General features: G+C 44.1%; 2 protein-coding genes across 2 annotated transcripts; both read left to right on the top strand.

The window, feature by feature from the left end:
• The first annotated feature begins 15,889 nt into the window (after positions 1 to 15,889).
• LOC128579550 (uncharacterized) lies at positions 15,890 to 42,763 on the top strand. The gene is made up of 6 exons (XM_053581580.1): positions 15,890 to 16,142; positions 16,268 to 16,446; positions 20,871 to 21,179; positions 21,331 to 21,464; positions 21,553 to 21,914; positions 41,765 to 42,763. The coding sequence occupies exons 1-6, from the start codon at positions 15,890 to 15,892 to the stop codon at positions 42,436 to 42,438; spliced, it is 1,911 nt and encodes a 636-aa protein (XP_053437555.1). The 3' UTR covers positions 42,439 to 42,763.
• A 16,109-nt stretch (positions 42,764 to 58,872) lies between these two features.
• LOC128579549 (uncharacterized) lies at positions 58,873 to 64,862 on the top strand. Its single transcript, XM_053581579.1, has 5 exons — positions 58,873 to 60,076; positions 60,883 to 60,942; positions 62,761 to 62,813; positions 63,774 to 63,875; positions 64,679 to 64,862. Exons 1-5 carry the CDS (start codon positions 59,012 to 59,014, stop codon positions 64,860 to 64,862), a joined length of 1,464 nt encoding a protein of 487 aa, XP_053437554.1. The 5' UTR covers positions 58,873 to 59,011.
• Positions 64,863 to 72,089: the final 7,227 nt, after the last annotated feature.

Here is a 72,089-nt window from a genome sequence, read left to right as displayed (position 1 = left end):
CTGTTTCATAAATCTGGGAGCATTTGTGCTGGGTGCATAAATATTTTAAATTGAAATGTCTTCTTGTTGAACTGTTTCTTTGACAAGTATAAAGGGACCATCTTTTCTTTCTTAACAGTTAATTTAAATTCACTTGCACCTGAGAATAAGTTTGCAACCTCTCCTTTCCTCTGATTTCCATTTGCTTGAAACACTGTTTTTCATCCCTTAATCCTGATTTGTCCTTCAAGGCTAGGTGTGTCACCTGGAGACAGGATATGGATGGCTTATGGTTTTTAATCCAATCTGTCAGTCTGTGCCTCTTCAGTGGGGAATTCAGCCCATTGACATCTACTCAGAGAATTAATAAGAGTGGTGGAGTTTTTTCATCTTATTATGTGAAATACGTTGTGTAGTTTTACCTTTTGGGCCTTTGCGGAAGCTATGTTTTGACCTAAAGCTTCTGTTTGTTTACTTTGTTGGTGGTCCATTCAGGTGGTCAGTGTTGAGAATAGGTGGAGGTATTTCCTGTAGAGTTGGTCTTGTTGTGGTGAATTTCCTCAGTGTTTGTATATCCACAGATTTGATTTCTCCATCAATTTTGAAGCTTATCTTAGCTGAAACAGAATTCCTGGCTGAATATTGTCTTAAGAATGTTGAAGTTGGATGACCTGGTTCTTATGCCTTGGACATTTTCAGTTGAAAACTCTGCTGTCATCCTACTGGCTCTGCCTCTGTAGGTGAGTTGGTGTTTACTCCTGGTTGCTTGCAGAATTTTTTATTTCATCAAGACTTTGGATAAATTTACTACAATGTGTCTTGGAGAGGCTCTGTTTGAGTTGACATGACCCAGAGATTGATGTCCATCTGAAAGGAGAATGTCACATCTTTAGTAAAACTTGGGAAGTTTCCCTTTACAATAGTATCCAGGAGGGTTTCCATTTCTTTGGGACAAACTTCTTGCCCTTCAGGAATCCCTATTATTCATATATCTGAATGCTTCATGGAGTATCATAGTTCTCTATTGCCTGTTGTGCTTTGGGTCTCTTCTTTTCTGCCTCTTTAAATACCTGGGCTAACTCAAAAACTTTGTCCTCTAGCTCTGAGGTATTTTATTTTTTTCTCCATGGTCTAACCTATTTTTGATACTTTTGAATGCATCTTTACATTCCCTGATTGTCTCCTTGATGTCCTTAAACTCCACCATATCCTTTCTGTATCCTAAACATCTCTCATCTGACTTTTGGTTCTGTCTTTCCATTTTCTCATACATTCCTTTTATTGTCTTTATTGCCCATATTTTACATTCCCTTTCTGTAAATTTCATTAATTCTTTATAGGTGGAGTCTCCTGCAGTAGATGCCTCATGGACCCTTGTGAGAATTCCTCTGTTTTTGTTTTTCATGTTGCCTGAATTTTTCTTTTGGTTCCTCTTTATGTGTTGTTTCTTCTTTTTCACCTCTTTCACTCCTTTTTCCTTCTCACTGCCTCCTTTCTTTTAGACAGAAGTCTTTCCTCTTGATGATAGTGTTCTGCAATGTGTCTCTGGGACAGGTCACACAGTGGCTTTTTGAAGAAATAGAGAGCACAGCCAGCAAACTCTATGGCCCTTATGCCAAACTTAGTTGCCTTTGGTGATCGCCTTATTGTTTCCTCAGCATTCAGACGCTGTGGGGTTGGGATCTTAAAGCTCACAATAATCATTCAGGGGCAGATCTCACAGTGCCCCTGACTCCAGTTCTCATGGGATGCGGGAGTCCCTCAGACTGTTGCAAGAGAGGAGCTCAGATCCCAGCAGACAGAATTAAGATAGCTGTGCTTTAGGTCCCTGCTAAGACCTTCTCATGACCTTCCCACAATGGCAGCCCCCTGGCCACCATGACTTTTTCAATATGGCTGCCTCGCCAGTCACCACATTTATGGCATATCCACTCCAAGCAGCATTCAAATCTGGTTGTTGCATACTGTTTGAGTCTTCCCATTCTTCTAAGCTTTCCACTCAACACAGAGCTTCCCCTAACAACTGAAAACTCCAAAAAGGCTTCCTCTCATCCTAGGTCTCTGTGGGAGGCCAGCTGATCCCAGTTAGTCGCAATCATTTGTCCAATTATTCTGATTTACACTGCTCTGGATCATATGCTATATCCAGCTCACCACCTTCTTGCTGTGCTCCCTGAACTATGACTCTGGGTAAGGTTCCCATGCCTGGTGTGGCTGGGTTCTTCCTTCTTCCCCAGTCATTCTAGGAGAAGTCAGCTGAATGATCCTCCTGGTCTACTATCTTGCTCCACCCCCATGGGAGTCATCTTATGATCACAAATTTAGCTGAGTGTCAAGTCTGTTTCCTATCATGTTCTAGGAAAGGAAAGCCCCACTCCCAACCTGGTCCAGGTATACAAAGTGAGCTGGCAGAGATTGGGCTTGTGAGAGCCAATGTTTCCTGGGTAGGAGGATCACAGAATGTGGAGAAGCAGTGACTCTGCTCCCAGAATTGGTGGCAAGGCCATGATGAGTGTTGTTATGTTGTCATTTTGTATTTAGAAAATGTCCCTACCCCAAAATCCACATATGAGCTTTAATATCAACAAGTATATAACATGGTGAAGATTAGAAGGAAATATATTAAAAAACAGAAAGTAAAGAGAAGTCTTTCCCAGAGAGAACTGGAGGATTTTGATTAAAGAAGGATCCTTGAGTGCATAGAGGGACATGGACACAGAAGATGGCTGGGAGCTGGGAGAGTCTCCACTTTCTTTAGGAAAGATAACAGACATGAAATAAAAGACACCCAAAACGTCTCTCAATATTACTCCACCAAAGGCTCCTGCCAACATCCCCATGGGTTCTCCTCCAGTCCCTTCTACAGTGGGGACCATCCTCACCCTCTCCCCTCCTGTCTCTGACTCACAACTTCCCCTCTCAATCCTCAGGTCTCCCTGCCTTGTATTCCACTGCCCTTCCCTCCTGTGGGCTCCACAATGAATCACTATCATATTTGTATAAGAAAGCCACAGACACTATTTAGATGCTTACTTGGAATTCTCACTTATATGATCTATTTTTCTTGCACTTCTCTAATCTCACACTTGAGAAGAAACCCGAGTGAGCTGATTCCCTTCTCTCATTATTCTGAGCACCTTCTCCTCCTCTTTCCTGTGTCTTCTCTCACTCCCCAGTGACCCTGATATGTCCCAAGCCTGCTCCTTTATCCTGCAGACACAACCTACTCTGCTCCCTATGTGTGATCCCCTGAAGTATCCAGTGAGGAGAGAGAAATTGGCTTTAAGAACAGCCTGGGAAGTGGTACCATGGCTGAAGTGGCCTGTTACCTCAGCTTTCTCTGGAGCTTTCTCTATGATGTGCATCTTATTTCATGTGCAGTTTGTACAGGAGACACCCCTTCCCCCTAATGTGGGTAGAGTTGTGTATCCTGTTCCCACTGAAGAGGCAGAAACAGAAAACTAAGGACTGACACGAGGTAAGAACTGCCATGAGGAGGGGCCTTGCTCTGCTTTTCAGCAGGGAGTAAGCAGTGATTAAGGCCTTGGTGGGGGCAGAATCCTCTGTCAGGGCCCCGGGGCATCTGGTCACAGACATACTGGGCCTGGACCTGGCAGCACGGTATGCTGTGGGGCTGTGACTGAGGGCTTTGTAGGGCTCAGCGGGGATCCCAGACACCTGGCCCTGGGCTCTGCTCAAGGCTCATTGGAGCCAGCATCTGTGTCCTCTGAGGCCCCCTGGGAGCCTCAGGCTAGGCCCAACATGAACTCACTTCTACAAGAAATGATACTCAGCCACTGGTGCTACACATAGGCCCAGGGAGGGTTGGGCTTGGCAGAGGAAGAGCAGTACATTTTCATGCAGGGCCCCTGTCTCTCCTCTGGAGCTGGAGGGGGGATAAAAGACACCTGCAGGGTGGCTGTCTCAGCAGAGCTCCCTCTGGAGTGTCTGTACCATTTCCTGGACCCCACACTTCTTCCTCAGCCTCCTTTACTGCGCAGGTCAAGAAGGTCCTCAGCACCCTGAAACCCCCAGCCCACATCCATGCCAGGACTTCCTTCCTGTCCTTCCTCCAGGTCATAATGGCTGTCTGTGTTTCCATGGTCCCTCTCCCAGCCTATACCAACTCAGCCACCCTCTGCATCTGCCTCCCTGGGATCCTCAGCTCACTTGCACCCTGAGCAGTGCACACAGCAGCTACATGTTTTGGTATCAGCAGCAGCCAGGGAAGGCCCCTCGGTACCTGATGTATGTTATCAGTGATGGAAGCTCTAGCAGTGGAGCTGGGATTCCTGATTGCTTCTTGGGCTCTGGTTTGTATGCTGACTTCTATTTAACCATCTCCAACCTCCAGTCTGAGGATGAGGCTGATTATTACTGTCAGACCTATTACAGAAATGGTATTGCCACAGTGATACAAGCATATGAGGAAGTGGGACAAAAACCTCAGCTTTCTCTGGAGCTTTCTCTATGACAATTTTCAAATTTTGAAATAGGTTTCCTATGCACAAACTACTTGGGAGCACCTTTGGTGTTTAAAATATTTCTACTCTCAATTTCTCTCCAAGTGTTTCTAAAGTCTCAGAAAAACCAAAAGCAAAACCTAAAGCCCCCTGATGACACTGAAATGTTGCCTTTTTATCCACATGTGATGAATCCAGGGTCTGTGGGTCTGGCCCTTTTTTACTTGAAAAGCAGACACAAGCCTCTCTTGGTTCACATGTTGGTCAGTGCCCAAGGACCATCTCAGCATGTGGACAGTCCTGCAGCATGGACTATACCCTTCCAGTTATCACAGCAGAGACCTCCACTTCCCTTTTAGTCACATGTCCTTAGGGCTGCCTGAGGCTCCCTATGTCCCAGGCAGGGGTATGTGAAATGTAGCTGAGGACATGGGCCAGGGAGGAATTCCAGGCACACAGCTAGCTTGGCTCACTCATGGGTTCCTGCAGCTGTAGGTGTCACATCAGGATAGAGGGTGGGTGTGCAAGACAGATGTGTGGCTGAGGCAGCAACCTCCTGGTGGGAGGTGAGAGGGGAAGGGGAGGCTCCACCTCTGGTGGGAGCTGCTGAGCCTGCTCTAGGGGAGTTGGGGAATGTAGGTCCCATGAATGTCTTTCCTACAGCTTATTCCACTCAGGAATATCCCACACCCAACCCCATGGATGGGTTTCCCTGAGACCACAGACACTGACCTTTGTCCTCCCCTCTCCTGCTTCATTGGAGCTTTTCAATAGTCCGAGCTGTGACTGTGGGTCTGTGGGACATCAGGGACCAGAAACACCAGAAACTCCATTGCTAGCTTCCATCACTGATAATATACACTGATACATACATCAGAAACACCCTCACAGAGAGGGTGCCCGGGTCACCCTCTCTGTGTAGCTCATGATGTACTCACATCTCAAGGTTAGTTTCTATTGCACAGAGAGTGTCACAGACCATGAATCTTGTAGTGACCATGAAGGCTGGTGACTATGGGTTCCCAGAAACAAAGTCTGAGTTTGTGACTAGACAGGAGTCTTGGATATTCAAAGGTTTAGCCTGATTCTCCTTTGTCACCAACTCCTCATCTCTAGGGATAGGGTCAGGCTGACCATAGCTGTTAGAGCCGATTACAACCCAATGACACCACAGATTCCCAGCCATGGGGGAGTAACACAGGGATGTATCTCTTAAATCCATACCTACCATGTCCCCACTTTGTACCAACCTCTGCTTTAGTTTGTGGATTCTTCTGTCACTGCTGCCAGAAAGCCTGAGGCTTGGTTCGTCTTCGTGGGGTAAATGAGAATTCTACTTTCCCTCACTGGCTTCTCTGTGCAAGTAGAACTTTTGTCTCCAGAGGCTATAAGAGCCCCCCACTCTATGGGTGGGTGAGTAGATTGGGGCATCAGGGCTCTACCAGGGGCCTAGGGAGCAGAGCAGAGGTGCTCCCCACACCTGGACTCCTCCCTCTCTTCCCTCCCTCTTCTCACTGAGGCTCAGGGCAGGTGAGGACTCAAGGCTGCCTGAGGGCCCCTCACAGCCCGGGTATTCTGTCCCAGGCACTGTTCCCTCCTTCTGTGTCTCAGATGGCAGTGACTCCATGGTTGCAGGGTGGGATTAGAGGGTGGGAGGTCCCCTGGAAAGGATCTAATCTCCTCTCAGTGCCCAGTGAGGAGGGAGAAGGATCAGGAGCCTGAAGGTCCCAGGGCCCATCTCCTTCCACTCCTTGAAAGTTGCACTCAATGTCTGCATCACCCTGGAATGTGTGTCTGGGATTGACAAAATTCATTCATTCCTTCATTCACCTTTCTTTATGGGATCTGTTTCAGTGAGGGCTTAGAAGAGGGGGTCCAAAGGGAGAGGCTGGGCCAGAGAGCAGGTCCAGGACACTTGGGAAGCAGGGTCCTCTCTGCCCAGAGAGGAAGAAGAGGAGCAGCTTCTGGTGCCCTGGAGGGAGGGGCTGCTCTATTCCCACTGGGTTTCCTCCTCTGTTGCCCCCAGGGAACCTGGGGACCCAGGACCATCCTGTAAATCACCCAGGGATCAAGCATAGGAGCCCAGGGGGAAGAGACTATGCAGAAACCTGGGATTAAGGTGTGTGGGGCATGAACACTGCCCAGCTGCATCCTTTGTGGGAGGACACAGTGCCCAGAGGGGCAGACATGACACACGGGCAGGTCTGGGTCTAGGCAGCTGGGGATTTTGTGGCCTGTTGCTGAGGCCTGTGCTTTGGTCCCAGCTGGGAGCCCCACCGGGCCTTTTCTGAGCTCTCTGCCCTGTGGTCACTGGCCCACACAGCAGCTGTGTCCTCACAGGGCCCTGGGGAGCCACAAAACAGCCTCAAGAGGCACACTCCTGAAAGGGGCAGCTTTTCTGACAAAGATCAGAGGCAGGACCCAGAGTGGGGCAGGCTAATTCTGGGGTGGGAGGCATATTTGCATGAAGGATGCCTCTTCCCCCCAGGCTGCTGGAGTACATAAGATTATTTTGGGGGGCCCAGGACCCATTAGGAGCCTCAGGATGATAAGCTGTGTGGGGGTGTCCACCATGGGAGCCTCTGCTTCTCCCCCTTCTGAATCACTGCACAGGGGGCTGAGGCATGGCATCAGGCTGAGGGTGAAAGGATCAGGGACCCTGGGTGTATCTCTCTCCACAGATCCACCCCTCTTGTCTGTGTCTGTCCTGAAGTTCAGGGTCCTGGACTCAAATCTGAGCTGACTCAGCTGTCTGTAGCACCCAAGTCTGTGGCCTCCATTCCTTTTAACAGCAGCAGCAGCAGCAAAGCAAGGTATCAACTTTCTGTCTGGTACCAGCAGCTCCCAGGTTGTGGTGACTCAGCAACCCTGTTGTCCACAATCCCCTGTGCTGGGGGGCCATGCTCTGATGGCCCATCTTGGGCAGTGTCACTGGGGCTCAGTAATGAACCAAATCTTCACCCCAGTTAGCACCAACAAGGCTTAGCAGGGCAGCACTACTGGGAGCTCGTTATATCCAAACCACACACAAGTGTGACTTTGGCAGGGTCCAGTGAGAAGCTGAACTTCAACCTCATTCCCCCCAACACGAAGTATGAAGTGGGACCAGGCAGGACAGTCAGCCCTACAGAATGCCCACCCTGACCCTGACTGTGGGGACCTTGGCTTCCAGTGAGAAGCAAAGATTTGACTCCTACCTGGTGATGAGAACACTGCACAGCAGGAGGGAGTCAGGGTCACTGTCACTCAGTTGTCCCCTCCCCTCTCTGGTGTCACTGAGATACAACAGAGTCTAGTGGGCAGTTAATCCCACATCTCCTCTTGAAGGGGTCATATCTGTGCAAATCACTGCTCCTGTTTCCCCAGGAAAGTGTCAGTAGCATGTGTGTTTGTCACATGTGCCCAAAATCAACACAGGTAAACACGGAAATAACTCAGATGCTGAGATTATGAGACAGAGTTTTAAAGCAATAACTACAAGATCCCTATGATGAGTAGTTACAAACATTCTTTTATAAATGAAAAAGGGAAAAATATCAGAAAGTAAAAATAAGCTATAAAAGCAACCCAAATGTAAATAAAATCCTGAAGAATACAGTAGATGGAATTTTACATAGAAAGTTCAGGAGAGACCCAAAAGCTGGTAACATGTGAGAATCTGTCATTGCCCAAGTTCCACCTCACACAGGAGCATAAAGTGAAAACAAGAAGGGAGCTGAAAAGCTGTAAATCTGGTTTGACCTGAGGAAGCTTTTTTTTTTTTTGGTTTGTTTTGAGACAGAGTTGCAGTATGTCACCCTCAGTAGAGTGCCATGGTGTCACAGCTCACAGCAACCTCAAATTCTTGGGATTAAGTGATTCTCTTGCCTCAGCCTCCCAAGTAGCTGAGGCTACAGGCGCTCACCACAAGGCCCAGCTATTTTATTGTTGTTGCTGCAGTGCCATTGTTTTTTGTTTGTTTGTTTGTTTTGTTTTGGTTTGGTTTTTTTAGCTGGCCTGGGCTGGGTTTGGACCCACCAGTGGGTCCTCTCGGTGTATTTGACTGGCACCCTAACCACTGTGCTACATGCACCAAGCCTGACCTGAGGAAAATTGAAGTTGAAAATAGAAAATATATATATTTATTTGTTGAAAGAAAGAAAGGGCTATCTTTAGCTCCTAGAGAAGCCTATTAATGTTCATTTAAGGATGTCACCAAGGGGCACTGGGGATCTTCTCATAGGTAAGCATAGCCTGAGATAAACTCACAGGTTCACCTGGGTCTGCACTCACTGCCTGAGTTGGAGGTGACAGCCGGTGCTTCCACCCAGGACCCAAGCTCAGAGCTCACAATCAGGCCAGCCTCCCTGACAGAGGAGCTGTCCCCAGGACCAAAAACAGAATTGGCTGGTGGCAGTGGTGGTTGTGGTAAAGGACATAGATTTGCATAACACAGTGCCAAAACACTAACTCCCAGGGAACTGAGGTGGAGATAAAAGAACCATCCAGAATCCAGGAGACACTACATGATGTATGGATTTGGGGGAGTCCACAACATGGTCTGGAGTTCCCTCCTCTTCCTTCTTACCCTCCACACTCTGCCCAAGTTCAAGGAAATTTCAGAGACAGACGTCTGGAGTGGTCCCTCTGTCCTTCATCTTTCCTGACTTGTGTCCATTTTGTTTTAGAGTCCAGTTCTCAGGCTCTGGTGAATCAGGATCCCACACTCACTGTGTCCTACAGAGAGTGACTCCAAAACTAGTGAGGGGACCAGCAGTCCCTGTCCACACAGGGTCACCAGAAGTCTGGACAAGTCCCCGAACTCTGATTCATGATACAAAGAACAAACACTACTGGGCTCCCACCCAGTCACCAAGATCCCTGCTGTGGATGGAGCTGTCCTGTCCCTCTCAGGCCCTGGCCAGAGGACTTAGTACTACTGCTGGCTACACCACAGACGTGTTCAGTGAATGACCCAGATGGGGACCAAGACACAAAAGACAGAAACCTGTTCTTTTTTTATTGTTAAATCATAGCTGTGTACATTAGTGCAATCAAGGGGTAAAATGTGCGGGATTCATATACAATCTGAAATATTCTCATCAAACTGTCCAACGTAGCCTTCATGGCATTTTCTTAGTTACTGTATGTAGCCATTTGTATTCTGCCTTTAGTAAGTTTCACCTGTACCCATTCTAAGATGCACAGTAGATGTGGCCCCACCCATTACCCTCCCTCCAACAAAACTTCCCCCCTCCCTTCCCTGGCCCTTTTGCTATAGTTGGGTTATAGCCTTCTTGTGAGAGCTATAATTCAGCTTCATAGTAGAGCTGAGTACATTGGATACTTTTTCTTCCATTCCTGAGATACTTTGCTAAGAAGAATATGTTCCAGCTCCATCCATGTAAACATGAAAGAGGTAAAGTCTCCATCTTTCTTTAAGGCTGCATAATATTCCATGGTATACATGCACCACAATTTGCTAGTCCATTCGTGGGTCGATAGAAAAGGGCACACTTCTACACTGCTGTTGAGAATGCACCCTAATACGTTCCTTCTGGAAGGATGTTTGGAGAATAGAGACCTAAAAATAGACCTGCCATTCGATCCTATAATTCCTTTACTAGGTTTATACCCAGAAGACTAAAAGTCACAATATAACAAAGACATCTGTACCAGAATGTTTATTGCAGCCCAATTCATAATTGCTAAATCATGGCAGAAGCCTGTTCTTAACCGAGACTGAGTGAAGATATGATCGTAAGAAACCTGGGTCACATGACCAGGTATCTGAACTCTCAGGACGGCCTGACTGTCACTGTTCATACAGATAAAGGTGACAGGGTGTCTGAGTTGATTTCTATTGTTTTGGAGTCGAAAAGTTAAGAAAATTCATGAATGACATTGGAGAAATTGATCTAGAAAAAGCAGAATCCAAACCTTTTCTTTTTTTTTATTTTTTTATTTTTATTTTTTTATTAAATCATAACTGTATACAATGATATGATTATGGGGCATCATACACTCACTTCATAAGCCATTTGACACTTTTTTATCACAGTGGTTAACATAGCCTTTCCGGCGTTATCTCAGTTACTGTGCCAAAACATTTACATTCTACATTTACTAAGTTTCGCAAATACCCCTGCCAATACTATCCTTTTAGATTTGAAAAGGTTTGGATTCCTCCTTGGATAGGGGAAGGAGGAATCCAAACCTTTTCAAATCTAAAAGGATAGTATTGGCTGGAGTCATGCTGGCATTATGAAACTACTATCTGAATTTTTGTATCTCTTGCAATGCTTGGGAAATTCTTCACCATAATGTCTTGGAGTAGAGCATCTGTGCCTTTAGGACCATCCTCTTCTCCTGCAGGAGTCCCTATAATTCAGATATTTGATCTTTTGGAATGATCCCGTAACTCTTTCAGGGAATATTCTGTTCTTGTTCTTCTTTTTTCTGCCTCTTTGAATGCATAGTATTGTTCAAAAGACTTGCCTTCAATTTCCAAGATCATTTCTTCTGCCTGCTCAACTTTCTTACTGAGGGAATCTTACTGTGTTACTGACATTATCTACTATATTTTGAGAGCATCAAATGTCTTTAAGCTCTGTTATAGTATTTAGTATTTTCTTTTTTATGTGAGACAGAGTCTCATTATGTTGCACTTGCTAGAGTGCCATGGCATCACACCACACCTCAGCCTCCCTAGCAGCTGGGACTACAGGTGTCTGCCACAATGCCCGGTTGTTTTTTAGTTGCAGTTGTCATTGTTGTTTAGCAGGCCCAGGCAGGGCTTGAACACACCAGCCTCAGTGTATATGGCTGCTGCCCTACTCTCTGAGCTGCAGGCCCCGAGCCAGCTCTGTTACATCTTTTCTCATTATGTCCATATGTGACTTTGTTTCTGAATCCATTAATTTCTTGAAACAAGTTTTGAAATACTTTTTGAATTTGTATTTCCATCTTTTCCTCCACTCTGTTAATCTTATTTGCCATCCATATTTTGATTTCTATTTCTGACATTTCAGCCAATTCTCTATGGTTGGTATTTCTGTTGCATCTCCTTTGTCATCCCTTGGGAAAGTTGATGTACTCTGACTTTTCATGTTGTCAGAGTTCTTCCACCGGTTCCTTCCCATGACTATTTTCTGCTATTTGGCAATTAGAACTGGTGGGTCCCCAGGATCTGGAGCCATCCAGGCCTTCACTCATGAGCTGGGGCTTTAGACTGTGGCTTTTCCCCTACAACCTTGAAAGATTCCTTTCAGAGTTTCAGCCAGAGACTCTGAGGACTGGCTTGGTGAGATAACATAGGCCGGCTCTGTCTTGATGTCAAGTTATCTCTACCCAATCCTAATGGAATCTCAGTGAATTTACACAGGACTTAATATTGAAGCTGAACTTCCCTCCACCTGACCAAGAACCTATCCTAGGGAGTTCATACGCATGACAAGTCCCATCCTGGCCTGTTCAGAGGGTGTAAAAGCATGGAGAGCCATCAGCCTCTGCACAGGAACTGAGGACAGAGCTCTGGGTGTCTCCATCACATCCTGGGCTGCTCCTCACCCTCCTTGCTGTCTTCACAGTCCAGGCATGGACACAGGTCAGCACCCCCATGGGGGACAGTGCACCGAGGACCCCAGCTCCTGTCCTTTCCCCTCCCACAATTCCTCACCTGCCTCCCACCTGCAGTCCTAATGGGAATCTCTGTGTTGTTTTTGTCCCTTAATTTCTCTAGTTATCTGCCAAAAAGACAAGATGGTATTCTGTTTTGTGTGTATAATGAATTTGAAATTTGTCACATGTACAAGTAATAGATCAAAATTATTTTCTCTTAATACCTTCAAAATCAGTTTAAAACACAGCAGTTTATAACACTGATACAATATCAGAATGCATAGATTATATATTTATGAACTCACCACATATCTGCACTTTAACTAAGAACATAACATAAAATCACATTGGTATAAGAGATCATGACCATGTTGAAATTTTCGTTGGCCTGAAATCACCAAAACTATTTCACCAGTAAGTACATGAGGTTGTGTAAGTTTCTGTTGTGTTTATATTTATACATGTAAGTTGTTCTCCTTGAGAAGGTGGTGGGCGGGTGTCGGCAGAGGACACATGTGCCATGCAAGTGCAGCTCAGAGGCAGGTTCCTTCCCCAGGAGCAATGAGGGAATGACCCTCCCCACCCCACCCCCGTATGGAATTCCTGAAATGCCCCCTGCCCCCACTGAGAACACCTGAGCAGCAGCAGCAGCAAGGTAATAAGCACATTTATGTCCCCACCCAGAGTGACCAGAGCACCAGGGAGGGCAGGGAGGGCAGGTGGGGGTGGTGAATCTGTTAATGAGAAGGGGGCTATGGGCTATCTATAGAGGATGAAGCAGGGACTGCCCCAAATCAGAAGTTACAGTGTAGGTGACAGACGGCAGGCATGGAGCCCACAGGGACTTCACTGAGATGAGGTTGACTATGCTGAGCCTGGTCAGACCCCACAGGTTCTCTGTGCCTGTCAGGCAGCCTCACCCCCCAGCCAATCATCCCATGACCTCCTGCAGGGTCCCTGAGGTCTCCCTGAAGGGCAGAGCTCTGTGTAGACCCCATGGTGGCTTCCTCTCTGCCACAGAAGCTCCTCCCTCTCCTTTTCTTCCTGTGTTGATCTTCTGTCCCAGAGACCCAAACACAGAGCTGAGCTGTGTGAGAACAAAGGTGGCCGAGGACCCTATGAAAAGGGAGGGGAACAGAGATCAGTTATGTGCCTCCCGCAGGTTACCCCTCCATGAGGTGGAGCCCTCTACCTGGTACGTGTTTCCATTCCCAGGCATGGCCAGTGTGAGGTTAGGAGGAGGGGCTCTGTGCAGCTCCAAGAAAGGGAGGAATTTGGATAGAGAGTGCCCACCCTAAGGCCAAGGTGACAGAGAAGAGGACTTGGTGGGCACAGTTCTGGCTTTGGGCTCAGGAAGCAGAACTTGGGGTGTCCCCACCATGGCCTGGGCTCCAAACCCTCTCACACTCCTCCCTCACTCCACAGGTAGCTGCTTTCAGGGGATTCAGGGAGGGCTCCTGGATGTCACCTGTGATAATGACTTCTTTCTCCTCCCTGGGAATAAGCTCCAGTCTGTTCTCACTGACCTCTGTGCCCCTCCCCCTTTGCAGGGTCCTTGGCCACCTGTGTCCTGATTCAGCCCAGCTCTCTGTTAGGATTTCTGGGACAGAAGTTCACCATCTTCTGCACCCTCAGTAGTGATAACATTGGGGGCTTATTAGTGTTTTGAAGGCTCAGTGGTATTCTAAGCCATATCAGTTCAGAGACTGTGTTACCTAATGCTGTGGAAGAAACAACCACAGTCTGCAACACAATGTTTACCTTTCATTAGGAATGCATTGAATTGTTCATATTATTGTAAGAGGAATGCTGAAATATTACATATACAAAGTAATGTTACTCAGCCATGAAAAGGGGTCTTGACCCGTGCCCCTGGCGCGCGGCTCTTCATAAATTATGTTCGTCGAAAGGAACCAGACAAAACAGCCAGATACCCCTGACTGCACTGAAGAAAAGTATCCGCTATGAGTACGCTCAGGGGGCTAGAAAGGATGAGGACTGGTCACAAAACTTCTGTTATAATTGAGGGGGAGAGGAAAAGCATTGAGAATGGGAAACAAAGAAAACTATACCCTGAATAAAATACACTGAAGACACCTCCCTGAACAAAGGCCATGGTTTTTCCACTCAGTGGTGGAATAAATAAATCCACTGGGTGCAGATGAGATCTGTAAAACTTACTTTTTTGTAAAATTCAGTGTAAATGATATCAATGAGCTTGCTGTCTGCTTATCACGTGGCTCCTGCAGTCTCTAATCACAGCCCCGCTGGTATCCCCAGCTCCACCCTGAGCACCTACACCTGGGGAGTTGAACAGCACAACCACAGATACACCTGTGCAGTCTCAGGGGACCCAGCAGGTCTCTGCCCTGGTGATGTCAAGAAACATGGGGCCAACAGGGGGCGCTATAGGGCTATCACAGGGTGAGGGTGTCAGGCCCTGCCAGCTGGGAGCCCTCAGGAGGTTGGCAGGGAGCTGAGCATCAGGGAGTCTCCTGAGCAGCGAAGTGAAGTGATTGTAGCTTTCAGGATCTCCTGGGACCCCTGGGCCATCTAGGGGCACAATCTCTCACCCCACACGTCATTTGAAATCTCATCCTCCTCTTCCTTCTCAAGGCAACAGAGACAAAGCCTGGGACTGGGAGCATTGGAGGGAGTCAGGGTGCAGGGGCAGTTTGAATGTAAGAAATTCTCCCCCAGTGGGACTTGCAGAGGCTGAAGGAGAACTGGGGGAACCCACGGTCCCTGCAGGAGTCTAGGGATGCAGAGCTGAGCTGTCTTCTGGGGGAGTGAACTCAGGGCCACCTGACTCCTAGATGTCAACTCCTCTGGGGAAAATGATGAGGTCCTCAGGCCTGGGGTGCCCTCTGCAGCCTTTGCCACTACCCTCCTGGGTCCAGCTCCTCCTGCTCCAATCACTTGTGTTCTGTACTGGGACTTCAAGTACATTTGTAGTGTCTGGTGCATGCTAGGCCCTCTCTAAATATGTTTTATTTATTTATGTATTTATTTAGACAGAATTTCACTTTATCACCCTTGGTAGAGTGCTATGGCATCACAGCTCACAGCAATCTCCAACTCCTGGGCTTAGGTGATTCTCTTGCCTCAGACTCCTGAGTAGCTGGGACTACAGGCGCTCTCCAGAATGCCTGGCATTTTTTGTTGTTGTTGTTGTTGTTGTTGCAGCTTGGTCAGAGTTGGGTTCAAACCCACCACCCTCAGTTTATGGGGCCGGGGCCCTACCCACTGAGCCACAGGCACCACCCACCTAACCATATATTTTTTAAATGAATGAATGAAGGACTCCTCCCAAGTCTCCCATCAGGTGATTACTTCCTGCACTCCAATATTCCTCTAGAAGACGAAAATGAATCCCTGTGTCCCTGATCATCTGAGCTGTGCTGACCTGTTTCCACACCATCAACCAGGGTCACATGTGACACGTGCACAATGAGCCCCCAGACCTGCTCTTCCGCAGCCTCCCTTGTGTCAGCTGCAGGATGTCGGCCTCTCTGCAGAGACTCCACCCACGGCACCCTCTACTGTCTCCTCCTTCTACACTTCCTGGGGTCCAGTCTTCTGTGTCCCACCCCAGGTTCACATGCTATTCCAACACTGTCTTATTTCCTCCACTGTGTCTTTCTCCAGCTGCCCACAAATGTCCACACCCTGGTCCTTGTGTCTCAAGTTCTATCCCAGAACTTCCCCAGACCCGAGTCTCCCATAGGAGATCCGGGGACAGGCGAGCCAGGAGCAAGCATCTCCAGTGAGTAGAAGCGTTTGCCGAGGGCCCCGCACATCATTCTGCTGGACTCCCAGCCCCTCACACACCTCACACCGGAGACCCCATGTCTGCGTCCACCGTCTCCTCTCCCTGTCCCGCGCCCACCTCATACCAGAGCCCCCATGTATGTATCCACCGTCTCCTCTCCCAGCCCCACACTCACCTCACATTAGAGCCCCCACGTCCGTGTCCTACCATATCCTCTCCTAGCCCCACGCCCACCTCACACCAGAGTCCCTGTGTCCATGTCCACGGTCTCCTCTCCCAGCCTCGCACCCCCGGAGCCCCCGCGCCCATGTCCACTCTCTCCTCTCTCAGTACCACACCCATCTCACACCGGAGCCCCCACTCATGTCCACCGTCTCCTCTCCCAGCCTGGCTCTGGAAGGGGCTGAGCCCCCTGCATGTCTGTTTTCCTGTCTCTGAGCATTGGTCCCCACAGGAAGCTCCCCTCACAATCCGAATCCTGAGGAGGTGGCCTCTCCTCTGAGCCGCCTGCACGGAGACACAGACCCTGTGCTCTGCGCTGACATCCTTTCCTCAGCTCCAGAACAGATCACAGGCTCTCCTGGGACAGGCGTCCCTTCAGGCTGCCCCTACCTGCCAAACACTCCACAGAGGGTGGCCCTACATCAGGAAGGGCTGCATGGGGATCACAGCTCTGCTGTTCCCAGTCGGGATCTATCTCACATGTTTGAACCACAAGAGTGACCAAGATGACATGAAGGTCAGGCTGTGGCCACTGCCCAGGAAGAGTTTGCCCAGTTGCCAAAGCAGCGGTGGGAGAAGTTTCTGCAGGATAGATACTCAGAGCTGGGGAGCCCTCAACTGGCCAAGACTCCAGGGTTGGCCCATCCCTCCCTCTCTGGACTCTGCAGACTTGTCCCCTCTGGGGCTGCTAGGGTCCCTGGCACAAGGGCCTGTGTGGGGTCCCAGCAGGTGCTTCCTATGGAACAGGAGTAAGAAACTTCTGCTGAAAATTCCTGAATATTGGGCGGAACCTGTGGCTCAAAGGAGTAGGGTGCCGGCCCTCCTATACTGGAGGTGGCAGGTTCAGGCCCAGCCCCATCCAAAAACTGCAAAAAACAAAAATAATAATAATAAATAAATAATAAAAGAAAATTCCAGAATATTTTTGAGAATTTGTGGCACAATCAGATGGTCTCTTGTCCCCACAAACAGCTCTTCCCTCTCTCCCTCCCAGAACAGAAGTATCGATAATTCTGCTTTTCATAGTTCAAATTCTTTAATTGATTAGTAAATTTTTGCCATTATCTCCTTTCCCATTTTTATTTCAGGATTCTTTACTTCACGACATAGTGACAATGAAAGGAAACATACTCCCAATCACTTAGTGCATTTTTTGTGGGAGAAATAGAAATAAAAATAAATGTATTTTAACTCTTTTATTCTTAAATAAAGACCTGGAGTCTTTTCCAGGTTTCTACATTAGGTACTTATTTTACAGGTGGTTCAAGAAGGAGAATTTCCACCTGTGGAACACCACAGGCTAAGGGTTCTGCATGGTTATAAATGCCACTTTCTATTCATATCTGAAGAATTATTTATGCAGAAAACTCAGTTCTGTCTTTTCCTTTGACTATGAGATGCCTGGTTTCAATTCCCAAACATACATAGGAAGTGCCCTTGTGAATGAGGAAACCCCTCTATTTCCAGCACTTGGATATTTCATATACAGTTTTTGAACTTTAATCTGTGTTTGCATATTGTGAAAGAAACCCACAATACCATTTATCAATTGTTTATGTTTGTTGTAGGGGTGGAGGTATTTTATGGCAGCTCAATTCTCCATCTTGATTACAGATGTCTTGCTGTTAAAATACATGAAAAATAGACAAGATTTCTAATGCCACCTCAAGTTTTTGGCAGATGATAACTTAGGAATGAGACAGATTTGTTGCACGTGAATAGATGACACTTGCATTTATATTTTTACCTTATACTTGTATTAGTGTATTTATGTTGCTGCTGGTTGCAAAGACAGGCAAGGCAGTGCGAACTCACTGTGCCCTTCAGTCTGCTGGATCCGACACTTTTCTACTTTGCTAATCTCGTTCATGCCATTCTCTGCTTTGCATCTTGGGTTGTTTGCTTTTCATCCTAGATTATCTTTCCAATCAGTAATTTTAAGCATCTTTACTCTTTTATCCCTAACAAATATTTTCATCATTAGTTTCTAAATTATCTCCAACATTTCTAATGCTCTGTTAATCCGCTGTGGAAACTGGAGAGAGACACACGGGGTCACCGACTGGGATGAAAAGAGGATGAAGGAAGGCTTTTCACATCCTTACATTTCCCTGGAAGTCTCTGAAAAATGTTGTTTTTACTGGTAGATTAAAATGTTCAGCCAACTATGTTCATGCCTTTCTTCATAACTGGTTTTGATGTTTCACAGTTATATTTGCATAGGGAATTATCTGTTAAAATCCTGCAAAGGGCTTTCTCTGGGAAAGAAAGACACATTCAGATGGTTTAATAAAAAACTGACTCACAGCCTGTGGGAACCACAGCCGGTAGGAGTCACATGTGTGCTCTCCGTTCACCCCTAAGGCCATTTCTGAGAAGAAAGTATGAGTAGAGAAGAGGGGAAAATAAATGTGAAGGGAAGAACAAGAGATAGTGACTGACGCTTATTGGACGGCCAAAGTGACAAATGGGCCTTGTTTCTTTGGTTAATAAAAATACATAACCAGGACATAGGACTGCTGTCTGGTCCCTCCCTGGTTCTGTTACCTCATGAAAACCCCCTCTGTTTCTGACGTGGAGGGCAGAATTACACGTTGCGTATCATGCTGAGTTTTTCTTTTAAACCACATTATAGTGCTTTCCTTATTCCTGATTATTATAAAAAGAAAATGATTATGTGTATATCCTCTAGGAGAAAATGGTAATGGAATTACATACAGTTAATAATGCAATATTACAAGACAGCATATAGTTATAAACAGCTTTTCTTCATTGACTCTAAGCTGCTGCCCCATGTAGGGTGCACCATAATTTTATCTGTGCTGGATACATGTAGAAGCCCTCGTCTCACAGCTTCAGACCCTCTGTGTCCGGTTGGTGGGTGGACACTGAGCCGGTATTTCTCCTTTGCCAGCTTTCTCTGTCTTGGGAGCTCTGAGCAGAAATTGCGGCAGGGAGACAGAAAGGCTGAGGAGAAAGAAAGAACTTACTCCCTCCTGTTTTTTCTGTTCCTCTCAGTGTCACCAAATCCCTTGTTGCATCAACATGTTGAGACTATTTATTCCCAGTCCTTGGTTTGCCTTCTTATTTTCAAAACAGCGTATGTTTTATTTCAATGCTTATTTTCATGTTGACAAAGTCTAATTTATCCATCCCTCCTCTGTCTTTACTGCTTTGTCTCCTGCCCAAGCAATGTCGGCCTATTCCGAGTCAGGATGACAGTCTTCCGTTTCCTTCAGAAAGCTTTATGGCTCCGAGTCTACATCTGGCAGTCTTACATCTCAAAAGAATTCTTGCATAGAAAAGTAGAAGTTGAGGCTTTTATTTCTTCAAATTGTAAGTATCTTGTTCCAGAACCATTTGTTATAAAACATTGTCCTTTCCCGCTGAATTGACTTATCATTTTTGTTAAAAGTCCCTTGACGGATCCATGTGGGACATTTCTGTATTTTTGGAATCTTAATTCTCTTCCAATTTATCTGCCTCTCCTTGTGCAAGGACCACTCTTAGAAAGGAAAGGTTTAAAGCCTTAACATTCATTCTTTTTCTTCCTGTTCTCCTTCTCCTGTTCCTTCCTGTTCTCTTTCTCCATCTCCTCGTCATTCCCTTTCTTGTTCTCTTTCTTCTCCTCTCCTTTTCCTTCAAAACTGATTTGTGTACTTGAGACCTGTGCTGTCCAGCTGGGTAGCCATCTGCACAGTGTGGCTACGAGCACTTGAAATACAACAAATCAAGATGCGGTGTAAGTATAAAGAAAAGCATAAAATATTTCATTAATAATTTTATAATATGGAACACCTGTTAATTCAAATGATAATATTTTAAATATTGGGTTACATACAATGTATTATTAAAATTAATTTCATGGTTTAGTTTTATAACGTGGCTTCCAGAAAATTTAAATTTTTATGTCACTCACAGTATATTTCTATTGGATAATGCTGTTTGTTGATCCTTTTGGATATTTCCATACAAACTTCAGATTTACTTGTCTGTATTTGTTTCAGAATATTTTGCTAAAATTTGATAGGCCTTGCCGTGTGTCCATATGGTCTGGCAATTATATTCGTAAACTTGCCACCATGTGCTTACATTGACAGCACTGTAAAAACAACTTGGTAAAGTTTCCTAACTTGGATATGTCAGTGTTGTGTGGCTGTGTTCTCACCGACATTTGGCAGTGTCTAGCTGAGTAGTGTTTATTATGGTTGCATGTTTTTGTGTGCTCTCATGATAATGTTGTGACTCGAATTACAGCAACAAACATTCATAAATTTCTCAGTGCACTTGGAACAAGAGTGGAGGTAAAATCAGGGACATGTCATTCCAAATTTATGGGGATAATGCCATAAAGAAAATGGCAGTGTACAAATGGATTAAACTTTCTTTTTTTTTTTTTTAACAACACTGACAAATGAACTGTGTCTTTGATGCAAAGGACCATTTTGTCATGAAGCTATTTTGTTTCTCTAGTTTATGAAAAAACACTGAAAGTAGAGTAAAAAGTAATTGCGAAAGTAATTACAGACGAAGGAAACAAATAGAGGCAACACCATTACACGTTTCACCAGGAACCTTTCTCCCCTTGAAAGCAAGAGTGAAACATTTGTGTACACAGAAAACGCTGAACATTTCACGTCAGAACACAGAACAAATAAACCTGGCAGAACAAAGTTTGGAGGGGGCGGAGAATGGAGCAAGTTTGGTGGAATGTCGCAAAAGGGAAGAGGAAACCGTTGCTTTCTGTTGGCAGCTGAAAATTCAAGCCCCAGCTCTGGGGGCAAAGGCCAGCAGCTCTACATGCAAACGCGCACACATTTTTGTGCTTCAACCAGCATGTTCAGCCCGCACGTCAGGCAGCGCGCGTAGGGACTAGGCAGTCTCCATCTGCCGCCGCCCCTTTGTCTCCCCGCCTGGCTGCGAGGTGGCCACGCCAAGTCACCCGCCGGAGCGCGCAGAGGGGCAGCGCGCCGCGCATCCGCAAGGCCCCCGCGGGAAGTGCAGCGCGCGAGGACGCGTGCCCTCCCCTCCGCCACCGGGGACAACAGCTCCAGCGAGGCCGTCCGCTCCCAACTTGCAGCCGGGACCCTGCGAGCTGGCGGGCCTGCGCCAGCTCTTATTTCCTCCCTCGCCTCAGCCAGCGAGTACGACCTTGTGTTTGTTTTGATTTTGGGATGGGGAGAGTGACTAGGGCTAGAAACAGCTGCGATGGACTGTCCCGCTTATTTTGGCAGAAATTCAGGGTCCCCTGTTGCTAACGTTCACTAGCGCGAAACAGCTCTTGCTTTCCCAAAGAATCGAGCAAAGAGGTGTGCTCCTCTCGTGACCCCTCTGATCCGCAAGGGGGGAGATATGACAGTCTTTTGGTCGGGCCTTTGGGGTAGAGGGGCCGATGCCGCAGTACGCCAGGCCAGGACTCGCTCCTCTGGGTGAGTGGGAGACGTGGGACTGCCCGCGGGCTCGGGTCGCCCGGGTCGCCCCTCTGGGCGGGCCAATTCACCCTGGCAGAGCTTGAAGACGAACAAGAGGTCGTGGTGCGCGGCTGGCGGGCGAGGGGGAGGCGGAGGGCGGCCATCTACCTGGGCGACTTGTGGCAGCCATTGCCTGCAACTCGAGACCCCTCCCCACTCGGCCGCCCACCTGCCTTCTACCTGCTGGCTCCTGTGAGGATGTTCTCCCCACGGCCAGCCGGAGAGTGGCAGAGTCTCCCCGCCAGGCGTGCTTGCTGCGCGTCTCCTCCAGTGGCGGCAGCTACTCGCCAGCCCTGCGCCACGCAGGAGAGCACAGTGGCGACGGGAAAGGTTGTGTACCCGCGGCGCCGCGTTGTGCGCTCGACGACACGCCCGGGCTTGGACGCCCCGCGCCCGCTCCTGGAGCAGGTAAAAGAAGCGGGTGGGAGGCAGGGGGCCAGGCTGAAGGCCCTGGAGGGAAGGAGTCCCAGGGCGCCAAGCCGAAGCGGGGGCGGGGGGACCTGAAACAGAGGCAGGTGGTGCTGTGTCCAAAAGCTGAAGCCCCGAATGTGGGGGCCTGCGCGGGCCCAGACGGAAGGGAAATGAAGCGTTTGCCAGAGGCAGGCCCTGGCACTCAGTCCAAGGCCGGCAAAGGAGGTGGGGGGGCCGCGGCGGGGCTGCTTCCCAGGCCTCTCAGGGCCCTGACACACCCCTTCTATTACCCAGCGGCTTCCTGCTCAGTCTATTCTCAACCAGGACTTGACCTTGTGCCTCTCCTGGCGCCTTCCGTGTTTCCCTGGCGGAGCCTTCTGGGAAGTTCAGGCCACCTTCCCTGGCATGTACTCTTAGCAGAGTTATTTATTTACTCCTCGAAATCCATACACTCGGCCACTCACTCCACATGCTCAGATTTTGGGTACTGCGGGGAGACATTCTCCTCCCTTGGTATTTGTGTGTGTCTGGAACTTCTTTACTTATGTATAACTTTTTTGTTTTTTTTTTTTGTAGAGACAGAGTCTCACTTTATGGCCCTTGGTAGAGTGCCGTGGCCTCACACCGCTCACAGCAACCTCCAACTCCTGGGCTTAAGCGATTCTCTTGCCTTAGCCTCCCAAGTAGCTGGGACTACAGGCACCCACCACAACGCCTGGCTATTTTTTGGTTGCAGTTTGGCCCAGGCCAAGTTTGAACCCGCCACCCTCGGTATATGGGGCTGGCGCCTTACCGACTGAGCCATAGGCGCCGCCCCATACTTATGCATAACTTTGATCCTCACCGGGACCCCCTCAGAACTGTCAGTTCGGAAATTCCTCTTCTACAGAATGAGTAATCTTACCAGGAGCACAGTTTACCCCACATACTCTTTTGCTTAAAATAGTTTTTTTTTTCCCTTAGAAAGAGAGCTAGAGTAATACAAAAAGAAATGTAGATTCCAGATTTCTGTCAGTGTTGGCTTTAAGGAATCTTCCTTCTGACTACAGTTTTCTAGAACTGGGATCTGATATTTGTGGCTCGGACAGGTTTGTACACATTTCTCGCCTTGTAGTGGTTGTAATGTCTCCATGGCACAGTGCTCGGATTAAACATTTTTCAGAAGGAAGAAAAAGTGTCTCTGATGAAGAGAGTGTAGGGTGGCCAGTAACAAGCAGAACTAATGATGAAACGACTGCAAAAATCCGTTGCATTGTACATCAAAATTGGTAGCTGACTGTGAGAAGCACAGCAGACCAAGTAAAGACCAATAGAGAAACAGTTAGGAAAATCTTTTTTTTTTTATTATTATTGTTTGGTATTCATTGAGGATATAAACGTACACTGATTGCATTTGTTAGGTAAAGTTTCTCTTATAATTTTAGCCCACCCCCAAGAGGTATGCCATACACCATGACCCCACAGTCTTCCCTCCTACCCTCTCCTTGCTCCCTCATTCCCCTATTCCTCCCCTTGTATTACCTCATCTGTGCCTTCACTTTAGAATTGAGTACATTGGATTCTTGCTTCTTCATTCTTGTGATGCTTTACTAAGAATGTATTCCACCTCCATCCACGTTAATACAAAAGATGTAAAGTTTCCATCTTTTTAATGGCTGAATAATATTCCATGACATACATATACCGCACCTTGTGAATCCATTCTTAGGGAGACTTACTCCACTGGGAAAGAGACATGAATAAAACCTTTTCTAAAGAAGACAGATGAATGGCTAACAAACATATGAAAAACCGCTCATTGTCCCTAATCATCAGAGAAATGCAAATCAAAACCACCCTGAGATATCACCTAAGTGCCCCCGTGAGAATGGCCCACATCACAAACTCTCAAAGCTGCATATGCTGGCCTGGATGTAGAGAGTAGGGAACACTTTTACAGTTTGGAAAATCTGAACTGAAAACCTTAGCATGAGAAAGATGTGGCTCTTGCATCACAGCAATGCTCCTGTTCATATAGCACTGTCTACGAGGGAGTTTTTATCCAATAAACAAATAACTGTATTAACACCTTCCCTGCTCACCTGATATAGTTCCCTGTGACTTTTTTCTTTACCTGAAGATTAAAAAAAATGGAAAGGAAGACATTTGGTGACGTTCAAGACATACAGGATGTCAGCTCTAATGGCCATTCCAGAAAGAGCTCCAAAATTGCTTTGTAGGGTGGAGTAGGCACTGGCATCAGTGCACAGATTCCCAAGAGGAGAACTTCACAGTGATATTCGCCAACGAGGTATGTAGCACTTTTTCTAGGATGAGGTCATGAACTTAATTTTTAGATCTCATAGGGAGAATGAATGTCTTTGCAATATTTATTCCTTCAATCTATAAATGTATTTTACCTCTCCATCTATTTAAAATTATCTTTTTTTTTGACAGTTTTTTTTTTTTTTTTTGGCAGGGTGGTTCTGGGTTTGAACCTGCCACCTCTGGCACATGGGGCTGGTGCCCTAGCCCTCTGAGCCACAGGCGCCTCCCTAGGTTTTAATTCTAACAATTATTTGTAGTTTTCAGCATAGAGGCCCATGCTATCTTTTTGGTTTTTGAAGATCTATTACTAGGCATTTAAAGTGTGCCAAACGTGATGAATGATAATTGTTTTTAAATAAAATCTGCAATGTTACACTTCTTATATAACTTTACTATATTTACTTATTAGTTCTACTAGTTTTCCCATAGAAGCATAGAAGTATTCCTTTCTATTTTTTATGATTGCAATAATATTTTCATCAAATAAAGACAATTTCACTTCATTTCCTTCTATTCTTTATGCTTATTTTTTCTTACATTATTATAAAAGCTATGACATATATTACTACAATTCTTTTATTTATTTATTTATTTATTTTTATTAAATCATAGCTGTGTACATCAATATGATCATGGGGCACCATACACTTGGTTCATAGAATATTTGACACATTTTCACCTCATTAGTTGACATAGCCCTCCCGGCATTTTCTTAGTTACTTTTCCAAGACATTTACATTCCACATTTTCCAAGCCTCACATGTACCCTTGTAAGACACACCACAGGTGTGATCCTTTCAATCCCCCTCCCTCGACCCACTTCCCCCCTCCCTCCCCACGTTTTCCCCCTTCCCACTGTTCTTAGGTTGTAACTTGGTTATAGCTTTCATGTGAAGGTCCTAAGTTAGTTTCATAGTAGGGGTGAATACATTGGATACTTTTTCTTCCATTCTTGAGACACTTTACTGAGAAGAATATGTTCCAGCTCCATCCAGGTAAACATGAAAGAGGTAAAGTCTCCATCTTTCTTCAAGGCTGCATAGTATTCCATGGTGTACATATACCACAATTTGTTAATCCATTCGAGGATTGATGGGCACTTGGGTTTTTTCCATGACTTAGCAATTATGAATAGGGCTGCAATAAAGATTCTGGTACAAATATCTTTGTTATGATGTGGTTTTGGTTTTCTGGGTATATGCCCAGAAGAGGGATTACAGGATTGAATGGCAGATCTATTTTTAGATCTCTAAGTGTTCTCCATATATCTTTCCAAAAGGGATGTATTTTTTGCATTCCAACCAGCAGTGCAAAAGTGTTCCCTTTTCTCCACATCCACGCCAACATCTCTGGTCTTGAGATTTTGTGATATAGGCTAGTCTCACTGGAGTTAGATGATATCTCAAAGTAGTTTTGATTTGCATTTCTGTGATGATTAAAGATGATGAGCATTTTTTCATATGTCTGAAGGCTGCTCGCCTGTCTTCTTCGGAGAAGTTTCTTTTCAAGTCTCTTGCCTAGCCTGTGATGGTATCCCTTGTTCTTTTCTTACTAATGCGTTTGAGTTCTCTGTGGATTCTGGTTATTAAACCTTTGTCAGAGACATAACCAGCAAATATCTTCTCCCATTCTGAGGGCTGTTTTCTTGCTTTACTTACTGTGTTCTTGGCTGTGCAGTTTAGTTTGATCAAGTCCCAAAAGTGTATTTTTGAAGCTGCTTCATTCGCCAATGGGTCCTTCTCATAAAAAACTCACCCAACCAAATTTCTTCAAGGGTTTTCCCTGCACTCTCTTCTAGTATTTTTATAGTTTCATGTCTTAAGTTTAGGTCTTTAATCCAGTAAGAGTCTATCTTGGTTAGTGTTTTCAGTCTTCTACAGGTTGCCAGCCAGTTCACCCAGCACCATTTGTTAAATAGGGAATCTTTTCCCCACTGGATGTTTTTAATTGGCTTGTCAAAGATTAAATAATGGTAAGTAGGTGGGTTCATCTCTTGGTTCTCTATTCTGTTCCAGACATCTACTGGAAGCGTAATTCCTCCTGCTTTGTTTTTATTTTTGAGTAATGTCTTGGCTATTCGAGGTTTTTTTTTTTGGTTCCATATAAAACGAAGTATTGTTTTTTCAAAATCTTTAAAGTATGACAGTGGAACTTTGATAGGGATTGCATTGAAGTTATATATTGCTTTGGGTAGTATGGACATTTTAACAATGTTGATTCTTCCCAGCCATGAGCATGGTATGTTTTCCCATTTATTAACATTCTCAGCTATCTCTTTTCTTAGAGTTTCATAGTTCTCTTTATAGAGATCTTTCACATCCTTTGTTAGATAAACTCCCAAATATTTCATCTTCTTTGGCATTACTGTGAATGGGATAGAGTCCTTAATTGTTTTTTTCAGCTTGACTATTGTTGGTATATATAAAGGCTACTGATTTATGAATGTTGATTTTGTAACCTGAGACATTGCTGTATTCCTTGATCACTTCTAAGAGTTTTGTAGTCGAGTCCCTAGTGTTTTCCAGATATACAATCATATCATCTGCAAAGAGCGAAAGTTTGATTTCTTCTGACCCTATGTGGATGCCCTTGATCGCCTTTTCTTCCCTAATTGCAGTGGCTAAAACTTCCATTACAATGATAAAAAGCAATGGAGACAATGGGCAGCCTTGTCTGGTTCCTGATCTGAGTGGAAATGATTCCAATTTAACTCAGTTCAATATGATATTGGCTGTCAGTTTGCTGTAGATGGCCTCTATCAGTTTAAGAAATGTCCCTTCTGGATGGCACCTGTGGCTCAAGGAGTAGGGCGCCGGTTCCATATGCCGGAGATGGAGGGTTCAAACCCAGCCCCGGCCAAAAAAAAAAAAAGTCCCTCCTATACCGATTTTGTCAAGTGTTCTGATCATGAAGGGATGTTGGATGTTATCCAAAGCTTTTTCTGCATCGATTCAGAGGATCATATGATCTTTGTTTTTTACTTTGTTTATGTACTGAATTACATTTATAGATTTACGTATATTGAACCAGCCTTGAGACCCTGGGATAAAGCCAACTTGATCATGATGTATGATTTGTTTGATATGTTGCTGGATTCTGTTTGTTAGGATCTTGTTGAATATTTTTGCATCTATATTCATTAGTGATATTGGTCTATAATTTTCTTTTCTTGTTGGGTCTTTTCCTGTTTGGGATCAGGGTGATGTTTGCTTCATAGAACATGTTGGGGAGTCTTCCTTCTTTTTCTACATTTTGGAACAGTTTGAGTAATATAGGTACTAATTCCTCTTTAAAGGTTTGGTAGAATTCTGATGTGAATCCATCTGGTCCCAGACTTTTCTTTTTGGGGAGGTTTTGTATGGTTCATGTTATTTCCGAACTTGAAACGGGCCTGTTCAACATTTCCACTTGATTCTGGTTAAGTCTTGGAAGGTGACGAGCTTCAAGTATCGGTCCATTTCCTTCAGATTTTCATATTTCTGAGAGTAAATTTTCTTGTAATATTCATTAAGGATTTTTTGGATTTCTGAGGAGTCTGTTGTTATTTTGTCTTTGCTATTTCTGATTGATGAGATTAGAGATTTTACTCTTTTTTTCCTGATTAGGTTGGCCAATGGTTTATCTCTTTTTTTGACCTTTTCAAAAAACCAGCTTTTTGATTTATTGATCTGTTGTATTGTTCTTTTCTTTTCAATTTCATTTAGTTCTGCTCTGATTTTCGTTATTTCTTTTCTTTTACTGGGTTTGGGGTTGGAGTATTCTTCCTTTTCCAGTTGCTTGAGATGTCCCATTAAGTTGTTAACTTCCTCTCTTTCGATTCTCCTGAGGAAGGCTTGCAGCGCTATAAATTACCCCCTTAGAAATGCCTTTGCGGTGTCCCAGAGGTTCTGATAGTTCGTGTCTTCATTATCGTTTTGTTCCAAAACTTTGCCAATTTCATTCTTGATCTCATCTCTGACCCAGCTATCATTCAGCATGAGGTTATTTAACTTCCATGTTTTTGTATGAGTATGTAGATTCCTGTTGTTACTCAGCTCAAGTTTTATTCCATGATGGTCTGAGAAGATGCATGGAATAACTTCTATTCCTTTAAATTTACTGAGGTTAGATTTGTGACCTAAGATGTGACTGATTTTGGAGTAAGTTCCGTGAGCTGATGAGAAGTATCAGCTGATGTGTATTCAGTTTTGTTGGGATGAAATGTTCTGTAGATGTCTGCTAAATCTAAATATTGGATGGTTAGGTTTAAATCTAAGATTTCTTTACTCAGCTTTTTGTTGGAGGATCGATCCCTCACTGCCAAAGGAGTGTTAAAATCTCTGACTATTATGGAGCTGGAGGAAATCAAGTTGCTCATGTCTGTTAGAGTTTCTCTTATGAATTGAGGTGCATTCTGATTGGGTGCATAGATATTAATAATTGAAATCTCATCATATTGAGTATTACTCTCAACAAATATGAAGTGACCATTCTTGTCCTTCCTTACTTTGGTGGTTTAAAGCCTATTCTATCTGCAAATAAAATTGCAACACCTGCTTTTTTCTGGTTACCATTTGCCTGAAATATGGATGACCATCCTTTCACCCTGAGTCTGTATTTGTCTTTTATGTTAAGATGTGACTCTTGTAAGCAACAGATATCTCGTCTGAGTTTTTGTATCCAGTCAGCTAATCTATGTCACTTTAGAGGACAGTTTCAGCCATTCACATTAATGGAGATTAATGATAAGTTTGGTGAAATTTTGGGTATCGAGTTTTTCAAAATTCCAGTGGATAATTTTAATCTTTTCACCATTGTAGAAGTTGATTTTGATCAAAAGTTTCTGAGTGAGTTTACATTTGTAGTAGAGGACTGGGTTGGTCATTATGGAGGATAGGTCTGAGAATATCCTGAAGAGCTGGTTTGGTTGTGGCAAATTTCTTCAACATATGAATGTCATTAAAGTATTTAATTTCTCCATCATAGATGAAACTCAGTTTAGCTGGGTACAAGATCCAGGGTTGAAAGTTATTTTGCTTTAGGAGATTAAAAGTCGATGACCACCCTCTTCTGGCTTGAAAAGTTTCAGCAGAGAGATCTACAGTCATTCTAATGTTCTTACCTTTGTAGGTAATGGCTTTCTTTCGCCTGATAACCTTCAGCGTTTTCTCCTTCATGTTGACTTTAGTGAAGCTAATTATGATATGTCTGGCGGATGACTTATTGGGGTTGAGTCGTGCTGGAGTTCTGAAACTATCTGCTATCTGAATTTCAGGATCTCTAGGCGTGTCTGGAAAATTCTCTTTCATAATTTCATGCAGAAGGGCCTCTGTGCCCAGCAAGGCCACTTCATCGTTTTCCAGAACTCCTATTATTTATATATTTGCCTTCTTCGAATTATCCCAGAGCTCTCTAAGAGAATGATCCATATTTGCTCTCCATTTCTCTTCCTCTTTGAGATTTTGGGAGTGTTCGAAGGCTTTATCTTCAATGTCAGAAATCCTTTCTTCTGCTTGGTCCATTCTGTTCCTAAGGGATTCTACTGTATTTTTCATATCTTTCAGGGCTGCAAGTTCTTGCTTCAGTGTGTCTAAGTCTTTGGTGGTTTTATTTTATTTTATTTTTTTGTAGAGACAGAGTCTCACTATACGCCCGTGGGTAGAGTGTCGTGGCGTCACATGGCTCACAGCAACCTCTAACTCTTGGGCTTACGCGATTCTCTTGCCTCAGCCTCCCGAGCAGCTGGGACTACAGGCGCCCGCCACAATGCCCGGCTATTTTTTTGTTGCAGTTTGGCCGGGGTTGGGTTTGAACCCACCACCCTCGGCATATGGGGCCGGCGCCCCACTCACTGAGCCACAAGCGCCCCCCGTCTTTGGTGTTTTTGTCTTTAAATTCGTTAAATTCTTGAGACAACTTTTGAATTTCTCCTCGGATTCTTAATTCCATTTTATCAATCTTGTATGCAATCCAAATTCTGAATTCGATTTCTGACATGTCTGCCAGTTGTTTATGAATGGGATCTTCAATTACATCCACCATTTCTTTCCTTGGGGGGGTTGATCTATTCTGGTTATTCATGTTACCGGAGATTTTCCGCTGATTCCACCCCATGGTTGTTTTACTCCCTTTGATTTTCCCCCTAGGGTTCTTTTGAGGGTCCATTCAGTGTTGTAGCCTGAGAGACTGGGGCCTTGACTGGTGTGGTGAGGCTGAGTGGTTCTGACTTATTGTCAGCTGGATTCTGTTTGACCCCAGTGAAGCACTTACTCTGGGTTGAAGTCTCAGTTCTCTGAGTCGGCCCTACCCTGGATGTTTCCAGGGTCTGTGAGTCACCTCAGGCAAATCCTATATTCAGGGGTGGCCTCCTCTGATTGCCCAGGGAAGCAGGGTGTATGGCTACAGCCGCCTCAGGGAACTGCCGCTCTGATGTGGGTCTCCCCCAGCCTCACTCCTGTGTTCCAGAGTCAGGACTGACCAGCCACAGTTCGGGCACTGTCCACGCCCTGACAAATCCCTCAAGAATCTGGACTCTAGTTTGACAGGCCTCCAGATCCCAGAGTGAGGGTGGGGTGAGGTGCTGGGAGCTCAGAACCACCAGCAGCAAGCTCACTCAATTCCTCCCAATCTTTGGCTCCACGGTACCGCCGCAGCCCAAGCCTCCAGGCTTCAGAGTGAGGGTGGGGTGGGGGGAGCGGCTGGAGCCCAGATCCGCAGGGCAGCGAACAGACTTGGCTCCACTCAGTTCCCTGCCCGGCCATACGGCAGGTGCCCAGGTCTCTAGACCACAGAGTGAGGTGGGGGGAGCGCTGGGAGCCTAGAGCCAGCAAGGGCTCAGAGCTGCAGGGAGCCCAGTTGGCAACGAGCAAATTCAGTTTCTCCCAGTCTCTCGCCCAGTTGTACAGCTGCAGCTCAAGCCTTCAGGTTTCAGAGTGGGGGTGCGGTGGGGGGAGCAGCTGGAGCCCAGAACCGCTGGGCAGCGAACAGACTCCGCTCCCCCCAGTTCCCTGCCCGGCCACATGGCAGGCGCTCAGGTCTCCGGACCACACAGCGAGGGCTGGGATTGTGCCAGGAGCTTAGAACAGCAGGGAGCTCAGAGCAGCTGGTAGTGAGGTCACAGAGTTTGACTCAGTTATATGCCTATTTGTATTGTTGCCCAAGGAGGGCTGCTGCACCTCGCCTGCGGGAAGTGCCGCCCTGGTGAGGGTCTCCCTCCACTGACTGTCCTCACCTCTCTCCCGTGCCCCAGAATTAGCGCTGACCAGCCGCAGTTCAGGGACTGTCCTCTCCCCTTTAGGAGTCACCCAAGAATGCGAAACGCTGGGAAACAGGCTTTCAGACCTCAGAGAGAGTGGAGGGAAGTGCTGGGATCTCAGAATTGCCGGCAAAGGATATTTACAGATTTATACAGTTTTAAGCCTGGCAGGAGAATGCCTAGGCATCCTAGTAAGGGAGTTATGTCCAGTTTGTAGTAGGTCTCTCCTGTGAAGCGTAGTGGGAGGGCCTTTGATTTCTGCCCTTTTGTTTGTGGGGACCTTAATCCGATCAGGTGGGGGAGTGGGGACTTCCGTCCACTTGGTGATGGATTTTGTACATTTTGTTTGTTTCCTTGTGGTTGCAGTTCTCCTCAGCGGGGTTGATGTGCATTCTTCAACTTTTTCACTTGGTGTTGCTCGAATCCATCAGGTTACTTATTAAATTTTCATCCCCTAACTCTCCTTCAGGATGGGAGTCTCTGTGGAAAGCTGGCTTCAGTCCGCCATCTTCCCATCATTCTCTCATATTACTACAATTCTTACAGAAAATCATTCAGTCTTTTCCCAAAAAGTACAGAGGTCCAAGGATATATTGTAGGTATTTTTTAGATGGCCCTATGTGATTGATGACATGTCATTTTATTACTAGTTTTTAAGAGTTTCTATGATGCGTGGAAGATGAATTTTATCAAATACTTTTCCTGCAGCTTTTGAGATTATCATATACCTTTCTTTTTCGTTAATGTATAGTGTATTAGATTTATTGAATTTTAATTATTAAGCCAAACTGGAGGCGGAGCAAGATGGCAGTCGAATAACAGCTTCCTTGCATCTGGGCACCGTGAGTCTGGGGAGATAGGACTCCAGGCATCTCTGGCTGGTGGGATCTGCCTATCATCACCCCTATGAGGATACAGGGAGTCAGCGAGAGACTTCTGGACCTAAAGAGGAGGACTAAAACTGTGGAAAAACGTCCACAGGCACGAGAACTTAAAGAGAAAGAGGAAGTGAAAGGAAAATTAGAGCAAGGAAGCAGATAAAAGAAATCACTCATGAGGAAGAATCAGCAGAAAACTCCAGGCAACATGAAGAACCACTCCAGAACAACCCCGCCAAGGGACAATGACGTAGCTTCTGCAGATGATTCCACCTATAAACAAATGTTAGGAATGACAGAAAGGGAATTTAGAATACACATGTTGAAAACAATGAAAGAAATGATGGAAACAATGAAGGAAACTGCTAATAAAGTGGAAAATAACCAAAAGGAAATACAAAAACAGAATCAAATAAGAGATGAATGATATGAAGAATATAAAAAGGATATAGCAGAGCTGAAGGAGCTGAAACAGTCAAATAGGGAACTTAAAGATGCAATGGAAAGTATCAGCAACAGGTTAGACCATGCAGAAGAAAGAATTTCAGAGGTAGAAGACAAAGTTCTTGAGATAACTCAGATAGTAAAAGAGGCAGAAAAGAAGAGAGAGAAAGCAGAATGTTCACTATCAGAATTATGGGACTTTATGAAGCGTTCCAACATACGAGTTATAGGAATCCCAGAAGGTGAAGAAGAATGCCCCAGAGGAATGGAAGCCATACTAGAGAATATTATAAAAGAAAATTTCCCAAATATCACCAAAGATTCTGAGACACTGCTTTCAGAGGGATATCGGACCGCAGGTGGCCTCAACTCTAACTGAGCTTCTCCAAGACACATTGTGATGAACCTGTCCAAAGTCAAGACAAAAGAAAAGATTCTGCAAGCTGCCAGGAGTAAGCAACAGTTGACCTACAGGGGCAAATCCATCAGAGTGACCGCAGACTTCTCTAATGAAACTTTCCAAGCAAGAAGACAATGGTCACCTACCTTCAATCTACTTAAACAGAACAATTTCCAGCCCAGAATTCTCTACCCTGCTAAGCTAAGCTTAAAAATTGACAGAGAAATCAAATCATTTACGGATATATAAACATTGAGGAAATTCAACACAAGACCAGCTCTACAGGAAATACTTCAATCTGTTCTGCACACTGACCACCACAATGGATCAGCAGCAAAATAAGAACTCAGAAATTAAAGGACAGAACCTAACCTCCACACTGATGCAAAAGATAAAACTAAGCAATGGACTATCACAAAATAAGACGAATAGAATACTACCACACTTATCAATTATCTCAAGAAATGTTAATGGCTTGAAATTCCCAATGAAGAGACATAGATTGGCTGACTGGATTAAAAAACACAAGCCATCCATTTGCTGTCTGCAAGAAACACACCTGGCTTCAAAAGACAAATTAAAGCTCCGAGTCAAGGGTTGGAAGACAATTTTTCAGGCAAATGGAATTCAGAAGAAAAGAGGAGTTGCAATCTTATTTTCAGATACATGTGGATTTAAAGCAACTAAAGTCAAAAAAGACAAAGATGGTCACTTTATATTGGTCAAGGGAAAATACAACAAGAAGACATTTCAATTTTAAATATTTATGCACACAATTTAAATGCTCCCAGATTCTTGAAACAGACCTTACTCAGTCTGAGCAATATGATATCTGATAATACCAGAATAACAGGGGACTTTAACACTCCTCTTACAGAGCTGGACGGATCCTCTAAACAGAAATTAAACAAAGATATAAGAGATTTAAATGAGACCCTAGAACAACTGTGCTTGATAGATTCATATAGAACACTACACTCCAAAGACAAAGAATATACAATCTTCTCATCACCCCATGGAACATTCTCCAAAATTGATCATATCCTGGGACATGAAACAAATATCAACAGAAACAAAATAATTGAATTTTACCTTGTATCTTCTCAGACCATAAGGCACTAAAGGTGGAACTCAACTCTAACAAAAATGCTCGACCCCACCCAAAGGCATGGAAATTAAACAATCTTCTGTTGAATAACAGATGGGAGCAGGAAGAAATAAAACAGGAAATCACTAACTTCCTTGAGCATAACAACAATGAAGATCCAAGCTACCAAAACCTGTGGGATACTGCAAAAGCAGTTTTGAGAGGAAAATTCATCGCTTTAGATGACTACATTCGAAAAACAGAAAGAGAGCACATCAACAATTTCACAAGAGATCTTATGGAATTAGAAAAAGAAGAACAAAATAAGCCTAAACTCAGTAGAAGAAAACAAATATCCAAAATCAAATCAGAGATCAATGAACTTGAAAACAAAAGAATCATTCAGAAAATTAATGAAACAAGGAGTTGGTTTTTTGAAAAAATAAATAAAATAGATAAACCATTGGCCAGACTAACGAGGAATAGCAAAGTAAAATCTCTAGTAACCTCAATCAGAAATGATAAAGGGGAAATAACAACTGATCCCACAGAGATACAAGAGATCATCTCTGAATACTACCAGAAACTCTATGCCCAAAAATTTGGCGATGTGAAGGAAATGAATAAATATTTGGAATCACACCCTCTCCCTAGACTCAGCCAGGAAGAAATAGAGCTCCAGAACAGACCAATTTCAAGCACTGAGATCAAAGAAACAATAAAAAAGCTTCCAACCAAAAAATGCCCTGGTCCAGATGGCTTCACTCCAGAATTCCATCAAAACTTCAAGGAAGAGCTAATTCCTGTACTGCAGAAATTATTCCAAAAAATTGAGGAAGAAGGAATCTTCCCCAACACATTCTATGAAGCAAACATCACCCTGATACCAAAACATGGAAAAGACCCAAACAAAAAGGAGAATTTCAGACCACTCTCAATCATGAATATAGATGCAAAAATTCTCAACAAAATCCTAGCCAATAGATTACAGTTTATCATCAAAAAAGTCATTCATCAATGATCAAGTAGGCTTCATCCCAAGGATGCAAGGCTGGTTTAACATACGCAAGTCCATAAATGTTATCCACCATATTAACAGAGGCAAAAATAAAGATCACATGATCCTCTCAATAGATGCAGAAAAAGCATTTGATAAAATCCAGCATCCTTTTCTAATTAGAACACTGAAGAGTATAGGCATAGGTGGCACATTTCTAAAACTGATTGAAGGTATCTATGACAAACCCACAGCCAATATTTTACTGAATTGAGTAAAACCGAAAGCTTTTCCTCTTAGAACTGGAACCGGACAATGTTGTCCTCTGTCATCTTTACAATTCAACATAGTGTTGGAAGTTCTAGCCAATACAATTACGCAAGACAAGGAAATAAAGGGAATCCAAATGGGAGCAGAGGAGGTCAAACTCTCCCTCTTTGCTGACGACATGATCTTATACTTAGAGAACCCCAAAGACTCAACCACAAGACTCCTAGAACTCATCAACAAATACAGTAATGTTTCAGGATATAAAATCAATGTCCACAAGTCAGTAGCCTTTGTATACACCAATGACAGTGAAGATGAGAAGCTAATTAAGGACACAACTCCCTTCACCATAGTGTCAAAGAAAATGAAATACCTAGGAATATACCTAACAAAGGAGGTGAAGGACCTCTATAAAGAAAACTATGAAATCCTCAGAAAGGAAATAGCAGAGGATATTAACAAATGGAAGAACATACCATGCTCATGGACGGGAATAATCAACATTGTTAAAATGTCTATACTTCCCAAAGCAATCTGCCTATTCAATGCCATTCCTATCAAAATACCAACATCGTACTTTCAAGATTTGGAAAAAATGATTGTGCATTTTGTACGGAACCGGAAAAAACCCCGTATACCTAAGGCAGTTCTTTCTAAAAAAAAAATAAAGATGGGGGCATCAGCATACCAGATTTTAGTCTGTACTACAAAGCCATAGTGCTCAAGACAGCATGGTACGGGCACAAAAACAGAGACATAGACACTTGGAATCGAATTGAAAACCAAGAAATGAAACTAACATCTTACAACCACCTAGTCTTCGATAAACCAAACAAGAACATACCTTGGGGGAAAGACTCCCTATTCAATAAATGGTGTTGGGAGAACTGGATGTCTACATGTAAAAGACTGAAACTGGACCCACACCTTTCCCCACTCAAAAATTGATTCAAGATGGATAAAGGACTTAAATTTAAGGCATGAAACAATAAAAATCCTCCAAGAAAGCATAGGAAAAACACTGGAAGATATTGGCCTCGGGAAAGACTTCATGAAGAAGACTGCCATGGCAATTGCAACAACAACAAAAATGAACAAATGGGAATTCATTAAACTGAAAAGCTTCTGTACAGCTAAGGAGACAATAACCAAAGCAAAGAGACAACCTACACAATGGGAAAGGATATTTGCATATTTTCAATCAGACAAAAGCTTGATAACTAGAATCTATAGAGAACTCAAATTAATCCACATGAAAAAAGCCAACAATCCCATATATCAATTGACAAGAGACATGAATAGAACTTTATATAAAGATGACAGACGAATGGCTAAAAAACACATGAAAAAATGTTCATCATTTCTATATATTAGAGAAATGCAAATCAAAACAACCCTGAGATATAATCTAACCCCAGTGAGAATGGCCCACATCACAGAAGCTCAAAACTGCAGATGCTGGCATGGATGTGGAGAGAAGGGAACACTTTTACACTGCTGGTGGACCTGCAAACTAGTACAACCTTTCTGGAAGGAAGTATGGAGAAACCTCAAAGCACTCAAGCTAGACCTCCCATTTGATCCTGCAATCCCATTACTGAGTATCTACCCAGAAGGAAAAAAAATCCTTTTATCATAAGGACACTTGTACTAGACTGTTTATTGCAGCTCAATTTACAATCGCCAAAATGTGGAAACAGCCTAAATGCCCACCAACCCAGGAATGGATTAATGAGCTGTGGTATATGTACACCATGGAATACTATTCAGCCATTAAAAAAAATGGAGATTTTATATCCTTCGTATTAACCTGGATGGAAGTGGAAGACATTATTCTTAGTAAAGCATCACAAGAATGGAGAAGCATGAATCCTATGTACTCAATTTTGATATGAGGACAATTAATGACAATTAAGGTTATTGGGGGGGGAAGCAGAAAGAGGGATGGAGGAAGGGGTGTGTGTCACACTTTATGGGGGCAAGACATGATTGCAAGAGGGACTTTACCTAACAATTGCAATCAGTGTAACCTGGCTTATTGTACCCTCAATGAATCCCCAACAATAAAAAAAAAAAAAATAGAAAACTTCATGGGTTAGGGATATACTGGCTGATATCTTGCAGGTTAATTAAACCAAAAACATTATGTTTATATTATATTTATGTTCTGACAGGAATTTACAAACTAACAAGTTTGTGTCTGATGACATTTCACAGAAGGGCGTGTACAATGAGGAGGTCTCCATCTCAAACTCCTCCTCCAGTCTGTCCTGAAGGGAGGTGGGTGTTTCCTCTCAGTGTCCTGCATTCCTCCTGCCACCCCTCTAGGGCAGGGCTCCAGACGTCCTCCCGTCAGCCCAGCAACCAAGGCGGATCAGCACCCCCAGTCAGCAAGCTCCCCCATCTGACAGTTCCTCTTCCTGGATTACTAGAACACCAGCCCTGCACAGCGCCTGCTCCTTTCTGAATCCTAACCCCTCAGTCCCTGATCGCCACCCCCACCCAAATCTCATCGCTCATGATGTTCTCATCACCTTCACTTTAACCCAACACTTACTCCCTCAGCTCCTTCGTCCCTCCTGCCCTGTGATCCTACCAACCTCCATCCCCTGTGGGACCCTGAGTGCCACAGTGGCCCCACTAGCCACCCTGCCCATAAGGGTGAAGGACATGAAGGGACACCCAGGAGTGACTCACACCCCCATGTGTCCGCACAAGAGGCAGCTCCCCATGGAGGCAGGAACAAGGCTGGCTAGTTCAGCAAGATACATCCTTTGCCAAACAAAGCACCAAACACAAGATAAGTGCTCATAATTATTTGCCAAAAGCAGACCTGCCTTTCACTGTGCTGGCCACATGATGCTGGGCCCAGAAGGTGCCTGAACTGGGAGAGAGTCACCCATGCACCATGTCCTCGCTCTGTCCTCAGCTGGACAGCTGAGGGCAAATACCAGTAAGGAAAGTGCCCATGGGCTCCGAGGAGACCACAGGCAGCCTTGTCCTGTGAGTGAGAGAGTGCTCAGTTGAGGTAAAGCCCTGTTTATTCAAGTGAGAGTAGTAATTCCAGCACTTTGAGAAGCCAAGGCAGGAGGATCACTTGAGGCCAAGAGTAACTAAAGCAGTCTGGGCAACACAGGGAGACCCTGTCTCTACAATAAATAAATAAATAAATAAATAAAAACTTAACTACAAATGATGGCAGGCACCTGCAGTCCTGGCTACTTGGGAGGCTGAGGCAGGAGGACAATTTGAGGCCAGGAGTTCAAGGCTGCAACGAACTATGATATGCCAGTGCACTGCAGCCTGTAGAGCGAGATACTATCTCTAAAATAATAATAAATAGAGTTATTTTTTTCTTGAGACAGAGTCTCACTCTGTTGCCCTAGGGTTGACTGCCATGGCATCATCATAGCTCACAGAAAATTCAAACTTTTGTGTTCAAGAGATTCTCTTGCCTCAGCCTCCAGGGAAGCTGGGACTACAAGTGACCTCCACAATGCCCAGCTAATTTTAATATATTTGTTAGTAGAAATAGGATCTTGCTTTTGCTCAAGTTGCTCTCAAACTAGTAAGGTCAAGCAATCCACTTGTCTCAGCCTCCCAGAGAGCTAAGAATACAAATGTGAGGCCCAGAACCTCTAGCTCAGCAGCTAGGGCACCAGCCACATACACTAAGGCTGGCAGGTTAGAACCTGGACCAGGTCTGCCAAACAATGACAACTACAACAATAGCAACAACAAAACACAGGTGTTGTGGTGAGTGCCTGTAATCCCAGCTACTTGGGAGGATGAGGCAAGAGAATCACTTAAAAGTTTGAGGTTGCTGTGAGGTATAACACCACAGCATTCTACTGAGTGTGACATACTGAGACTCTGTCAAGAAAGAAAGTAAGAAAGGAAGGAAGGAAGGAAAGAAAGAAAGAAACAAAGAAAGAAGGAAACAAAAATACTACAGGTGTGAGTCACTCAGCCCAGCCTACCAGAGTAAATTTTAAAAATAAAAATAAAGTGAGATTTAAAGGACAATACAATTCACTGGAAATTCACACTGCATCATCAAAGACAAAGCAATGCTGATGAAACACAGGTGGCAAGCACCTGTTTCTACATGATAATGAATAAAACATCACAAAATATCTCATAGTGCTTTAAACACAGTCAAATGTCAAAACTTCCTGTTAAAAGAATAAACGTGACTGAAAATCATGTTATGCTTATGAATGCAAATATATGCAAGAATTATGCCTATGAACACAACCGCCATGACTGATGTGTTCGACATTCACACATAAGTAAAAGGAATCTTTTCATGTAGGTATATGGACCTATTTTATTTAGGTGAGTGCTTTACATATTCATTAACCTATTTTTAAAACATCATGCATTAAAACTTTCACAAAAATCACAGTAACGAGACCAAAGTGTGATGAACTCAGCAATGGAGATGTCAAGCTGACAGTGCTGCTGTCCTTCTCTAAGGCAGGTGACCTCCCAAAATAAAACATGGTGACAGTCTGCTGCATAGACTGAAAGCACTTTCCCAGGCATACACAAACATTTGTTCCTTCTTAGAATTTTAGGAAATGGGATTATCCTTTTGCAGAAGATGGATTTTTTTGACAAAACAACATAAAAAGCATGTTTTTTCAGGACAGAGATTAATTTTTTCTCCTTATGACACATATTGACAGGTTGGGCGCAATGGCTCACGCATGTAATCCAAGCACTCGGCGGGGGGGGGGTGCAATACATTATTGACTGAGCTCACAAATTCAAGACCAGCCTGAGCCAGAGCGAGACCCTGTGTCTAAAAATAGCCGGGCATTCTGGCAGGTTCCTGTAGTCCCAGCAACCTCAGTTGTGGGGTGGAGGAAAGATAATCACTTAAGCCCAGGAGTTGAGGTTACTGTGAGCCACAATGCCATGGCACTCTACCAGGCATGCCAATAGGAGACTCTGTCTCAAAAAAAAAAAAAAAAAAAAAAAAAAACAGATTGCCAGCACTCATTCCTGAGTACAAACCATGTTTTTCCTTCACTCTCTATCTCGAGCTGTTGATCCCAAAGGCTCTCACGATTCAGGCTCCTCTGGAACCAGGTCCAAGTAATTTTAACATTTACCTTGTAACATCTCCAATGTTACTGTGTTTACCACCATGATTGGTCCTAAAAAAATACTTCAAATAATGTCACTTAGTCTCTTATACCGTGTTTTTTGCTTGTAACAGATTTCTAGCTCAGTTACCAGTCAAAGTGCAGCGATGATTGTTGTGTTCAAGTGAATAGAAGTAAAGACAGTGAAGATTTCCACCGCAGAACTCTCTGGTATGCATGCTCAGCTGCCCCCAGCACATTACCATCCCTACAGAGAAGATCACTCGCTGTCCTCATTGCTGTGGGATCCAAAGCTGGAGGAGAACTCTGGCCACCAGACAGGAAATGCATGAAAGGGAAGAACCTGTCTTGGAGTGCAGCCAGGGAAGGGTGTCCATGGGAGCCTGTCACTGATCTAACCTGACTCTGCCCTATGAGGACTGTGTATCAAGACCCCACCTCAGTCCCAACAAAAAATCAGCCCAGCAAGCCAGAGACAGATTCACCCTGAGGAGCCCTGTAGACCATGAAGACTCTGAGCAACTGGGGAGGACACAGTGGAGGCTGCCAGCCAAGTCCTGAATGTAGTGAACAGAGCAGTGTGGGGAATGTTGGCTCTGGGAGGCTGTGATCACTTTGTCACATGATCCTGTATCAGCAGGGTCTGGGCACCAGGGGGAGTTGGAGGTCTGTTATTGGGGATCTGGGTGTGAGCAGAGCTGGGATCAGCCATCTGGTGTGCCTGGTGCCCTCTGCTCAGGATCACAGTTCTGACCAACCCACCCCCTGGGACCAAACAGCCCCACCCCTGACACTCAGGCAGAGGGGCCTGACCACAGCCCAGGGTGGGATCAGAAAGCTGGGGGATCATTTGCATGGAGAATGGGGCCTCCCTTCTCAAGGTATGAAAAGGAGACAGTCAGACCTGGGGGAGCTGTGCCTCAGCTGTGGGCACAGAAATCAGGACTCAGGACAGTCTCCACCATGACCTGGTCCCATCTCCTCCTCACCCTCCTGACTCACTGAACAGGTGACCAGACATGGGCCAGGAGAAGGGCCCTGGGGAGACCCTGGGCCCCTGCTGTCTTCTTTTCTCTCCAGACCCAGAATCACCATGTCTGTGTCTCACCCTTCCAGGGTCCTGGGCCCAGTCTGTGCAGACTCAGCCGTCATCGATGTCTGGATCCCTGGGGAAGATGGTCACCATCTCCTGCTTGGGAAGCAGCAGCAACATCGGGTGTGGTATTTATGTGAACTGGTACCAGCAGCTCCAGGGAACAGCCCCTAAATCCATCATCTATGGTAAGAGCAATAGATCGTCAGGGGTCCCTGACAGATTCTCTGCCTGCAAGTCTAGCAGCTCAGGCTCCCTGACAATCACGGGACTCCAGAGTGACAATGAGGCTGATTATTTCTGTCAGTCCTATGACAGCAGCCTGGGTGCACCCACAGTGCTCCAGGCCCATGGGGTAGTGAGACAAAAATCTCCTTTTCACCCCCCAAGAGGGTGTAAACCCAGCAGCTGCTGCTCAGGCCTGGCCTGTGGCTTCTGCTGCTGTTGCTGCTGCCACATGGACACAGCAGAACCCACAGGTGCCACCTGGGAGTGGAAGCTCCACCTTTTCTGTTATTCACAGAAATCTATTTCTAGAAAAATTGTCCCCAAGGAAACAGAAAACCCTGCTCCTTATCAGCTTGATATACAGAATCTTTTTGTAAGGAAGTTCAAGGAAGTTTTGAGGTGGCAGTTCCATGTCATCCATCCTCTTCCTGATTCCAGGATGTCCCAGATTTATGTCACCCTTGTGTGAGTTTGCAGCTTCCATACCTGTTCTCTTGGCTGTACCCTCTTAGTCTCTTCTAACCATAGGATAACTAATGCACAATCATGTGACCATATTTAATGTGTGCAATTAGACACACTTGGGTATTTTATGCTCCCTGGAAAACATTCCCACAATCAATATAAAGAACCTCACTGCTACAAAGGCCTCTGGACGGCCCTTTCTGATTGTTCCTCAGATTCCTTCCCTAATGCTGCCCTACATGAGCACTGATCTACTTTCTGTCCCTGTTGCTTTCCATTTTCTAGAATTTAGAAATGGTATCCTATGGCATACACCTTTTGAGGTCAGGATTCTCTCCCTCAGCACAATTCCACCAAGGATCTTCTATACCGCTGCCAAGTTTCCACCAATCATATCACCGTCACATGCACTTTTACCTCTGTGGGTACTTCCTCTGTTCAAAAATTATTAAAAACATATTTTCAAACACGTAGTCATAGATACAGATATAAACCAAGCTGGTTTGCAGGTATTTTCCTTCTTTAAATTAGCATATCTCCCAGGGTCCCTGAAAGTGCTTGGTTCTGAAGGAACGGGGCCCACAGTGCCAGGGAATGCTTGGCCCTGCTTTCATCTTGTTATTATTTACTTGCCCTTCCTTGGTACTGAAAAATTGTGGGTCTTTTGTTATTTATTTTATTTTTTTTGAAAAGATAGAGTTTTACTATATTGCCCTTGGTAGATTGCCATAGCGTGACAAAGCTCACAACAACCTCTAACTCCTGGGCTTAGGTGATTCCCTTGCCTCAGCCTCCCAGGTAGCTAGGACTACAGGTGCCTGACCCAATGCCCGGCTATTTTTTTGTTGCAGTTAGACCGGGGCCAGGTTTGAACCCGACACCCTTGGTACATGGGACGGACGCCCTGCCCACTAAGCTATGAGCGCCACCCTATTTTTTAATTTTTAAGAAATAATGCATCATAAAAATATAAAATTAAAAGATATGAAAGTAGGCTTAAATTATACCACAAGTTAAAAATAAAAATTTAAAGAAAATGGTAAGGAAGAACTTCCCAAATCTGGGCATGGTGTCTTCTATCTGTAATGCCAGGACTCTCAGACGCTGAGGTGGGTGGACTGCTCAAGATAATGAGTTTGAGACCAGCCTGAGAAAGAGTGAGCCTCCATCTCTAAACAAAGGAAAAAAAAAAAAAAAAAACAGCCAGGCAAGGCATTGTGGCAGTCACCTATAGTCCCAGCTACTGTGGAGGCTTAGGCAAGACAATTCCTTGAGCCTAAGAGTTTTAGGTTGCTTTGAACTGTGAGGCCACAACACTCAACAAAGTGCAACAAAGTGAAACTGTCTCAAAAAAAAAAAAAGAAAGAAAGAAAAGAAAAGAAAGGGACTACCCTTTCTAAATGCTCTGGCTTGACCCTTTGGGTCAGCAGAAGTGATCCATGGTGCTGATGTTTATTTATTCTTCCAGTGAAGGTCTGTGTGTATAAACACAAATGTCTAACTGCACGTGTGTGTGTGTATGTGTGTATCCACATGTGTGTTTTCCTTAACAACTATAACCTATTGCTTTTCTAATCTTTATTGATTATTTATAAAACCTATTTACTGAGTGTCCTGATTATTCTGCATAAGCACTATGTTCTTAGAAGTCCAAAAAATCCCTAAGCAACATTAAATAGAAAGGCTTCCAAAAGGAAGAAGGATGGAAAAATTAAATATCAAGAAGTCAAATAAAGAAAACAAACTTTGCCCATTTCTTTTTTGGAATTATATTTATTGGAATAAGGAGATGTGGAAGAAAACAAGCTAGAAGTAATAAAGGAGAGAAGACATGAAACATCAGTGCTCTGAGAGTAAGATGATCAGCTAAGTGAGGCCCTTGCGACTTTACTGGAAGAAGCTCTCTTGAATTTAACATTTTACATTTCTATGCATCTAAGCCAGGCATGTTGGCTTAGCATTTAATGCTAGCTTCTGTGAGAGGCTTAGACAGGTGGATCACCTGAGTTCTAGAGTTCAAGACCAGACTAAGCAAAAAGTGAGACCCCATCTCTATTAAACATAGAAATGCTAGGTGGGCATTGTGGCAGTCTCCTGTAGTCCCAACTGCATAGAGACTGAGGCAAGAAGATGGCTCAAGCCCAAGCATTTGAGGTTGCTGTGAGCTGTGATGCCACAGCACTCTACTGAGGGTGACATAGTGAGACTCTGGATCAAAAAAATAAAGCACATTACAGGTGTGAGTCTCTGAGACCGGCCTAATATCTAATAGAGTAAATTTTCAAAATAAAGTGAGAGTTAAAGGAAAATAAAATTCACTGGCCTGTACCTCCCCACAATCCACAATTCCACCACAATCCACGTGTGGAATTCCTTTCTTGATTCCACCCCACCTGCATCCTGATGGAAATAAAGACCACATGATTTCTACAGAATGGGGATTCCATTTTCCTTTGTTTTGTGCCTTGCAATAATCTTTCTTCCTTACATTAAGAACCTTTCACTTCGGGGGTCGGGGGGCGAGGCAAGATGGCTGACTGAAGCCAGCTTTCCACAGAGGCTCTTATCCAGAGGAGAGTTAAAGGACAGAAGTTTAGCAAGTAACCTGGAGGATTAGAGCTGAGCCAAGAGAGAAGGTTGAAGAATGCACATCAACCCTGCTGAGGCGAGCGGTGACCCCAAGGATACAAACAAAAGGTATAAAATCCATCTTCAAGTGGATGGTAGTCCCCTTCCCCATGAGAACAGCTCGCAGTACTTCATACAAACAAGCGGGTAGAGCTCAAAAGTCCTCCCATCCCACGGGAGAGACCCTCTTAAAACTGGACCTACTTCCCCAACTAGGGTGCCATGGCACTCTCCTCCCAGGCATAAAACTATATAAAACTGTATATATTCTCTATCTGTGTTATTACCTCTTCTGAACTCCCAGCACTCCCCTCCACTCTCACTCAGAGGTCTGGAGGTATGTCCCCCAGGAGTCCAGATTCTTGGGTATTTTCTTGAGAGTTGTGGACAAGGCATGGACTATGCTGGTCAGTGCTGATTCTGCAGCATTCGAGTAAGAAGAGGACAGTCAGCTAAGAGGGAACCATAGAGGAACAGCAGTGCCCAGAGGCACAGAGCAGGTGCCGCAGTGGCAACAATTGGGCTCACCCCTGGATATTCCGGAGTCACATTCCTTGTCTTTCTGGGCAACTAGAGGAGGCTGGGCATCTTCTCCCATGGAAATCACTGGCATAACAGATCTGGGACTGAAATGCAGGCCCCATGAGTAAAGAGTTTGGCTGAGGCAGTACCAGCCTGGGTGGAGCTGGGGACTAGAATATTTGCATGCAAAGCCGGCAGATTCTCAGGGCAGGGCTGACCCAGAGGACTGCTAAACTGTGAATAAGATGCATCCGGCCCTCAGGGGATCATTAGCTGAGACAAAAGAGGACAGGCAGAGGCTGAAACTGACAGCTAACTGTGCCACTCCAACACAAACTGCAGTCAAGACAGGGCAGCAGCACAGACAGGACCTGAGTCACAGGTTTTGTGAACTCAAACAGTGTCTCTTCTGCAGGGGAATATAGGTGGGACAGAAACAAATTCTGCAAAGTTGTTCTCTTCTGTCAGTAACATCAATCAGGGGCAGGGCTGAAACTGAGTTAACAGCCTCCATTAAGCACTCGAGGTTGTCAAGCCTCACCTCCACCTGCCAGATACTGGCAGAGATCAACAGCCTGGCTGAGAATACATAGATCTCCCTGTAATTCAGGCAGGTGCAACTTCCTGGAGTATTAGCTCATTGGAGGGAAATGTGTCAAAGCCCTGTGTGGTTATCAGTGACTGAGTGTGACAGAGGTGCAAGAGGGGGAAGGAGGCTTCAACATCCAGACTAATATATTTCCTGGGTGGGTCCTCCTGATCTCACAGAGAACCAGAGCAAGTTGTATTTGAGTTGCCAGTAGACCCCTGCGATCTAGTTGCCAGAGACCTTTTGAACACTCCCACCTGAGACAGGTGCTGACTGAGACATTGATTTGGACCTCTTGAACTGGGCCAATCACCCAAGGACTATCCAAGTGGTACCCTGGGTTTGTGGTTGTGGGAAGGTTTGATTTTCATGTTCCAATTGTTGCCTGTGTGTGTGTGTGTGGGGGGTGACTTAATTGTTGGTATATCTCCAGAGCTGAGACTTCAACCCAGAGAAACTTATTCACTAGGGTAGGACAGAGCCTAGCTGAAAAGAAGACAGAGTCACTTAGCCCCACCACAGCAAGTAGGTCCCCAGTTGCTCAGGCCATATCACTACATGGGTCATTGGCAAAGCTCCAAGGAAAAAGATACAGATACTAGTCCCAGCTTTTGGGCAAAGGGCTAGTTAATCACTACTCCTGGAGCCCCCAACCCAACTTCTCTTTATCTACTCATCTAGTCAAATGGTGTAAAATAATCATGGGGTGGAAACAGCAAAAAAAAAAAAAAACTCTGGTAACATCAACAACCAGAGTAGATCAACCCCCACAAGAAAAAATATGGCAAACAGAACTGAAGATCCCATTCATAAACAGACGGCCAAGATGTCAGAAATCGAATTCAGAATTTGGACTGCAAACAAGATTAATAGAATGGAGGAAAAGTTGGAATTAGAAATTCTACGAGTTATTCAAAAGTTGTCTCAAGAATTCAAGGAATTTAAAGACAAAATCACCAAGGATTTTGACATACTGAATCAAAAATTTTCAGCCCTCAAAAATCTAAAAAATACAGTAGAATCCCTCAGTGACAGAGTGGAGCAAGCAGAAGAAAGGATTTCTGACATCAAAGATAAAGCTTTTGAACACTGTCAAACTCTCCAAGAGGAAGAGAAATGGAGAGCAAAAACGAATCATTCTCTCACAGAGTTCTGGGATAATTTGAAGAAAACTAATATTCGACTCATAGGAATCCCTGAAAGTGAAGAAGTGGCTTTGCAAGGCACAGAGACTCTTCTCCATGAAATTATGAAAGAGAATTTTCCAGACATGCCAAGAGATTCTGAAATTCAGATAGCAGACAGTTTCAGAACCCCAGCACAACTCAACCTGAATAAGACATCCCCCGGAACATCATAATTAACTTCACTGAAGTTAATATGAAGGAGAAAATTCTGAAAGCAGCCAGACATAAGAAAACTGTAACCTGCAAAGAGAAGAATATTAGAATGACTGCAAATCTCTCTGCTAAAAATTTTCAAGCTAGATGAGGGTGGTCATCAACTTTTATTCTCCTAAAACAAAATAACTTTCAACCCAGGATCCTGTATCCAGCTAAACTGAGTTTCATTTACGATGGAGAAATTAAATACTTTAATGACATTCACATGTTGAAGAAATTTGCCATAACTAAACCAGCTCTAAAGGTCATTCTCAGACCTATCCTTCATAATGACAAGCACAATCCTCCACCACAAAAGTAAACTCACTCAGAAACGTTTGATCAAACTCCAACATCCACAGTGACAAAAGGATTAAAAATGTCCACTGGACTATTGAAAAACTCAATACCCCAAATTCTACCAGGCTAATCAATATTCTCCATTAATGTGAATGGCTTAAATTGTCCTTTAAAGAGGCACAGGTTGGCTGACTGGACACAAAAACTCAGCTCAGATATCTACTGCATACAAGAATCTCATCTTACCTTAAAAGATAAATACAGACTCAGGGTGAAGGGATGATCCTCTATATTTCAGGCAAATGGAAATCAGAAAAAAAGCAAGTGTTGCAATTCTATTTGCAGATACAATAGGCTTTAAACCAATAAAAATAAAGAAGGTTAAGAATGGTCACTTCACATTTGTTAAGGGTAATATTCAATATGATGAAATTTCAATTATTAATATTTATGCACTCAACCAGAATGTGCCTCAATTTATACGAGAAACTCTAACAGACACGAGCAACTTGATTTCCTCCAGCTCCATAATAGTTGGAAATTATAACACTCCTTTCCCAGTGTTGGATAGATCGTCCAATAAGAAGCTGAGCAATGAAATTTTAGATTTAAAATTAACCATTGAACATTTTGATTTAACATACATCTACAGAACATTTCATCCCAACAAAACTGAATACACATTCTTCTCATCAGCCCACAGAACATACTCCAAAATCAATCACATCTTAGGTCACAAGTCTAAACTCAGTAAATTTAAAGGAATAGAAATGATTCCTTGCATCTTCTCAGACCACCATGGAATAAAAGTTGAACTCAGTAACAAAAGGAATCTGCACACTCATACAAAAACATGGAAACTAAATAACCTTATGCTGAATAATAACTGAGTCATAGATGAGATTAACAGGGAAATTACCAAATTTTTGGAACAAAATGACAGTGAAGACATGAATTATCAGAACCTCTGGGGTACCGCAAAGGCAGTCCTAAGAGGGAAATTTATAGCATTGCAAGCCTTCCTCCAGAGAACATAAACAGAGTAATTTAACAACTTAATGGGACATCTCAAGCAATTGGAAACGGAAAAACATTCCAAACCCAAACCCAGTAGAAGAAAGGAAATAACAAAAATTAGAGCAGAATTAAATGAAATTGAAAACAAAAGAATTATACAACAGATCAATAAATCAAAAACTTGGTTTTTTGAAAACATCAATAAAATAGAGAAACCTCTGGCTAACTTAACCAAGAAAAAAAAAAAAGAGTAAAATCTCTAATTTCATCTATCTGAAATGGTAATGATGAAATAACAACAGACTCCTCAGAAATTCAAAAAATCCTTAATGAATATTACAAGAAACTTTATTCTTAGAATTATGAATATTCGAAGGAAATTGACCAATACTTGGAAGCACACTACCTTCCAAGACTTAGCCAGAATCAAGTGGAAATGTTGAACAGGCCTATATCAAGTTCTGAAGTAGCATCAACTATACAAAGTATCCCTAAAAAGAAAAGCCCAGGACCAGATGGCTTCACATCAGAATTCTAGCAATCCTTTAAGGAGGAACTTGTAACTATATTACTTAACCTTTTCCAAGATATAGAAAAAGAAGGAATACTACCCAACCCATTGTATGAAACAAACATCACCTTCATCCCTAAACCAGGAAAAAACCCAACAATAAAAGAAAATTATAAACCTGTATAACTAAAGAATATTGATGCGAAAATACTAAGCAAGATCCTAACAAACAGAATCCAGCAACACATCAAACACATTATACAACATGACCAAGTGGGTTTTATCCCAGGGTCTCAAGACTGGTTCAATATACGTAAATCTATCAATATAATTCATCACATAAACAAATTAAAACACAAAGAACATATGATTCTCTCAATTGATGCTGAAAAAGCTTTTCATAATATCCAGCATCCTTTCATGATCAGAACACTTAATAAAATTGGTACAGAAGTGACTTTTCTTAAACTGATACTGGCCATCGACAGCAAACCCACAGTCAGTATTGTATTCAACGAAGTTAAATTTAAACCATTTTTACTCAAATCAGGAACCAGGCAAGGTTGCCCATTGTCTTCACTGCTTTTTCACATTGTAATGGAAGTCTTAGCCATTCACCAATAGAGAAGAAAAGGCGATCAAGGGTATCCATATAGGGTCAGAAGAGATCAAATTTTCACTTTTTGCAGATGACATGATTGTATATGTGCAAACACCAAGGATTCTACTACAAAACTTTTAGAAGTGTTCAAGGAATACAGTAGCATTTCAGGTTTCAAAATCAACAATCATAAATCTGTAGCCTTTATATATACCAACAATAGTCAAGCTGGAGAAACAGTCAAGGACTCTATTCCATTCATAGTAGTGCCAAAGAAGATGAAATATTTGTGTGGGTACCTACCAATGACATGAAATATCTCTATAAACTCTAAGAAAAGAAATAACTGAAGATGCTAACAAATGGAAAAACATACATGCTCATGGTGGGAAGAATCAACATCGTTAAAACGTCCATACCACCCAAAGCAATATATAATTTTAATGCAATCCCTATTAAAGCTCCACTATCATACTTTAAAGATGTCAAAAAAAATACTTTGTTTTATTATGCAATCAGAATAAAACCTGTAATAGTCAACACATTACTTAGAAATAAAAACAAAGCAAGAGGAATTACGCTACCAGACCTCAGAGTATACTATAAATTGATAGTGATCAAAACAGCATGGTACTGGCACAAAAACAGAGAAGTATATATATATATATATATATATATATATATATATATATATATATATCAGAATAGAGAACCAAGAGATGAACCTATTTACTGTTGTTTGATCTTTGACAAGCCAATTAAAAACACTCACTCAGGAAAAGATTCCCCATTTAACAAACGGTGATGGGTGAACTGGCTGGTGATGTGTAGAAGACTGTAATGGGACCCACACCTTTCACCATTAATTAAGATAGACTCTCACTTGGGCGGCACCTGTGGCTCAGCGGGTAGGGCGCCGGTCCCATATGCTGGAGGTGGTGGGTTCAAACCCAGCCCCAGCCAAAAAAAAAAAAAAAAAAAAGATAGAATCTCACTGGATTAAAGATTTAAACTTAAGACATGAAACTATAAAAATACTAGAGGAAATTGCAGGGAAACTCTTGAAGAAATCAGTCTGGGCGAATATTTTCTGAGGAGGACCCCCAGGGCAATTGACAGCATCAAAAATACTCTACTAGGACCTGATCAAATTAAAAAGCTTCTGCACAGCCAAAAACACAGTAAATCAAGAAAGCAGACAGCCCTCAGAATAGGAGAAGATATTTGTAGGTATGTCTCTGACAAAGGTTTAATAACCAGAATCCACAGAGAACCCAAAAGTATTAGCAGGAAAAGAACAAATGATCCCATCTCAGGGTGGGCAAAGGACTTGAAGAGAAACTTCTCTGAAGAAGACAGGTGCATGGCCTACAGACATATGAAAAAATGCTCATCATCCATAATCATCAGAGAAACACCAAATCAAAACTATTTTGAGATATCATCTAACTCTAGTAAGATTAGCCCCCATCACAAAATCCCAAAACCAGAGATGCTGGCATTGATGTAGATAAAAGGGAACACATTCAAACTGCTGGTGGGAATGCGAACTAATAGGAACTTTTGGAAAGATGTTTGGAGAACACTTACAGATCTAAAAGTAGACCTGCCATTCAATTCTACCATCCTCTACTAGGTGTATATCCAGAAGACCAAAAATCACATTATAAAAAAGATCTATGTATCAGAAAGTTTATTGCAGCTCAATTCATAATTGCTAAGTCATAAAAGAAACCCAAGTACCCATGGACCCATTAATGGATCAATAAATTTTAGTATATGTACACCATGGAATATTAGGCAGCCTTAAAGAAGGATGTAGACTTTACCTCTTCCATGTTTACATGGATGGTGCTGGAATATATTCTTCTTAGCAAAGTATCTCAAGAATGAAAGCAAAAGTGTCCAATATATTCATTGTATCAAAGTAACAATGTACTCAAATTATTTGATAAAACCTATTTATATAACCCAATTATATCCCAGGAAGAAGGGAAAAGGAGAGAGAGAGAGGGTAGGGGAGGGGGGAGAAAGGGGGGAGGGAGAGTAATTGGTGGGACCACACTTAACAGTGCTTCTTACAAGGGTACATGTGAAATTTACTAGGTGTAAAATATAAATGTCTTAACACAATAACTAAGAAAATGCTGTGAAGGCTATGTTATCAAGTTTGATGAAAACATTTCAATTTGTATATAAAACCAGCACATTTTGCCCCATGATTGCATTAATGTACACAGCTATGATTATATATATATATATGTATTTATATATATATATATAATAATAATTGAAATGAAAACATTTCAATTTGTATATAAAACCAGCACATTTTACCCCATGATTGCATTAATGTACACAGCTATGATTATATATATATATATATATACATATATATATACATATATATGTGTGTGTGTGTATAAAACACAGCCAGGGGTGGCACCTGTGGCTCAAGGAGTAGGGCACCCACCCTGTATACCAGGGGTGGCGGGTTCAAGCACAGCCCCAGCCAAAACAGCAACAAAAAGAAAAAAAAGATGGAAAATAAATATAAGAATAACACAGCCAGCCACTGTACAGCAGAGCCTTCTACCTACCTGAGTATCCACCATGGTTGTCAAAGTATACTACAGCTAGTATTGATGAGCAATAGTGACTTGCATGTTAAGACAACACACAAACCTTGCCCTATATATTCTGTTTCATCACAGGTAAGCTTAAAAATAGAATTTACAAGCCTGTTTATTTTTATAACAAAAATTGTAGAACTAAGCAATCCTAGCCTGTTATTATGAAATGAGAACAAAAAAAAAAAATGAGTTGTTTGCATCCACGATTTGAAACATGACTTCAATCATAGATGCTGTTTTCATATCAGCATTGTTAGTTCTCTCTCATATATTGCAAGGAAGTAAGCTTTCTTTCATTCTGAACATTTGCTATGGCATTTATTTTTGTTAAAACTCATCTTGTGGGATTGAAACTGTAACAATGATGGCCAATTAGAATCCAGATTTGCCATTCAACATATTATCTGTCCTTTATGGCATTTTCTAACATATCAGTTTGATAGAAATGTCTTCTGCGTGTTCAAAGAAATAGTTTAGTATGTTAATATTTGAATATAAAAATTTTCAATCACATACAACTGAGTGACAAAAGTGTACTAAATTTCCATCAACTTTTGCCAATTGGGTTTCCTTTATTCCACTCCTTACAACCACCATATGTCATTCCACCCACAAATAACTCAGTGTACATTTATAATAAATAAAGCCTTTAACACAACTAGAGTGACATCATTATATTTGCTCAATTAACAATATTTGCTTAACATCATCAAATACTTCTTCCATGATTTATTTTTCATATATAGTTTATTTATTCAAAGCTGAATTCAAATGACATCCACACACTTACATTTGGCTAGTATGTCTTTTTATTTTTTTTTTGTAGAGGCCTCACTTTATGGCCCTCGGTAGAGTGCCATGGCTTCACACAGCTCACAGCAACCTCCAACTCCTGGGCTTAAGCGATTCTCTTGCCTCAGCCTCCCAAGTAGCTGGGACTACAGGCGCCCGCCACAACGCACGGCTATTTTTTGGTGGCAGTTTGGCTAGGGCCGGGTTTGAACCCGCCACCCTCGGTATATGGGGCCAGCGCCTTATTGACTGAGCCACAGGCACCGCCCTGGCTAGTATGTCTTATGTATTTTTCACAGTTTATGCTAGTTCTCTTCCATTAATTTTTATGTTGATTATTCGTTGAAGAAAATGTGTCTTGTGATATTTTCCACATTGTTCTAGGATTTGGATTTGGCTGTTCTTTTCATTGTTTCTCTAGCTCACACAGGGAGGGGGTATGTACATCTTAAAGAATCTTTTTTTTTTTTTTTTCTCGTAGAGACAGAGTCTCACTGTACCGCCCTCCCGTAGAGTGCCGTGGCATCACATGGCTCACAGCAACCTCTAACTCTTGGGCTTAAGCTATTCTCTTGCCTCAGCCTCCCGAGTAGCTGGGACTACAGGCGCCTGCCACAACGCCCGGCTATTTTTTTGTTGCAGTTTGGTGGGGGCTGGGTTTGAACCCGCCACCCTCAGCATATGGGGCCGGCGCCCTACTCACTGAGCCACAGGTGCCGCCCTAAAGCATCTTTTTAAGAGGTTATATAATATGTATGATTGTCCCATATGGGCAAGATTGATCAATTGATTCAACATGATTCGTGAATTAGTTTTAGTTTTCCATCCAGCTTTTACCTGTTTAAACATTCCTTGGTGATCCTTGCCTAAATCCATTATTTCATGAGCGATGTTAAAGGTTTTATTTTAATGTTCTCTCTTGATATATGATCTTAAATTCTTGTATAAGGTTGACCTTTACATATTTATTTCGATTTTTTTGTCATTCATAAATACAAAATGTTATTTGTACTTCATTAGTGTTGAATGACTAAAATGCTATTCATACCACAATACTCAAGATAAGTTACTCAACTACATCATTGTTTATTTACTTTGAGCAAAACAGGGCAATTAAAAAAAAAGATGTACTAAAAATAGAGTTCACAAATTATCAGGAAAAAAAAGAAAAACCATAGTCTAGGCTTAACTGGAGTAAGTGTCACCATAAAGTCCATGATCAGGAGGAACTCCATTTTGCCTTGGGCTGCAACAAGCAATAGATGTGGTGATCTGCAGGTAGGGCTGGCATCTTCATGTGGCTCCTCTCAGCTGGGTAGGCTCTCCCAGATGTGCCTCCAGTGGTCCTGTGGCCTGGGCTGGCTTGGCCCAGCTGCCTTGAAATCCCTTCCAGGCCTCTGGGCGCTCCCCCTTCTCCTCATTCATGCTGTCACTCTGCTGTGCCCTGGTTTTCTGCCTCCTCCTTGCCCAGCATGCTGGCCCTGGCCAGCCCCAACCACTGGTGGCAAGTGTGCCCATGGCTTAGGGATTTGAATGCAGCTGTGGAGGGAGCTGCACGCTGTTGCTTCTGCTTGAAAGAGGGGGCCAAAAAGTAAATGGCATGGCCTGGGTACATGACTAGGGTGTGGAGATGACCACAACCTGCAAGACCTGGAAGAGAGAGCACAGACAGAAGGTGAAGGTGTCCTAGCTGACATTGTCAGGCCCTGGGTGGCCATGCAGGAAGTGGATTCTGTGATCAGCAGGGTGTAGAACAACACCTGAACCAGCCATTTCCCACCCACCCATGCTCACAGAAAGGGTGGGTGGGATCTAGGGGCACTGTGAAGGCAGGTCAAAGTTGGGCCTCCTCCGCACCCCAGTAGAGAAGGGGTGGCTAGCAATCCATGCTGCTCCAGCTCACAGACACAAAGCTTGCACAGCCCTAGTATCAGGGAACTTTCTACCTTTTATGGAAGGGGAAGCTTCGTCTCATTTCCTGCCTCTGACCATGGGGTATAGGAGGAGGGATCGTCTCCATCCAAGAGCCTGCTCTGTTCCTCTGAGCTCCAGCTCAGGGACTGCACCCACCCTCTGAGAACCACAGGGCCTGGGGGCTGCCTTCCCAAGGCAGATGTGGAAACCAAGGCCAGCTCCACTCAGAGTCTGGGCAGTGCTGTGCAGTTTCGGCTTCTGCTTAACCAGTGCCCCATCCGTTCCACACTGAAGGCTAAGCTTCTGCACTCAGACTGAGGTCACCACCCCGTTTCTCAAGCATATGTCCCCAAACCACCTTCCACAGCTGTGGCTGCCTGGAAAGGGTCTGGCATTCAGCCAGCATCATACCTGGCAAGGCAGGAGTGTGAGAAGGGAGGAGGGCTGCAGGGGTACAGGCCAGAGGGTTGAAAGGCGGTCACAGCTGTGTTGCCTCCAGACTGGTGCCTGTCCCCGAAGAGGCCGATTTCACTGGAGCTGTGTCTTGTCCTGAGAGCCTCAGCCACACCTTACCAGCACCCTTTTCTCTCTTGCCAGTTGTGTTCATGACAGTGAAGGTCCCTCCCTGGCTGGAGGTGATGGAAGGTCCTAAAGGAAGAGGCTCCAAGGGCCATCAGGGCTGGTCTTCTGTGACTCGAGCCTCTGGGAGTGTGGACAGGTTCAAGAGATGAGGAGGCCCTGGAGCTGCTGCCAGCGCCTTCCTTCCCTCCCCATCCTCCCCCTGGTCTCTTTCCTGGGCCCTCTGTTCCTCACTATCAGTGCAGAGCCATGCTACTCGCGACCTCCATCCCGCGCCCTCTGTCCCACGCCATCCTTCTGGTGTCCTCAGTCCCGAACCATCATTCTGCGTCCTTCCTTCAGTGCCATACTTTCCACATATTCCATCTCGCGCTTTTGGTCCTCGTGCCGTCCTTCCCGCATCCTCCCTCACGCTCCATCGTAAGGGCGTCCTACATCCGGTGCCATCCTTCCTGAGTCCTCAGTCCCGCGCCTTCTTTCCGCGTGGTCCTTCCCGCATCCTCCCTCCCCCGCCAACCTTCCCACATACTCCATCCAGCACCATCTTTCCGGCGTCCTCCCACCAGGGACATCCTTCCCATGTCCTCCGTCCTGCACCATCCTTCCCACGTCCTCCCTCTCGAGCCATCCTTTCTGCATCCCCAATATCGCATCCTCAGTCCCGAGCCATTCTTCCGCGTCCTCCCTTCAGTGCCATACATTCCGCATATTCCATCTCGCGCTGTTGGTCCTGCTCCATCCTTCCCGCGCCAACCTAAACGTTTCCTATATCCCATGCCATCCTCCCTGAGTCCTCAGTCCCGCACCTTCCTTCCCGCAACGTCCTCCCCCCATCCTCCATCTCGCATCCTCCCTCCCATGACAACCATCCCAGGTCTTCCATCCAGCGCCATCTTTCCGGCGTCCTCCCACCAGGGACATCCTTCCCATGTCCTCCTTCCTGCACCATCCTTCCTGTGTCCTCCCTCTGGAGCCATCCTTTCTGCATCCTCCATCTCGCTCTCTCAGTCCCGAGCTATCCTTCCAGCGTCCTCAGTCCAGAGCCATCCTTCCCGCGTCCTCAGTCCCAAGCCATCCTTCCCGCGTCCTCCCTCTCGAGCCATCCTTTCTGCATCCTCCATCTCGCTCTCTCAGTCCTGTGCCATCCTTCCCGCGTCATCCCTCTCAATCCATCCTTTCTGCATCCTCCATCTCGCGTCCTCAGTCCCGAGCCATCCTTCCCGCGTCCTCCCTTCAGTGCCATACATTCCGCATATTCCATCTCGCGCTTTTGGTCCTCGTGCCGTCCTTCCCGCGTCCTCCCTCACGCTCCATCGTAAGGGCGTCCTACATCCCGTGCCATCCTTCCTGAGTCCTCAGTCCCGCGCCTTCTTTCCGCGTGGTCCTTCCCGCATCCTCCCTCCCCCGTCAACCATCCCACATACTTCATCCAGCACCATCTTTCCAGCGTCCTCCCACCAGGGACATCCTTCCCATGTCCTCCGTCCTGCACCATCCTTCCCGCGTCCTCCCTCTCGAGCCATCCTTTCTGCATCCCCAATCTTGCGTCCTCAGTCCTCAGCCATTCTTCCCGCGTCCTCCCTTCAGTGCCATACATTCCGCATATTCCATCTCGCGCTGTTGGTCCTGCTCCATCCTTCCCGCGCCAACCTAACCGTTTCCTATATCCCATGCCATCCTCCCTGAGTCCTCAGTCCCGCACCTTCCTTTCCTCAACGTCCTTCCCCATCCTCCATCTCGCATCCTCCCTCCAGCGCCATCTTTCCGGTGTCCTCCCTCCAGGGACATCTTTCCCATGTCCTCCTTTCTGCATCCTCCATCTCGCTCTCTCAGTCCTGTGCCATTCTTCCCGTCCTCAGTCCCGAGCCATTCTTCCCGCGTCCTCCCTCTCGAGCCATCCTTTCTGCATCCTCCATCTCGCTCTCTCATTCCCGAGCCATCCTTCCCGCCTCCTCAGTCCCAAGCCATCCTTCCCGTGTCCTCCCTCTCGAGCCATCCTTTCTGCATCCTCCATCTCGCTCTCTCAGTCCTGTGCCATTCTTCCGGCGTCCACAGTCCCAAGCCATTCTTCCCGTGTCCTCCCTCTGGAGCCATCCTTTCTGCATCCTCCATCTCGCGTCCTCAGTCCCGAGCCATCCTTCCCGCGTCCTCCCTTCAGTGCCATACATTCTGCATATTCCATCTCGCGCTGTTGGTCCTGCTCCATCCTTCCAGCTTCCTTTGTCCTTCCGGCGTCCTCCCTTTCGCACCATCCTAACCGTTTCCTATATCCCGTGCCATCCTCCCTGAGTCCTCAGTCTCGCGCCTTCCTTCCCACGTGATTCCCCCATTGTCCATCTCGCATCCTTCCTCCCATGACAACCGTCCCACGTCCTCCCTCCAGGAACATCCTTCCCTCGTCCTCCATCCTGCGCCATCCTTCCCGTGTCCTCCCTCTCGCCCCATTCTTTCTGCAACCTCCATCTCCCGCTGTCAGTCCTGTGCCATCCTTCCAGCCTCCCGCGCCCTCCTTCCTAGGGTCTCGAGCTCCCGCACCTGCGGGCCTGCAGCCCCAGCGGAGGTTGACCGGTCGGCTCCCAGCCCACGCACCACGTCGGTTGGACACTTTCCCGCACTCTCGCTCCCGCCACTACTGGCCGCAACACGGTTTCCGAGACGCTCCCGCTACTTCTTGAGTCACTGTGATCTTCTGGAGAGTTTGGGGACTTCCAGAGAGTTTTATTTCTTCAGGAAAAGACCCTGAAGGCTCCATGAACAGCAAGACCCGCAGCCTGGTTCCTCCCTTAGGGGGAAGCCCAGGTCGGGGTGGGAGTCCAGAAAGTCCTTCCCTTGTCCATCCCTGTCCTCAGCCCTCAGTCCCCGTGGGTACCTATGAGCTACTGCCCCGTGGAGGGGCCATTTTGGAGATGCCAAGGCCTGTGATCCCCAAGGTGTCACTTGTGCCACGGACTCTGGGTGGGGCTGGCACTGAGATGCCCTGGGAGGGGGCGATCTGGAGGTGACTTTTGTGCCACAGACCCTGAGCAGGGCCTGCACGGAGTTGACCCCATTGGGGAGTATTCTTGAGGTGATCTGTGAACCACTGTCCCCAGGTGGGGCCACCTTGGAAATGCCACAGCTGGAGATCCCAGAGGTGACCTGTGCACAACAGACCCTGGGTGGGGCTGGCATGGAAATGACCACAGTGGGGGCCATCCCTGAGGTGATCTGTGTGCCACAGACACTGAGCGAGTCTGACACAGAGTTGCCTCCGGTAGAAGCCATACCTGAGGTGAGCTGTGCACCACTCCCCAGTGGTGTGGCCACCTTGGAGATGCCACAGTTAGAGATCCCAGAAGTGACCTGTGCACAACAGATGCTGGGTGGGGCCAGAACAGAGATGACCATACGGGGGGCCATTCTTAAGGTGACTTGTGTGCTGCAGACCCTGAGCAGGACCGACACTGAATTGCCTCTGGTGGAAGCCATCCCTGAGGTAACCTGTGCACCACTCCCACCTGTTGGGGCCACCTTGGAGATGCCACAGCTGGAGGTCCCGGAGGTGAGCTGTTCAGCAGTCCCCCCTGGCGTGGTCACCTTGAAAACGCCACAGTTGGGGTTCCCAGAGGTAATCTGTGCACAACAGTCCCTGGGTGGGGCCAGTACAGAGTTGACCTCAGTGGGGGCCATCTCTGAGATAACCTGTGCACCACTCCAACCTGTTGGGGCCACCTTGGAGATGCCACAGCAGGAGGTCCTGGAGGTGCGCTGTGCACCACTCCTCCCTAGTGTGGCCACCTTGGAAACACGACATTTGGGGATCCCAGAGGTAATCAGTGCACAACAGACCCTGGGTGAGGCCAGTACAGAGTTGACCCCAGTGGGGGCCATCCCTGAGGTGACCTGTGTGCTACAGACCCTGAGCGGGACTGACATAGATTTGCCTCTGGTGGGGGCCATTCCTAAGTTGAGGTGTGCACCACTTCCCACTGGTGTGGATACCTTGGAGATGCCACAGCTCAAGATCCCAGCGCTGACCTATGGACAACTGAACCTGGGCGGGGCCAGGACTGAGATGCCACAGCCAGAGAAGAACTACAAGGTGACATGTGGGCAACCACCCCTCAGTGAGGCCAGCTCAGAGATGTCAAGAGCAGCAGCACGTGCCATGGGGGAACAGCAAACTTTGATGAAGGTGCGTGGTGGGCTTTGGGAAATAGGATGGACCACTGGTGGCTGCACGGTATGATTTAAGGGGGATATCCCACACCCACTGCAGGAGCCCAGAAATGACTCCAGGTCCGGGAGGTGGTGGTGAGAATTGGAAGGGTGGGTGCAGGATCATGACCCTGGTCACCATGGGGACATGTAGGTTTGGCCTGCCTTCGACCAAATTGGGCCACCCAGGGGGTGGTAGGCCTTGGTGTACTGTAGAGAGGGCAGAGGTGGTGATCCCTGGTGTTGTTGCTCCTCTGTCCAATTAGGACTCTGGAGGCTAGAGAGGGGTGCAGGTGTTGTTGGGGGTGTTAGGGTGGCATGTGTTCCCTGTCATAGTTGGGAGGGGCAACCTGAGCAATGACTTATAAGATTTCCCTAGATAAACACAGCCACCAAGTGGCAGGAGGAATTCATCTTGTACATTCCCTTCGGAATAACTCAGCCACCAGGTAGCAGGAGGTCTCCCAAGGTGTCCAGTTCTCTGTAGAAGGATTCCAAGCAAGTGTACCTGCGATAAGAGCCATTCACTTCACTCAGGAACTGGCACTGGTGTTTCTGTCCATGTCTCCGAATTCCCTGTCCCCCTGCATAAGTCACTCTAATATTTGGCCCTGTGTTTCCTTATGGCAGTGGAACACTTCCAGACTCTCTGGAAACAAGTGGCTGATAGAGGGATAACCTGGCTCTTCCTTAAACTTTCTCATGGTGCTGCAGAGACATAGGGAGTTGCATAGGCTCTCTGCTTGTCCTGATTTTAGTGCCCTTCCTAAATCTTCCCTCCAGGATCTTGTGTTGGCCAGAGGGCCATTGAAGAGGGGTGAGAGCCCTTCCCTGGAGTTGGAAGTGTCTGAGCTTCCCAAGACTTGACTGTGGGTGAGAGTCAGTACTGCCCCCTCATCCTTTGATGTCTACATTGAGTCTACATTTTGTCTTCAGTGCTTTTTCCCTTCGGAGATTGAGGGAGGAAGTGTGTGTGTGTGTGTGTGTGTGTCCACAAGTAAAATCAAGTATTTCCAAACTGCCTCCTTTTCTAGTAAACTCAATCCAGTCTTCTAGCATTGAGACTCTCCTACACTTCATATTGCAATGCAAATCCTTGTCTCCCAGAGTTCCTTTCTTCTTGCCACTTCTGTAGTCACATCAGCCTAAGGAGTTAGATTCCTGAGGGTTGTGTTCCTAAGAGTTGTGGGTAATGCAACCACTGACATTTGGCTTTCACACTATAAGGTATAAACTAGGTTATTGAATCACTGAACTTTAGAGGGATTCGACTATTCTGGGAAAGTGATGGAACCTATGGGCTTTTTCTGTACAGAGACACCAAATATACAACATGGCAAAAAATTTAAAAAATATTGCAAGTTAGGCTAAACATAAGTCAAGGTTAATAACTCTTGAATGAGAAATTTGATAATTTTCCTTTTAACCTATTTGCTTTCAACCTTTTATTAATGTTGTGTCTAATTCCTACAGTTGCCTGAAAGGAATTTGTGTATATAGTTTTTACATGGGAGACAAAAGATTAATGAGGGGAACAGCAAAACTGAGGACAGAGCAGGGGTGAAAACAACAATTTGGGAGAGATCTCTGGGGGCTTGGAGATGTGGTGAGCTAAGAAGTAACACCCAAGAAAGCGTTATTCTCAGCCCCTTATAAATGCATGATTGGTAATTAAATGGCATAGCTAGGTTTTATTTTACTAGCTAAGAATTAGTTCTTTTAAATCCTGCGTTGGCATAATGACCCTGCGGTAGCTAGTAGGGTTTCTGTGGTTCCTGTTGGAGCAACAGGCAGCTGTCATGCAGGGCTGGTCTAGTCTCCTAGAAAATGGGTCACAGCTCTGGCCAGGCCAGGGGGAGAGGGTGGAGCAGGGAGAATGGGTTTGGTAATACAGCCTAAAGTCCACTCATGGTTCTTTGTGACTCTGTTGTTACTTTTACTCGTGAATCTCTAGGGACTGATTTTAGAGGTGTTAAGTACATCAGGTTAAATTTAGAGCATAATTATCTTGATAACTTGAGTTAAATAATACCGCATTTATCCCAAATTTTTGATCACTGAAAACAGAGTAGCCTGATTATATTTAAATTAGAAAGAAAACTGTCCCTTTTAATTACAGCAAAAAAAAAAAATGATATGGATAGAAATATCTACAAATGTGTAAACATTTAAATTTAAAATAAGATTTCAAGGTTCGTTCTATTTTCATGAGAACACTATTCTCTGGGCCTTTTCTTTAACTATTTGTCCACCCTGTACTGGTCTTTCCTTGAAGGGTAGTTGGGACCTGTTCTGCCTTTGAAGTAGTGTCCCTGGGATGACACTTTAATCAGGGAATCCACGTTCAGCCTTCAGCATAGGGCTGGGCACAACATACCAGTAATAATGGTGTTTTTCCCAAATACTGTGATCAACATTGAACCACTTTACTCAATGAAGATACAACCCAATCTTACTTCCTATACAAGCTTTCATACTTGCTATCCTTTAAAAAAAAAAAAAAAACTTTTCTATTTTAGATGTTATAGTTTTATTGGCATAATGAAATTGTAGAGTCCTTGGTATATAAAGATGGGCAATACAAACTTGTTGAATTGGATTGAAAGTCAATGTTTACTTTCTTATAAACCACATGGTCTTCTTTTACTTTTTCCAAAACAGAAAACAAACACATTGCTAGACAGAGTCCTGGAAGAACAGCCTCCTACTGGCAGGTAAGTGCAAGGCTTTGTACTGCACATGTGGTGTGTGCTTAGAACATTATATTCCATGGTAAGTTTCAGGTCACATTTCTTGTAGGTGCGGATTTTGTTGTTGTTGTTTTTTTCCATTAGCACCAGCATTGTTTGTTTAATAATGAAAAATTTGACTCCTGTCCTGAGGTTACTTTATAAGGCCTATATTTTGTAGGAATCATAAAGCCTTTCAGAGCTGGTGTGTATGCTCAGTTGGGTTCAAAGTGATTCAAAAGTGTACCTCACATCACATAGTATTCAAACATAAAGGTTGCACATTTTATCAAAGTTTAAAGCTTATTTGTAGAAACAATTGAAAATAAGAATACTAAAAAAATATGCATTGTGTTATTCACCAAAATTTCCTTTTTTTTTTTTTTTTGAGACAGAGTCTCACTCTGTCACCCTGGGCACATGGCATCCCCCAAGCTCGCAGCAAACCACACCCCTGGGTTCAAGTGATCCTTCTGCATCAGACTCCCAAGTAGGGGGGATTACAGGCACACACCACAACATCTAGCTCAGTTTTCAATTTGTATTAGAGACTGGGCTTTTTTTTTTTCTTTTCCTTTCTTTTAGAGACAGATTCTCACCCTGTGTCCCTCAGTAGAGTGTCATGGAATCACAGCTCAAAACAACCTCCAGCTCCTGGGCTTAGGCAATTCTTTTGTCTCAGCCTCCCCAGGAGATGGCACTATAGTTACCCACCATAACACCTGCCTATTTTTTTGTTGCAGTTTGGCCAGTTCCAGGTTTTAACTTGCCACCCTCAGTATATGGGGCCAGCACCCTACTCACTGAGCTTCAGGCACCGCCCTAGAGAATGGGTTTTGTTCTCATAAACTTAGCCTGTATTGCATCATTTAACTTACTGATCTGTGGGAAAGACCATCTGCTAGTGTCAACACCTGTTGTGTCACCATCTGTGTGCTCCAATAGGACTCTGCTGATCGACGGCCCAGTTGAACTGAAAAGAGGCCTGAAGAAGCAGAAGCGTCATATATTCCTGTACAACGATGTGTTTGTTGTGGCCAAAACCAAGTAAGTGGACTGAATATTCTCTATTGGTAATCATTATCCTATTGCATTTTCACTAGCAAAGATACACTTTCACTCTATGGACTCAGTGCCTATGGTCACAATGTCTAGTCTCTGTTACTATGACCAGCATCTAAATTGAGTTTTATAATTCTTTCCTTTTTTGGTAAAGAAATGTGTCAATTATTTATGCAAGAAGCATTCATTAATTTCCTGTGCCATGCCTGAGTTATGTGGGAGATATAACGGAGAAGGTGATGGGTTCAGTCCTTGCTCTTTGGTAACTTCCATTTTAATATGGGAACTTATGTGTGTGTTGAGGGGATAGGATGACAGATTGTGATTACTATATAAAGAAATAGGGTACTGGGTGAAGTAAAAGATGAGGTGTATAGTTGGTAGGTGTAGTCAAGGAGAAAATCATTGAAGGAAGAAATGTAAATAGCCATTTAGATAGATATAGGGAGGAGGAACATTTTAGGTAGAGGCAACAAGCACAAAGGTGGTGGGCAGAGCTTGGCCCTCAGAGGAGTAAAAAGAAGCCCTGTGTAACTGGAGCCTAATGAGCAGACGAGAGTGGTAATACTTTGAAGCAGAAAGAAAAAAAAATGGAAGCAAAGTTAGCTTATCAGGACCTTTGTAGGAATGTTAATTACCTGTTGCTGTACAACAAGTTACCCCAAAACATAACAGCACAACACTGCAAACATCTCCTACATCTTCTCTGATTTGGAAATCTGGGAGTGTTTCACTAGATTCTTATAGTTCACGGGGCCTCCTCAGGCCACTCAAGCTTGTTGGCACAGATATAATTATCTCAAGGCTCAGCTACAACTGGAGAATCCACTTTCAAGACTCTTGGAAGTGGATGCTGGCAGCCTCAGTGCTCTACTGGCTGTTGGTCAGATGTCTGCTGTCCATGTGGATCTGTCCACAGGGCTGCTCATAATGGCAGTGGCTTCCTTCAAAGTGGAAGATCCAAGAGAATAGGCAATTGAAATAGCACCCAAAATAGAAACCACAGTCTCTTATAACCTAATTGTTGAAGTAGTGTACCATCATTTCTGATGTATGCAATGGGCCACACAGGCCACCCCTGGTAAGGCATCGTAGGGAGCTACAATAGAGTGAGAATAACAGGAATTAAGGATTATTGGGGACCATCTTTTGGATGTGGGTCCACAAAGCATTTTATAAAGACTTTTTTTCTGAGGAATTTTGCTAAGGGAGTGGCATAGCATTATTCCTTTTTTGCAAAAAAAATATAATTCTGGCTCATGTTAGTTAGAAACTGGGTTTGAAGTTAGACCAGTATAGAAGCAATAGACTTGATAGGCAGTTACTGTTTGAGTCATGACAGAGATAGTGAGGATTTTATCTGAGAAATGACAGCTAAGAGGTTGATACAGACATACCTGGAATATTCTTTAGAGGTGTCCTAGAGGAGTCACTTTCTGTTCAACACTAAATATCACTTCAGTTAACACTCAACCTAGAACATGGTGGCTGCTACTGGCTCTAATTCTCATTCTCCAAATTTATGAAACATTAGGAAAGAGAAAAGTAGTTTTGAAAGTCCAATCCTGTGAGAGATATTTTCAGTCACTCAACAATAGTAGTTACTGTTATCTACTACTCACACTCACCCAAGTATGTTATTCTGCATCATATATAAGGCATGGACAAGGCTAAATAATTTTACAAACACTGTATTTCATGTGACTGGCATTAATAACAAGAGAAACCAAGCATTTATTGGGATATTATAGGCATACTCTCTTAGATACTTATAACAATTGTAACAATTTTATCATTTTTGTACATGGGTATTCATTAATATTTGTCTCATTTTACAATAGAACTTGATACTTAGAGAAGTTAAGCAATTTCCTCAAGGTCAAAGACTAATTAGTTAACCCTCATTTGGACCTAGATCAATCTTACTTCAAAGTCCATTCTTTTAGACAGCATGTGGTCTGTTGCCTTTATAATTATTTAACTCTTTTTTTTTTTAGTTACCTATTTCATAGAAGGTTACTCAATCATACAGGTTTTTCTTATCATTAAAGTAGTCCTTCCTTTGTTATGAGTAAATAGTTCCATCTAAATAGCCATTTAGTAAGAAAAGGTATGAATTGCTTAGTGTCCTTCTCAAAATGAAAGGTAACATAAAGAAAAGGGTTTCAGAGTATTTTTAAAATAAGTGATGCCTACATATGCAGTTTTCGAAGCAGATATGGTATTATGAGTAATACCCAGAATGAAAAGGAGTTTCATTTTTGTTGTTTTCCGAAGGCATTGCCTTTGAAAATGTCCACATGAAATTCTAAGTACAGAGGCTTTTAATGGAAGACCAAATCATTAATTTTCTTTTTAAAATAGATGTTTATTTAAAATATTGGATGAGTTCTTCATGGTAGGCATTACAAGGTAGGCTCACAAAGGTCTCATTTCTGCAACCCCCTGAGATAAGTTTTTTGTGTTTTTTTTTTTTAATTTTAAGATGTTGAACCCTGAGGTTTAGGGAAGTTTATCATAAGTAATGGCAGAGCTGGAGCTTGTACATGGATCTTAATTCCAAGGGCTGGCTCTATCAGTCTTCCTTACTGCATTCATTGTATTCATTAGGTGCAAAGCTTAGCCCGGAGGTTGATAAGCAGACAGCAACAAATGTCCTGAGCTCTGCCATTAAATACTACTTCCAACACTCATTGAACTCTTAGGGAAGAAGATTTGTGCCTTTTTGTGATTTTGGTATCTTTTTCTTAGCAGTTATAACACTATTTAGCATGGAGAAATGTTTCATAGTTTTTACCTTAAATTATTTATTATTCCATACATTGCTTACATGAACATGACATTCATAGTTTGCTAGAAACATTTTCAATAGATTTAACACTTGAAAACAGCTGTTTTTAGATATATTGACAAAACTTGCACCCATTATCTACTTCTATTGCTTTTAAGTATCTCTCGTTTAAGATTCCATTATTTTCAGGTTGCATTATTTTTCCACACATAACCTAAATCTGTGTTCAGGCTAATGTTTTTAGGAAGTGACACAATTTCTCTCTATCCATTGAAATGCTGTTATTGAGGACAGTCAATTTATGAAAGTTGAAGTACTTTCTATAACCATTGGGGATATTTGAAGTTTTGGATGATCTGGGAGACCACTTTGCCTGAGGGAAGAGCAGATTCTCAGCGGGGTAGGCCTCTGAGCTCCTCCTCTGCTGGGTTCTAATTTGACCCCAGCAGCCTGTCCAGACCTGGTGTGGCGGTCCTGGCTCAGCAGCCGCTGGATGGTGGATAGAGACCAGGGCTCACAGGAGGTGTGGCCTCTTTCACCCCAGCTGCCGCTAGGGGGCCTTCCCACACCTCCTGGGTCTGGTCAGACCTGGAATGGCGGAGCCTGCAAGACTGGGCACTCCCCGCTGCCAGTACCCAGCACAGAGTTCCCTGTCTTTTGTAGAGGAGCGTCCAGAGGCCACCAGCATGTGGAAGGCCAGTGCCCATCTCCTCTCTGCCTTTTCTGCTCCTGCCGTCTCACTGGCACGAGGTCCGACTCTAAGGACTCTGAGCAACTTGCACCTGGACATCTGGGCCACTTTGCCAGGGGAGCTGGGAAAGCCGCACCTATAGGCTCCCTACTCAGTCACCTCTAGGGCGCTGGAAGAGCAGCAGGTGCTTTTGGTGAAGGCAGTGGTTCTCAATCTTCCTAATGCCGCAGCCCTTTAATACAGTTCCTGTGGGTGGCGACCCACAGGTTCTCAACCTGTTCTCACCTGGTTCTCAACAGGTTCTCCCCTGGTAAAGGGGAGCCAATGTAGGGTCCCTCCAGTGCATGGGCTCTAGGATCGCGCAGGTGTCCCTCAGACCAGACTCTGGAAGAGGCCTAGGGCCAGGAGCTGAACTGCCACCTCTTCAGTGCCCACGGAGAGGCAGTCACTTCCTCCCACAGCTGTGCTTTAGTACTATGACCCTGTGCCATGGAACTTTCTGTCACAAGCACATATTTTGAACTTTTGCTGTTATTTATGGTAGCATACGTGGCCATTATTCATTTGACATGTGATTAGTCCAGCTGAGGAAACCATTTTAAAATTTCACTTAATTTCTGTGTTCACTTAATCACACATGGCTAGTGGCTACTGTATTAAGATAGACAGACATAAAAAGAAAAAGAAGTCATGTAGAGTGTTGCAGTTTGAAACTAATTTGCTGATGCATATTTTTGTGCCACGGTGTTTTCTCTGGAGATGAAGATAATAAATGACATTCACTACTGAATATCGTATTGGGAATAAATTTAGTGAATCTCCCCAAAATATTTGTGTGCTCTGTCTGACCATGGTACACAAATCTCTGTGTTCCCTTCGGGGTCAGGTCTTCTGAACACACAATTTTGTCTCTAGCAAAAAATAATTTCTATTGCTCCATTTCTATCTGGGATTTAGGGATAATATTCAACATCTCAAAGGGATTTTGTTGGTAAGGAAATATAGTGGAAACTTTGAACAAGGTCAGCACTTTTTGGAGTGGAATATGAATTTGAAAATAAATAAAAGATGGAGTGATCTATGTTATTTTCCTTCTTCTTTATGTATTTATTGATTTTTGCTTAAATTGAAGACATAATCAGGCAAGTATTAAGGCTGGATGGTTTTAATAGCTCCATCAGAAAGCCTTGACGCTCAGGAGAGCTTAACAACAACAAAAAGTAGGTCAAGGAGAACAGATGAACAAAACTTCCTTTCATGCAGGTGGTTTAGAGAATTGGAAATATTCAAGGCTTTTTATGCTCCTTAAGAGCCTAAGTAAGTTCAGGAGCTACCTCTGCTCAAGATCAGGTTCTTGGTCTGCCTTGTAAGCTGTTTGCCTTTAGGCAAGTCAATCTGTTCATGACTCCATTTCCTTTTCTGTAAAATGTTTGAGTATGAAATAACTTGGGTAAAGTACTTACAACAATGACTGTCACCTGCTAAATTCTCAATAATATTAGCCACTATTATTGTTATTATTTTTTGAGACAGAGTCTCACACTGTCACCGTAGAATGCTTTGGCATCACAGCTCACAGCACCCGCAAACTCTTGGGCTTACCTGATTCTCTTGCCTCTTTTTCCCAAGTAGCTGGCACCCACCACAATGCCCAGCTATTTTTTGTTGGCCATTGTCATTTAGTTGGCCTAGGCCCCGTTTGAACTCACCAGCCTTGGGTGTACGTGGCCGGTGCAATAATCACGTTGCGACAGATGCCAAGCCTAGCCATTATTTTTAGTATATGAGGATGGAAGTCATTGATCATACTTTTAGACAATTCCATGTTTTTGGCACCTGTGGTTGAATATTATTGATCTAGGGAATAGAAAATGCTATCATTTTTTCCCCAGGACAGTATATGTGGATGTTTCCACAAGATAGCTATAAATAGACCACATAGAAACAAATTGTGTGAAACCACACATGGAAGAGTCTTTTCATTCTAAAAGACTTGTAATTACAGTTTTATATGACCTAAATAACAGGCATCAAGAAATAAGATTCAGTCTGTAATTCAGTCTTTTTTTATTTTATAAAAATCTACTGATTCATAGCAGTAGGGTGAAGAATACTTCAATTCAACAGGAAGAAGCTATCATACCACAACCTGAGTGCAGGTAAATTCAGTGCACTCTAGGGGAAGCAGTTCAAACTAGATTATCCATATGCAGGATTCTATACTTCCTGTAGTATCTTTGTGATCTTTGTAAATTCTGTTTAAGAGTTTGAGCCATAAATATCTCATGAATCAGAGTTTCAGGGATACTTGCATATATGACGTCTCTTAGATTTTACTCTAGTTTTGCCACAAAGGTTCTGAAAGGGACCCAAGTCTTCCTGTGTATTCACTTCATCCTACTCAGTGTCTTCTGTTCAATTTTCCAGTCTTTCTGAGCAGAAAATATGTCTATGAAATGAAGGGATATGATGGTTTCTACCATGTGGGTCTAAGGAGGATTAGGTGGGAATTTTCTGAAAGCAATTTCATTTCTGTATTAAAAATAGATCACCTTCTACATCTTGAGAGATTAATATTGATTCTGTCAAACCTGCTTTTTTTCTATTCCTTTTTAGCCTATATTTTTCAATTTAAGCAAGAGTATAAGGGGAGAAAGTTTCACCAAAATCTTAAGGTTGAAAATGTAAAATATTCTATGCTGCTACAGACTAGAAAATCTTATAACCTCTCAGGTGAAAACATATTATAAATTCTTCCAATCTCAGGTTTTTTCTGTGGCTCTCTTTTGACATGAAAATTTGATAAACATTTTAATAAAACATGTACAGTTTTGTGACCATCCTTGAAGTCTTCTTGGAAATAAGTCATAGATAATAAATGAGTAAATTTTTTGTAAAAGTAGTAAATTTAAAGTTAACACATTTGCTCCAAATGCAATGCTCAATGAATAGAAAAACGATATGGCTATTTTATGTCCATTTCTCTGTACGTACATGCATGAGGAGTAAATTTTTCACCAAATGTATTAAAGGCTTTTTTGGGGAAAGGGAGATAACCACATTACAGTTGACTGTGCTGGGCCCTGAAGATCATAGGAGAGTATGAGACAATTATCACAAGTACAAAATCTCCCATAAAATTTAAGAAACAAAATAGCCAGAGGTCCTTTTGTTTTCATCTTTCTAGGTGCATCAAGAAATTCAAGACAAAAAACACAATTAAATTATCAGATATGTGGACAACCAGCTGTTTGGCTGAAGACGGAGAAGGCAACACCGAAGCTGTGAAGTCCTTCATCTTGGGCTGGCCCACTCAGAACTTTGTGGCCACTTTCAAGTAAGAACCACAGCTTGTCCTATATTTACCTTGCTGAGCTATTGTGGTCATTTCTGTGATGAGAGGGAAAACTTCAGGCAAATTTTATTCCCCAAATTGGTAGAAAGATAACATTTTATTCTGATTGTTTATGAAATCTATAACTGATTTTTACACCTAATTAAACCAATACACTTGTGTGACATGTTTCCCCTAAGAGATTTTGGCTTAAACTATATGAAAAGTAACACCACTACTGGGGACTCTTGTAGTCATTTATCTTGGTTTGGCCAATCTCTTTTAAAGGGGCTCTTCTGTGTCAGTGTCCTGCCATGGGGGCAGGGTCCACTAAGACCTGTGGAAGTGGCAGCAACCGACTGAAGAAATATAATGTTAGAAACAATGGCAAAGAAAGAGACATGAGACAGAGAACAGAATTAAAGGTGGGAAGTCAAGGGTCCATTGACTGTTTGGGGGATTCCAGCAATGGCCCAGAGTGTTTGATCCATTCTGCTTCATAAATATTCATTTGTCCAGAGGGTAAGATGAGGGAGAGAACAAAGATGCCAGCACTTTCTTTGAGTGAGAATATCAGCCCCAATTGTATTTGTTTTTTAAGGTTTGAGTAGACTTGAGAAATCTGAAATCTGAGCGTTATAATGAGACAGCATCCTGCTTGAGATCGCACACACAGATTTCTAAGGAGGTGTTAAACTCCATTACTTCCCTGTTTAGTAAAACACCACTGGTGTTAATCTCCTCTGAGGAATCAGGGAGAGGCAGGAATTTTCCTCCCATCCCCATCACAGAGGATCTTCCTCCAGGATAAGGGATTTAAGCTCTTCCACCCATATCTCAGGGTTTGAGCTACTCCCTTGGTTTCTGCCCAAGGAAATGCAAATATCCCAAATGGGTATCTGCTTTGCCTGTTTACTATGCAGGAAATGACCCAGTTAATGTATCTTTCTAGGTCTCTGTCATAGTCTCTTCTGTGGCCATTTTTCCTCAGAGTGCTCACAGACCCAGCCGAGGTGTCTAAAAGCGGTATCCCTAACAGGCTAGCATTTCAGAAAAGGCAGGAAGCTTGCTAGCATTGGCTAGCTTAAATGTAAACTAGCTGACTTTTCTTTGTTCCAACTCACTCAGCTTATTGTTTAATATTCCTCTGTTTCTGGGGGTGCTCTCCCTTGCCAAGAATGAAGTCTTCGTTTTCCACCCTTCCTGCATACTAAAACAACAAAGGGGACTTGAACTTCTAGGGATATTAAAGGGGAGTAGATTGGTCAAACCCTTCAACTCCCTCTTCAACATCCCCTTTCCTAATGGCTAGGTGTTTGTTTTTACATACGGAGCCTTTGAATTTCATAAGTCTTTCGAAGCCACTGAAATGGCATGCATGAA

Source organism: Nycticebus coucang, unplaced genomic scaffold (genome assembly GCF_027406575.1).
Source record: "Nycticebus coucang isolate mNycCou1 unplaced genomic scaffold, mNycCou1.pri scaffold_65, whole genome shotgun sequence".
Lineage (NCBI taxonomy): Eukaryota > Metazoa > Chordata > Mammalia > Primates > Lorisidae > Nycticebus > Nycticebus coucang.
This window is presented reverse-complemented; position numbering and strand designations above follow the sequence as displayed.

Excerpts from the sequence above, each read along its gene's own strand:
- LOC128579550 (XM_053581580.1), top strand. The coding sequence starts at position 15,890 with ATGTCTGCGTCCACCGTCTCCTCTCCCTGTCCCGCGCCCACCTCATAC. Across the intron at positions 21,180-21,330 it reads TCCCTCGCCTCAGCCAGCGA|AATCGAGCAAAGAGGTGTGC; the intron begins GTACGACCTTGT and ends GCTTTCCCAAAG. Across the intron at positions 21,915-41,764 it reads CGCGCCCGCTCCTGGAGCAG|GGTCCTGGGCCCAGTCTGTG; the intron begins GTAAAAGAAGCG and ends TCACCCTTCCAG.
- LOC128579549 (XM_053581579.1), top strand. The coding sequence starts at position 59,012 with ATGCCACAGCTGGAGATCCCAGAGGTGACCTGTGCACAACAGACCCTG. Across the intron at positions 60,077-60,882 it reads AACAGCAAACTTTGATGAAG|GATCTTGTGTTGGCCAGAGG; the intron begins GTGCGTGGTGGG and ends TCTTCCCTCCAG. Across the intron at positions 62,814-63,773 it reads GAACAGCCTCCTACTGGCAG|GACTCTGCTGATCGACGGCC; the intron begins GTAAGTGCAAGG and ends GTGCTCCAATAG.